Source organism: Heterocephalus glaber, unplaced genomic scaffold, assembly GCF_053883595.1.
Source record: "Heterocephalus glaber isolate CG9 unplaced genomic scaffold, H.glaber_assembly_v1.0 deba00001472, whole genome shotgun sequence".
Lineage (NCBI taxonomy): Eukaryota > Metazoa > Chordata > Mammalia > Rodentia > Bathyergidae > Heterocephalus > Heterocephalus glaber.
In genome coordinates this window covers 43,484,517-43,556,605 of record NW_028258315.1, presented here as the reverse complement: position 1 = coordinate 43,556,605, position 72,089 = coordinate 43,484,517, and the positions used below count along the sequence as shown (strand labels likewise).

At 38.6% G+C, this 72,089-nt stretch overlaps 1 long non-coding RNA gene across 1 annotated transcript; it reads left to right on the top strand.

Annotated features, from left to right (window-relative positions):
- The first annotated feature begins 43,430 nt into the window (after positions 1-43,430).
- LOC147826334 (uncharacterized) lies at positions 43,431-63,949 on the top strand. The gene is made up of 3 exons (XR_015439489.1): positions 43,431-44,090; positions 59,453-59,554; positions 60,457-63,949. It is a non-coding gene; the product is annotated as an uncharacterized LOC147826334 (long non-coding RNA).
- Positions 63,950-72,089: the final 8,140 nt, after the last annotated feature.

Below are 72,089 nucleotides of genomic sequence, written 5' to 3'. Positions count from 1 at the left end.
GTGGGATGATGTAAAACCAGCTTTCCTGTTAGAAAGACTAGCATGGACCAGCTGTGGTATTAGAAATGAATTGGCAGGGATCGGATGGAGGCTCCAGCCAACTCCTGGTTCATCCTTTTTGGATCAAATTCTGAAGAAGGTTGGTGATTAGAGCTTCTCCATTGGCTCTTAAATTCTTCATGTGTAAGATGCTATTGGAAGTTCTTTACATGTTCCCAGATCTCACTTAAAGGGTCTCAAGTGTGTCTGTTGATAACAAGGCAACTCAATTTTAAAGTGTTATTTTGATTATGATAGATTATCATCCTCAGTAAATTAAATGGATTCCAGTAAAAAGGAGTTTATGCCTCTTTTTCTGGGATGTGATTCAAGAGATGGTTGTCCTGTACTTGTGAAGCCCCATTTCCAGCAAGGCAGTGGAACTGTGGCGCTAAAGGCACAGTGGCTGGTGAGTGGCCAAGGCATGTAGATCGAGGCAGCCTCGTAGAGTTCCATGGGAGTGAGCATAGAGCAGGAGAGCATGCAGAATGTTCTGAAGACATGCAGAGATAGTCTGAGAGTGGCTGGGGCTGAAAGAAGCTCCATGTTGGAATCAGGAGGGCAAACTGTTCATAGGCCTGTCTCCTGCAGGTCATGCAGGCTGTGACCAGCATACATCATAAAGGGAGACGTTGAAGAGAGAAAAACATGGTTGTGTCCGAGGCTTACATCCATCATCTGATGAACCAATCCTAGAGGAAAGACCAGCCAGGAGCCAAGGCAATTCTAGACCAGATGTCTGTCTCTGATGACAAGATAACATATAAGCCCTTTGAAACTCCCATCTCTTCCAAGAAGGTGCGAACGAGGAGGGAGTGAGCCCTAAAATAACCAAATATTATTTGCTCAAATAAGGAGGAGAAAACAATCCAGAAGTGAGCGAGTTTACCTCTACTTGGCAAGATTATGTCTTATTCTGTTATCAACAAACTCAGGAGCTAATTTAAATTCAATTGTAAAACAGTATAGAAAATTCAATTTTTTTTAGAATGTGTGAGTTTGGGGCTGTTAACCTAAAATAAATGACAGAGACCAGCTTTCCCAGCAGGCTGGAATACAGATTAGGATCCTTATAGAGAACTACAGGTGCATCTGCAGCAAGGAGAAGTGTTTAAAGGCAAAAGAGAGAAGTAGCTTTGAAACAAAGATACCGTTGATTGTAGGGGCCTACAGCAGGAGTTGATGTCAGTTCATTAGCATAGATGGTGCATCAAGCAGGTGTTGGGCAAGTGGCTGCTTATCCTTGTGGGCAAGCTGTCCTTGTGGGCTGGTTTTCCTTGTATGAATCATGGAGCTGGCTGCGCTTTGGGGAAAATTTTCTGTGCTTTTTCTTTTATTTTTTAGTATAGGCATAGTACATGAGTGTCCTTCCTATGTGGCCTCCTGGATCTGTTTTTATTAAGGTTAGAAACAACTGTCTTCTCTTTGGTATTGATAATTTTCACATGACCGTGACATTTAGAGCTTATACACGTAAGAGAGCGCCTTTTCTCTCTCTCTTTTCCTCCTGCACTACTTTTTCTTTTTAAACAGTGCTATTCTGTGTCTATTTCTGTGGGAGTTATATGTGTGTGCCTATGTGGTGGAGGGATGGGTGCACCCTGACTGAAAGTAGAAAGATGTTTAATTGGCTCTAGTTTTTCAAAGTTAAAGTCCATGCAGGAATAGCCAGGAGGCCTAGATCCCTTGAAAGACCCCAGGATGCCTCTATTGCCATGCTTTCTAACTAAAACACAATTCCTGGGCGGGAGGAAAAGAGGAGAGATGGAGGACTAGCTAGGAGTGAAACAAAGTGAAGGGATGCAAGACAGGCACAATGTTACACTCACTGGGCTAGATTCTTGGGGGAGGAATGGCTGATCATTATATCAAGCCCTCAGGGACCACAGCCAGCCTCTGGAAGGTTCTCATGGTCCTTCTGCTCAAAAGTAGCAAAATGATCCCTGAACTCTAGGATATGGTGTTGGGAGCAAGGGAGGGAGGCCCCTGAAGGGGGCTGTGATGGAGAGATACTTCAGAGGCAGTGGCAGAGTCCATAATGGGGGCCAGGAGGAAGTGGACACATGTTGAATACCAGTATGGGGATGACAATAACAATCAAAAGAAGCACTGCCTTCTCACTTCATCTGCCATGTCTTACTATGTATGATTCCCAGAACATGGACATCAGTCCAGGGACACTGGAGGACCCTACGTCACCTGAGGTTGTTTCCCTGCACTAACAATAAATTACTTAGAAGTTAAGGTTTACTCAGAAAAACATAAGGATTTGTCCCTTAGCCTGTTGATAAGATAGAATATTTGAACTGATTTTCAAATGTTGAATTATCCTTACATACCTGCAATAAGTCTCATTTGCTTGTGTATATGTATATATATATATATTTATTATTTGAAGATTTTCACATTTATGTTAATGACAGATATTGGTCGGTTATTTTCCTTTCTTAAAGAGGAGATTGAAGAGGACATCAGAAAATGGAAAGATATCCCTTGTTCCTGGATAGGTAGAACAAATACAGTCAAAATGGTTATACTTCTATAATTGATATACAGATTTAATGCAGTCTCAATCAAAATATGGTACAGCATTATTCACAGAACTGGAGAAAACAATCCTAAAATAATCCTAAATTATGGAAACAGAAGAGACCCAGAATAGCAAAAGTGATCTTGAGTAACAAGAGTAAAGTGGAAGACATCATGATCCCAGACTTGAAGCAATATTACAAAGCTATTGTCATAAAAACATCATGATATTGGCACAAAAACAGACATAAGGATCAATGGAACAGAATAGAGGATTCTAACTTTTCTATGGTAACCATTTTATTTTATTTTTAAAAATTAACTTTATCGGTACATTTTAGATATACATAATAACATTCATCATATGGAATTTGTACCTCTACATGATATATCTTGATTGTTCTTTGTTTTTCCCATTTCCCTCCTCTCCCTTCAACCCCTCTTCCTCTACTTATTTACAAAAACTTCAAAAAAATTTTTTCCCTTTTCCTTCCTTCCTTTACCCCTTCCCCCTCCCCAGTTCCCCTTCTCATTTGAACATTTTCTTCCCATTTCCCAATATCTACTATACATTTTGGTCCTTATTTACACTTGGTTTCTCACACCAGAGAAACAGTGTGATATTTTAACATGTGTGGCCAATTTATTTCACTTGAGAGTATAGTATCACCTGGGATATAGCTCAGTGGTGCCATGCCTGCCTTGCAAACGCAAGGCCCTGAGTTCAAATCCCCGGTACTGAGAAAAAAAAAAGTATAGTCTCAAGGTGCATCCATTTACCTAGAAATGTTTCAAGTTTTCCTTCTTTATGGCACAGTAGTACTCCATTGTATTAAAACCCCTCACCATCTTCTTTATCCATTCATCTGTTGATGGGCATTTGGCTTGTTTCCAAGATTTAGTTATTACAAACTGCAGCTATGAACATAGCTGTGCATATATCTCTGTGGTATGATGCTTTTAATTCTTTTGGGAAGATAACAAGAAGGGGAATAGCTGGATCAAATGGAACCTCTAGTTTTGGCATTTTGAGGAATCTTCACACTGCTTTCCATAGTGGATACACCAGTCTACACTTCCACCAACAGTGGAGAAGTGTTCCTTTTTTCCCACAGCCCCGCCAGCATTTGTTATTGGTTGATTTCTTGATGATAGCCATTCTTTCTGCAGTGAGATGGAATCTCAGTGTTGTTTTAATTTGCATCTCTTAAATGATCGCCGATGTTGAACATTTTTTCATATGTTTATTTGCTGTAGCTACTCCTTCATCTGAGAAGTGTCTGTTCATTTCAGATGCCCATTTTTGGATTGGGTCTTTAAATTTAGGGGATCTGATTTTTTTGAATTCTTTATACATTCTACATATTAGTCCTTTATCTGAGGGACAGCTTGCAAAAAATTTTTCCCACTCTATGAGTTGTATCTTCACTCTGTTGGTGGTTTCTTTTGCTATGCAAAAGCTTTTTAATAAGTTGAGGTCCCAGTTGTTGATTCTAATATTTCTTATGCAGTAAGGGTTTTGTTCATAAAGTCTTTGCCTATACCAATGTCTAAGAGTTCTGCCTATTCTATCTTCCAGCTGATTTAGTGTTTCTGTTTTTAATATTTAGATCTTTGATCCATTTCAATTTTAATTTAGTGCATGGTGAGAGATATGGGTCCAGTTTTAGTCTTTGGCATGTGGAAAGCCAGTCTTTCCAGCACCATTTATTAAAGAGGCTGTCTTTCTTCCAGGAAAGGTGTTTGGGCCCTTTGTCAAAGATAAAGTGGCTGAATGTGTTTGGAGTTCTTCCTGTGTCATCTAGTTTATTCCATTAATCCTTGAGGTTTTTTTTTTTTTTAATTTTTTTCCAGTATCATTCTTTTTTTTTTTTTTGTCACTGTAGCTTTGTAATATAATTTCAAGTCAGGAATTATGATGCCTCTGGTTTGCCTTTGTTGCCCAGAATTGCTTTTGCTTTCTAGATCTTTTCTGGCTCTAAATGAATTTTAGGATTATTTTCTCTAGTTCTGTGAGCTATGCTATTGATATTTTGATCTGGATTGCAATAAATCTGTGTAACAATTTTGGGCATATGGCCATTATCACTATATTGGTTCTTCCTACCCAAGAACAAGGGATATCTTTCCATTTTCTGATATCCTTTTTGATCTCCTTTTTCAGAATACTATAGCTTTTAATGTGAAGGTCTTTTATTTCATTCATTAGATTGATTCCTAATTATTTCATTTTTTTGTATACTATTGAGAAAGGTATGGTTTTCCTAACTTCTCTGTCAGTAAGTTTGTTATTTGCTTACAGGAATGCTATGGATTTTTGAACATTGACTTTGTATCTAGCTGCCTTACTGAATTTGGTTATTAAATCTAGAAGTCTTTTGGTGGAGCTTTTGGTGTCTTCCATGTAGACTATAATATCATCTTCAAATAATGATAATTTAATTTCTTTCTTTCTTATCTAATTCCTTTTATTTCTTTATCTTGTCTAATTGCTCTGTATCCTAATTCCTTTTATTTCTTTCTCTTGTCTAATTGCTCTGGCAAATGTTTCCCAAACTATATTGAATAAGAGGGTGATAGTAGACATCCTTCTCTTGTTCCTTATTTTAAAGTGAAAGCTTTGAGTTGTATTTATTTAGTATAATGTTGGCTGTTGTTTTGTCATAGATGGCTTTTATCAAATTGAGATAAAGACCATCTATTCCAATTTTTTGCAGTTTTTTTTTTTATCATGAAAGGGTCTTGGGCTTTATCAGAAGCTTTTTGTGCATCTATTGAGATGATCATGTGATTTTTGTCCTTGGCTCTGTTAATATAGTGTATTACATTTATTGATTTGTGAATGTTGAACCCTCCCTTCATCCCTGGGATGAATCTTACTTGGTCATGGTGTATCATCTTCTTGACGATCTTTTGCATTCTGTTTGCCAGTATCTCAAAAATCTTGAGGATTTTTGAGTCAATGTTCATTAGTGAGATTGGTCTAAAGTTCTCTTTTTCGGTTGGATCTTTTTCTGCTTTTGGGATCAAGGTGATGCTTGCTTCCAGGAATGAGTTTGGGAGTATTGCTTCCCTTTCAATTTCATTGAAGAGTTTAAACAGTAGTGGCAATAGTTCTTCTCTAAATGTGTTATAGAATTCAACCGTGAAACTATCAGGACCTGAGCTTTTCTTTGTTGGTAAGTTTTTAACTACGTTTTCAATTTTGTTGATTGATATTGGGTTGTTTAGAATTTTTAGGTCTTCTTCATTCATCTTTGATAATTCATATGTATCTAGAAATCTGTCCATTTCTTCTGTATTTTCCATCTTATTGGCATATAGATTCTTGAAGTATGTATTGATGATCCTCTGGATTTCTGCTGGGTCTGTTGTAATTTCACCCTTTTCATTCCTAATTGCATGGATTTGGGCATTTTCTTTCATTTATATTGATAAGGTTAGCTAAGGGTTTGTCAATGTTGTTTATTCTTTCAAAGAACTGACCCTTTGCTTCATTGGTTTTTTTGTATCATTCTCTTAGTCTCCACTGCATTGATTTCTTCTCTGATCTTTATAATTTCCTCCCTTATATGAGCTTTGGATTTGTCTTGCTCTTCTTTTTCTTTTTTTTCCAGTACTGGGGATTGAACTCAGGACTTTGTGCTTGTGAGGCAGGCAGCGGAACCACTGAGCTAAATCCTGGCCCATTGCTCTTCTTTTTCTAGAAGCTTGAGGTTCAGTATTAGGTTGTTTATTTGAGATTGCTCTGTTTTCCTAACATGAGTATTCACTGCTATGAATTTCCCTTGTAAGATTGCTTTCATTGTATCCCATAAATTCTGATATGTTTCATTGTCATTGTCATTTAATTGTAGAAACTGTCTAATTTCTTCTTTAATTTCCTCTGTGACCCATTGGTTGTTCAGAAGTGTGTTGTTCAATTTCCAATGCTTATGAATTTCTTGTGGTTTCTTTTGCTATTGATCTCCAATTTCATCACACTATGATCTGATCATATGCAGGGGATAACTTCAATTTCTTTGCATTTACTTAAACATGTTCTATGAGCAAGTATGTGGTCTATTTTTGAGAATGACCAGTGAGCAGCTGAAAAGAATGTGTATTCTGATCTTGTGGAGTGGAACACTCTGTAAATATCTGTTAAGTCCATTTATTCAAGAGTTTGGTTGAGTTCCAGTATTTTGTTGTTTATTTTTTGTCTAGTTTATCTGTTTGTGACAGTGGGGTACTGAGGTTGCCCACTACTATTGTAATTAGTGCTTATTTGATTTTTCATGTCTGTTAATATTTGTTTTATATAGTTGGGTGCACTAGTATTTCATGCATATATATTTATAATTGTCATCTCTTCCTTTTGGATTGTTCCCTTTACAAGGATGTAGTTGCCTTCTTTGTCTCTCTTAATTAGTGTTGGATTGAAATCCATTTCATCTGCAAATAGGATAGCTACTCTTGCTTTTTTTCAGGTTCCTGTCACACTGAGTATTGTTTTCCATCCTTTAACTTTCAGTCTATGAATTTCTTTTTGAATTAAGTGTGTTTCTTGTATGCAGCATATTGTTGGATCTTGCTTCTTGACCCATTCTGTTAGTCTGTTTCTTTTGATTGGTGAATTGAGACCATTAACAATGATGGTTATAATTGTTATGTACTGATTTATTCTTGTCATGACCTTTTCCTGTTGTTGGATTTTCCCCCTTTTCATTTAATTTCTTGTCTTGCCTGATGAATTCATTCTGATGGGCTTTGTGGGGTTGTGATCCTCATTTTCTTTTCCTAGGATATTGCTTAAAATTTTCTGAAGTGCTGGTTTGGTATTAATGAAGTTCCTCAGGTGCTCTTTGTCATGAAAGTATCTTATTTCTCCATTGATTTTGAAAGTTAGTTTTGCAGGGTACATCAGTCTGGGTTGGAGATTTTTTTTGGAGGGGGGCTTGAAATACATCACTCCAAGCTCTTCTTGCCTTGAGGGTTTGTGTTGAGAAGTCTGCTATCACTCTCATGGGCTTTCCTTTGTATGTGATTTGTTTCTTTTCTCTAACTGCTTGTAGGATTTTGTTCTTCTGTTGGGTTTCTGGAATTTTAACTATTATATACCTTGGTGTAGATTTTTTTGATCATGGCTAGTTGGAGTCCTATATGCCTCAATTATCTGTATGTCAAGTTCTTTTTCCCTGCTTGGGAACTTTTCTGCCATTACTTCTGTGAACAGCTTTTTTATGTTGTTTGCACTCTCTCCTGTTTCTTCATTGACTCCAATCAGTCTTATGTTATTCTTCTTTGCATCATCTCTCAGCTGCTGGATTGCTTTCTCATGGTCCCATGCCGTTTTTAAGAAATGTTTCTTTTCCTGGTCACTAATCACAATTCTGTCTTCTATATCTGATATTCTGACCTCACATTGGCTCATTCTGCTGTGTAAACTTTCAGTGGAGTTATTAATCTCCTGGATATCTGTTCAAATCTGTTTTATGGATTCCATTTGTTTCCTACACTGGGATTCCATCATGTTCCTGAGCTCCTCTATTTTTTTTATCCTTGTCTGCTCTAGAATTATTAATCATGTCTTTCACTCTGGACACTATCTCTTCTGTTATCTGAGAAATTATTTTTAATTTTATTTTTACCAGATCCTCTTTCATTGCCAGTTCAGAGAGTCCAGTTGGTTGAGTTTCAGATTGTTCCATCTTGTTGCCCCTTAGAGTTGCCTTTGGAGATCTGGAAGTCTGGCTCTGAGTCTTGTTTAGGTATCTTCTCACTTAAACTGATGCAGTCTGCTGTGCCTTTATTGAGGTGTCTCTTTGCTTTCCCAGGGGGCTTCAATTCTCAACAAGCCTTGGAGAGGCCCTCTCTCTACTGCTTACCACTGCACCAATTCTTGGGCCCAGAATGATGGCCTTCAGGATCTCCACCCTGTGTTGTTATCCAGGTAGGCTCATGCCTGGGGCCTTTGCACACTTACTGATGGTATCTGGGTAGGCCTGTGGCTGGGGCCTGTGCCACCTGTGCAGCTATTGTCTGGGCCAGCCTTTGGCTGGGCCTTGTGGGCCCAAGCCACTGGTGTCTGGGAGGATAGAAGCTTTTAAAGGAACAGAAAGCTCTGGGCATATTTCAAAGTAGTTATTTTTCCTGGGCTGGTGAATACTCATTTGGTTTTTATTTCTCCTTGTAAAATGAAAAAAATCCATATTATATTTATTGTTTCCATTTTATCTTGACAAATAAAAGTTTGAAATTCTGTTTTCCTCAGGGCTGTCTTCTCTGAGATTGAAAATTATGGTTTTCATAGTTCTGTGGTTAACTGAGCATTAATGGCAGACATTGATGAAGAGACACATGCATGGACCGCTGACAGGGGAGCATTGTGCATGGAATTTTCAGATATGGTATCTGCTGTTTTCATCATTGCTCCATTGCTGCTATGAATGAACCAGCTCTTGCTCTTGTCTTTACTTAGAGGTAGACAGTATGGATGTTCATACATCTACACCCCTACCCTTTTCCCCCCAAAGTAGGACTTGCAGGAAAGAGTGAGTCAACTGACTCAGTAGGGTGGCATTTTCCTAGTCAGGACAGAAGGAGACCCATTGGGATGTATTTGTTTGACCCATTGTCCTGAAATGCCTCTGTGGAGGTGGTGTAGTTGAGTCAGTATGCAGTGGCTATTGGAATTGAACTTGAACCTCTCCTAGGCAGTGATCTTTCATAAGGATATATTTTTAGTTCCCATCTATTAAGACAGATAAAGGATAACCATTGTTGACATCTATTAAGACAGATAAAGGATAATAATTGCTGGCTTCAAGCTTCTCTTTTCTGATTTCCTTCCTGCTGTGAAGGAGGACTTGCTCAACTTTGGTTTCTAAGACATTTACTCACATTTATAGGCTCTTAGTGTTTCCTTGACTTAGAATCCTTTGCTTCCAGCCTTCCTTCCCTGACTGATATGCTTTCTTTCTAGCTCAGCAGAGACAGTAACTACTCTCAGAAACACCCCCCATCCCAAGGCAAAGTGAAAGTCTGAAAGTGTGTTCATGGCAGCAACAGCTATCACACCATTTTGGGGCTGCCATGGTCTGGATATTGTTTGAATGTATTCCCCAAGGGTTCATGTGTCAGATGCTTGTCCTCCGTGTGATGATATTGGGAGGTGGTGAGACCTTTAAAAGGCAGAGTCTAGTGGGAGATCATTAGGTCATTGAAGTAGGCATTGATATTGTTCCTTGGACTGAGTTTGTTGTTTTTATGAGTGAAAGTTGCTATTGAAGAGCAAGAGTGTACTCTCACTCTGTGGCTTCCTGTCTCTCCCTCACGTGCTCCTATTATGTTATCATCCACTACAATGTGATATATAGCCCAGGGGACCCTCACCACAGACTGAATCCATATGATAAGGCTTCCCAATCTTGGAGTTCCAGCCTTCAAAACTGTGAGCTAATCACCTTTCTTTATCAATTACCTAGCCTCAGGTATTTTGTTATAGTATTGGAAAATGAACTAATTCAGTGGCTCAACATCTCTTTATGCTGAACATTTTAAGGAATTAATTTTGACTTTTCTATGGGTGTATTCCCAGAGCCTAGCACTGTCCTTGTTTATAGAATATAAACAAAGACAATTAAGTGTAAAAATTGGTTTCAGCCAGTTGTGGCAGCACATACCCATAGGTCTATCTACAAGGGAGGCTGAAATAGGAGGACTGCAAATTTGAGGCTAGGCTGGGCAACTTAGCAAGACCTTGTCTCAGAAAAAGGACTGAAGAATAGTTCCAGGTTGGAGTACTTGGCTACCATGCACAAGGCCCTGAGTTCAATCTCTAGTACTGCAAAAAAGCAAAACAAAACAAAACAATCAGATTTAAATCTCACTATGGGTGTTAAGATCAGTTTTAAACATTTCTACTGTCTTAGTTACTTTTCTCTTGTTGCTGAGACAAAATACCCGACACCCAAAGTTAAAGGGGGAAAGGTTTATTTGGTTTACACTTCATGGAGGTTTCAGTCCACAATTGGCTGGCTTCAAGGCAGGGTGGCAAAAGGGCAACAGTTCATTGTGGTTGAAGACAGGAAAAGCAACAAGAGAAGTACCTCTTTCATCTTATTCAGACTACTTATGGCGAGTAGCACACACAGCCATAATCCTAGTGCCCTTTGGCCTAGCGTTGCACCATGAATCAATTCCAGACTCATGCACTCCAGATCCAGTTACCTCTAAAAAGCCCAACTTAAAATTATATGAGGCTTTGGGGGGACATTAAACACAAGCCATAACATCTACCTTTTCAAAATTCTTACTGGATTTACAGTTAGCACTTTTGGTTTGGAACTTACTAGTTTTCTAGTGCTTAGCATTCCTTGTTTGATTCTTCAGGTGGGATGTGAGCCAAATCAGTCCTGAATCTATTCTTTATAGTTCTTTCATATCCTTTAATGCTTTTCTTAGTGCATTCAAACTGCATAATGAATCTCTTTTTCTAAATGACTGAGAACTCTTCAAAGCGGTACTGTGCTAGTCATCTTACTTCCATTCTTTGGTACAGTTCCTAGTACATAATAAGTGTTCAATAAATACTTCTATTTTATGAAAACATAGTTTATTCTAGAGACATGGTAAACTCAGGTCAAGTTCAGTTTTATCAATGGAGCCTTCCTCGTGTTCTCATGCAATACTCTTCTTCCATACTTATGAAATATTTGTCAATAGGTACCAGCTTCAAAAGTCAAACCTGGCTCACGTATTTTCTCCTGGGTCCAGAATAGATCTAAAATTACATGGAAACTGAGCCCCACACCTCAAAGCACTGGTTCATACTATTTTATTAACTACCACACTTCAGCTAAACCAATCTTGTGATGGAGAGTAGAAATAAAGAGTTGTGTGCAAATGGGTTTGATATGTTCTTGGGCTTGTTTTCTGATTTTTTTCTAGATTCCTTCCTGGTTTTGATTTCTGGAAGCCTTGGCTTCTTGAGGGGATTATGAGTAGGCAGAAGAGAGAAGCTATTGTCTTTTGAAAGAAAGGTAATTACTCAGCATTGGGAAGGGAACAGGAAACTGCAGATTCAAGGAACAGGGGAACTCTGTTCTCTTTCTGGCCACATCCAGGAATGTGGGATGGCCACTAAGGGAAATGACCTTGTAGTGTACATGGAGGCTGGTCACTAACAACTGAAACTATCATATTGCTGAAGATTCCAGTGTCCAAGCTCGGCACGGAAGCCACATGCTGCCAAACTCCAACAGGCCATGAGGATACAAACAAGAAGATAACATTTTTCTCTGTGTTCCTTTTTACATCTTAGAGAAATGTTAAAAAAAAGTATCCCTATTTGAACTTTTCATTATCTCACTGGAATAATTAGGAGTTTATTTTGATTTAAGGAAATAAAATGTAATGATTCATGCACACCTAGAATGTGAGGCTAAGCTATTTACCTAGTACATATGTTACATATGTACAAATCTGCTTACTGTTGCTGTGACAACATTCCTGATACACATAACTCAAAGGAGGAGAAATTTGTTTTATCTTGTGGTTTCAGTCCATGGCCGGTGGTTCCCATTACTGTGAACCTGAAGTGAGGCAGAGCATGGTGGAAAGTGTGTAAAGCAAAACTCCTCACAAGGATGAGACACAGTCCCCAAAGTGGCACCCCCCCATCCATTCCTTCAATAGGCCTCTCCTCTGGTCTCCTTCGCCTTCCAATGATGCTATACAATCACAATCCCATCAGTGAAGTTAGAGCCCTCATGAGCCATTTCTTTCCCCAAAAGCCCAGTAGCAACAAACCTTCGGCAGGGTGAACCTTTTAAGGGACACTTTGAATCCCAGCCGTAACAATATATCAGGCATCTGGTGCAGCCCATGCTTAAGGGACTTGATTAATATTCTTTTCCTTCACCTTGACTTGTAGACAAGCATCGATGCATATTCTTTTATCCTTTGAGATTGATCCTTAAAAAATGATGAGTGTGATTAAAATTTTTTTATTTTTAAATTGCCTTAGGTGCTCTAGGGAAATACACAATTTCTTAAAATGAAGAATCCTTGTTTTGGACATAATTGTGTCAATATGGATTTTGAGACAGTTTACTCATGCACTACCAGGTAGACTAAAGAGGGCTGTGTTTTTATTTTCTTTGGAAAGCACTGATAGATGTAACTTTGGGTGAACACTGCCACAGCGCAGCAGCAGGTCTGCCCTGCAGAGCAACGTAGTTCAAGGTCAGTTCTGGAGTTGCCTTGAGTGTGTACTGGAGTTAAGGGCAGAGGAAATGGAGTTCTAACTTATCTTTGTCCTTCTGTCTTGATAAGAAACACCAAATTTCAAATCACTCCCTTTGTTATAATTACATTTCAGGAAACAAGAAGAAATCCCATTATTCTGATGTAGAGAACTGGGCTCAGGGTCACTTGCATTATTTTCTGTTCTGATACGTTTGACTGATCAAGCTCACAGGTTCCTCCTGACACAGTTTAAGACTGGATTATCACTTTGCTATTTTCACTGCATAGGGAGTCAGGAACAGAGAAGTGTGCTAAATTTTAATGTATGCTATTAATTTTGATTAACTTGTACTAACTGCATATTAATGGGGGTCAGGGTGGATTTTGACATGTGCATTTTGTTGTTTATATAAAATTAACAAATGTGATTTTCCCACATCTATCTTCCTTTCACACAGGAAACCAAAGTCCATCCTCAAAAAAAGAAAAAAAAAAAAAGAAAATCATGATTTTTAATGTGACTTTTCATAGTTTCTGAACTGAAAAATTAAAAATTGAAATTCAGAAAAAAATCTTGCATTGTTGGAAGAGATTTTGGTGATCGCATCTGCTCTGTACCATCTTTATGGATCAAAAGGTTCCTCGGGGGGGCATGACATTGTTCCCTGCCCAAGGTAACAGGAATCCAGCAAGATCATAACTAAGGCTCTTGGTGGCCCGTCCAGTGCATGCTGATAAAACCAAGCATATGAATGACCTTATAAAGCACAATTTTTCTTTTTCATTTTTTTTTATTAGTTTTAGAGATTAGATTTATACGAGTGTAAAACATACTTTTATCGTTCCCCCTGCCCCTCATCCTCCTTGCCCTGCTATCCCAACTAGTTTCACAGTTTGGGGGGACTGCAGTGTATATATTTTGCTCAGTCCATCCCCTTTGTTACCCACCCTTGCACTCCATTTCCTCCCTTATTCCCTTCCCCTTGTCTAATAATAGTCTTCCTTCTACTTTTTTATTTTTTTAAGATTCCACATATTAGGGAAAATGCATGATATTTGTCTTTCTGAATTTGGCTTACTTCACCCAACATGATAGTCTCCAAGACCATCTATTTTCTTGCAGATGATTCTGTAATCATGTCATTTGCAAGATTACCTTGTTCTTTAAAAAAATTAGTTTATATGCCTTTAAGGATTTACTAGTCTCATAAGACTAGTAAATATGTTGTACATTATACATGCAATATATTGATTCATTTAGCAGAAGTGTAATGAAAAAAAAAAGAAAAAATAAAAAGAAAGAAAAGAAAAAGAAGAAAGAAAATATAGATTGTTAATTTTCTTTGTAAATAGAGAAGTGACAATTCTATTAAAAGTATGAGCTCATGGGACAATGTCCTGCCTGACCAAATGTGGTTTGGTCAAAGAATGCAGTGATAGTATTATGACATTTCATTAGTACAAATATCACATAAGTGGGTCCAACACAAAAAGCTCATGACTTCAATAGAAAAAAATGTAAAATCAGTTATCACAATGAGTTCTGTTCAATGGGGGAAAGATCAGTGATGTCCTCTGAGGGCCGAGGCTTTCTGAATCCAAACACAAATGGGAGCCCAGGGATGGCAGAACCACACGCTGGAAGGATCCTGGGTTTGTGAATTACCATAATGATAAGAGGGTGTCAAAGAATGCTGGGTTTGTGCTCTGAGCAAAGAACGCTTGCTTTGGGCAAAGAGAAAGGCTGTGTTACATGAGATACTGCAGATTTGGGGTCAAAGTGTCACCACAGTTTCCTACACCCTAACAAATTTTTCTGTCTCTACAATACATCCTGTATCCTTTCTGCAGGCCTACATTCTAGCACATCAATCCTCTCCAGGACACTACAATTAGGTATCATTGAATGAAATGTGCTCTGCCATCTCTCAACATCATTAATTTATTATACATTCTTACATTAATGGGATTTGTTACTTTTCAGATATGCTTGGTCGTTGCTTATAGTCTCTTGTTCTTTGCTCTTACTTTCCAGCTTCTCAATTTCTTTAAGCAAAGTAAACATAATTCTAAAACTATCATACATCAGACAGTTCCCATACTGAGAAGTGTTGGAAGTGTTTCTTCCTGTCACACACAGGTCTTTACCTTCCTATGTGTTTAGAGATCCTTTCACTGGGAGCTGCTGACTTTCTTGGTTACTCTTTTTGTGGGATTTCTTCAAGGCCTCGTTTCAAGTGAACCTCTCCAGAGACCATTTACTTTTGCCAGTTTCCTGGGAGAGCTACCAATCCTGAGCACTTTAAATTAAATAACTGGAGCCGGGGATTTAGCTCAGTGGTTTCGCTGCCTGTCTGGAAAGCTCAAGGATGCGAGTTCAATCCCTGGTACCAAAAACAATAACAACAACAAAAAATGTGTGAGTAAATTAAATAACTGCGTGGACCTTTTCAGATAATACAGGTAATGTGAATTCAGATAAAAAAATCTACCTGAAATTTAGTTTATGCTAACAATACACAAGCAGATTCTTTTTCCTTTCTTTACAGAATTTAGGTCAAAACAAGCAAGTTTTGTTTCCCTTTCTTTGTATGCCTTTCCTGATATATGACCTCATTTTATTCTGCCTCTGATAGAAAGGAAAATGCACATTTCTTTTCTAGATAGAAGAAAACCCTATCAATTGGGAAATGTAATTTGACTTTTTTTTTCTTTTTTCATTGTCCATGCTCACTTAGGGCATTTGTGCGAATGGAAGTTAACTTTGTATAGACTTATCTCTCATCCTAGGGAGCATCTCAAAGTTTTATTCCTGTCACCTCCCACCTTTGCTTGTTCCTAAAGCAGGGCCCTTTTCTTTTTATTCCTCGTCTCAGGAGACTTCTCAGTTTCTTTAAGGAAGACCCATTAGTAAACTGCTACAGATAAGAGTTCTGAGAATGCATAAAGGGCAAACACACGAAAATAGGCAGCAGCAATATCATTAGAGCATCCCAAAATTTTCAGAAGCAGGTCTTCCCTGGGTTGGGACACTAACTTCCTTGTTAACTGTCCTGGTGTGAAGCCTGCTGCTATGTGAAGCCTGGTCCTCAACAGCTCTAAGAACCTGAATGTCCCTAAAAGTAGACATAGACAACATTTGCAGAATAGCTCATTTAGAAGAAAAGGGAACAGGAAGAAATTTCAAAGACTGAAAGAAAAATTACAGCTTAGTCCAAATAGCAGGTTACAGGAAAACACTGGGCACATTGGCTTTAGGGTGGCAAGTTGGGGGTTTGTTTTGCTCTGTATTTGTTATCCTCTGTCATATCCTGGAGGGTTACTGATGACTATGAAGAGGCTAGGAACCTTTTGTGTGGCTGGGAAGCTTGGCTGAACTTTTGCATAAAGAATAGAGATGTGTAATTGAAGGATCCTTTTCTCTGCCAGGATGATCTTTTGGCAAAATAAAATACAAATTCCTTCTAAGTGTTTTTGAGGGTAGTGGGGTGGCGCTGGGCTCTATCTACCTGTCCTCATCTTTCACCACTGCCCCACTGTCTCAGTGCCTATCTTATCTGGTTTTGCTCTGGTGAGATCTGTGAGCGGCATATCAAGAATGGGACTGTGGGAGCCACCTGCCCCAGGTGCAAACAGCCTTGGTGTATGGTCTACAAAAGTTTTTTAAATTAGTAATAAAATGGGTTAAAATTTGGTGTCTCCTTTTTGTCATCACCATGAACTGGCAATTCTACATAATGTCAGCAATTGAATATACCTTCTAGAAAAAAATCTCTTGGCATAAGTATCTAAACAATTGCTGTGGTTTTGGCTGAGTTTTAGCAATACATATAGGTTTCAAATATCAGATTTGTATTGCTTGTTTATTAATACATTGATTTATACTGGAATTTCATTCAGAGAACCCCCAGTGGTACAGTCAGCCTCCACTATCTGCAGGTTTAGCTACATGCTTTTTTAAAAAAAGAATATTGAATGGTTTCTCTTATATGAGAAACTCAGAGTAAAAATAAAGAGCAAAATAAAAGATAATAGGAAGTAGGAAGAAAGATCATTCTCAGAGGAGAAGGGGATCAAGAGATTGGAAGGAAAGGGTAAGGGGTGAAAAAAGGAATTGGGATGTGTTATGTACGTGTACCAACTCCACACAAGGAATGCAGATATTATGTACTGCTAACATGTACCCCCCAAAAAGGAGATCAAGGGATGTGTGGAAGGGGTAGAGAGGGAAGGGAAAGGGGGATGATAAAAGAAATAGAGATGTGTTATGTACATGTACCAACTTCCCACAAGGAATATAAACATGATGTACTACACACATGTACTAATAAACTAAAATAATAAAAAATTAAGATCAGGAGAAAGAATAGGTTTGTAATAGTTCAGAATCCTCCAGCTAACTTTGGATACAATGCTACATATTTCTATGTTTGAACTGTAGATTCAAATTAACAGTGATAGCCAGTGATTATAAGTAGATCTTGAATTATTTCACTTTGTCATGCTATGTGACCACTTGGAATTTTTAAATTAGTGTTTTGAAATTTAAATCAGTGGCACTGTATGCACTAGGGGTTATAATATTTTGGCAAGAGCAAATTTCAGTTCATGTGGGAAATATTTTACTGAACTTGATAACATCTTTTAAAATGAAAATGTCTTAATTTTGTTTTAAACTAAAGGATTAATCCAGAGATTAAAGGTCCACAGTATGCTTTAGTAGTTGCTTATATTGTGGCTTTTGCTAATGCTTTGATTTTATTAAAATTTGCTAGTTATTTTTATATCTGTGTAACTACATATACAAAGTTTAATAAAAAGAAAATGTCATGTTTTGCATTTTTTTCAGTACTTGGGATCAAACCCAGGGCCTTGTACACATTAGGCAAATGCTATTGTGCTGAGCTACATCCCCATCCCTTTTTATTTTTTATTTTGAGACAAGTTCTCACTAAGTTACCCAGGTTGACTTGAATTTGGCAGTCCTCCTGCCTCGGCCACTTGAGTGGCTGAGATTACAAGTGTGCACCATGATGCCTGGCATGTTCTACATTTTTACTCTAGCCACTATCATTCATTTGGTTTCAAGATTATTACTGAATATAACTTTACATAGGAAGGGGATGTTAAAACTAACCTGCCCAGCTACCAAGTGTGTTAGGTGCACAGCCACTTCCGGCTGACCTGTGGGTGGAGATGTCTGTTCTGCTCTATTCCTCTGTGTGGAAGCTTTCCTCTTGCACACTCCTCCTACTTATAAACTCAGTTCTCTTAAATTAAATCTCATCAAAATGGCCAATTATTCTCTTTTTTTGCCTTTCTCAGTACACTAATTTATCCTAGCATTGCAAGTATTACATTTTAATTGTTTATTGGTAAGTCTTTTTGTTCCTACATAGATAGTGAGCTAATGAAGAGCAAGGAGCATGGGTCATTCATGTCGATATCCTCAATTCCTAGCCTAATCCTCATGGCTGCCAAATAATCCCTCTTGCATTGAAGGAAGAATAGCAAGGCTCTTCGTAGCTATTAAATAGGGGCTTGGCTTGGAGACTGTCTTTACGTTTTCTGTCCCCTCAGCTCAGCAGCTCAGTATGCCCACCCCAGTCCCCCCCTCCACTGCTGCACAGACCCAACAGCCCCCCACCACTTCGTGCTGTGTTGGTGGGCAGGTGGAACAAGCAGGGGACCAGTATGGGAGAGGTGGAGAGGAAGGGGAGCCTGCAATCTAGACTTCTAAAGCTTAGAATGTACCTTGGAACTCTGGGTGAGGCACAGTCATTGTTCAGGGTAAATTTAAGTCATCTGTGGGCAAAATCTTCTTACTCCCCAAACCTTTTAATATTGTAAATTATCTAAAAGCAAGAAGGCCAAGATGATCTCTCCTAGAGACTCTATCCCATTAATTCTGGATTAGTTAAATACCAACTGGGGTCCAGCACTATTCTAGGGTCTAGGGAAGACACAAAGAAGGAAGTATATGTTCAACGTAGAAAAATTAGAAAATCTGAATAAATGAAATTAAAAATTGTTAAATGCTCATAATTCTTTTTTGTTGTTGTTGTTAAATTCTTTCATTGGTACATTTTAGGTATACAACACAATTACATTTCTCATTGGGAATTGTACCTTTATATAATGGCTCTTGTTTCTTATTTTGTCTCCATTCCTAGCCCTCCCTTCACCCCCTCCACCCTTCCCTATTTACAAAGACTTTATTTCCATTTTTTCCATTTCTCAGCATTTTTCCTTTCCCTTCTTTCCTTTCCACTGCCCCTGCCCCTCCCACTACCCCTACCCCTTTGGAACTTTTCTTCCTATTTTGCATTATCCATCATTCATTCTAACCATTGGTACATTTTAGGCATACAGTATAATGACATTCATCATTGGAAATTTGCACCTTTACATAATCTCTCTTGGTTCTTATTTTTCACCCTTGCCTAGCCCTCCCTTCAACCCCTCCATTCCTCCCTATTTACAAAGATTTTGTTTCTATTTTTCCATTTTCTCACATTAATCCCATTCCCTTCTATCCTTTCCCCTAGCCCTCTCACTTCCTTCCCCTTTGCCCCTTTTCTTTTCCTTTTTTTTTTTTTTGTATTAAATTCTTTTATTGGTACCTTGTAGGTATACAACACAATTACATTTCTCATTGGGAATTGTACCTTTATATAATGCATCTTCGTTCTTATTTTTTCCCCATTCCTAGCCCTCCCTTCACGCCCTCCACCCTTCCCTATTTACAAAGACTTTATTTCCATTTCTCATCATTTTTCCTTTCCCTTCTTTCCTTTCCCCTGCCCCTCCCACTAGCCCTACCCCTTTGGAACTTTTCTTCCTATTTTGCATTATCCATCATTCATTCTAATCATTGGTACATTTTAGGTATACAATATAATGACATTCATCATTGGAAATTTGCACCTTTACATAGTCTCTCTTGGTTCCTCTTTTTCACCCTTGCCCAACCCTCCCTTCAACCCCTCCAGGCTCCCTATTTACAAAAATTTTGTTCCTATTTTTCCATTTTCTCATATTAATCCCATTCCCTTCTATCCTTTCCCTTAGCCCTCCCACTTCCTTCCCCTTTGCCCCTTTTCTTCCTATTTCACATGACCTATTATACATTTCATCCTTATTTACACTTTCAGTTTCTCACACCAGAGAAACTATTCGGTATTTACACATCTGTGTCCTATTTATTTCACTTAAGAGTATCACCTCAATGTGCATCCACTTAGCTATAAATGTCTCTAATTTATCATTTTTTATGGCTGAGTAGTACTCCATTTTATTAAAAAACCACATTTTCTTTATCCAGTCTCCAGTTGATGGGCATTTGGGCTGTTTCCAAGTTTTAGCTATCACAAATTGTGCTGCTATGAACATGGGTGCACATATATCACTGTGGTATGATTCTTTTAATTCTTTGGGGAAGATCCCCAGCAGTGGAATAGCAGGGTCAAATGGAACTTCCAAACCTAGTTTTTTGAGGTATCTCCATACTGATTTCCACAGTGGTTGCACCAGTCTACACTCCCACCAGCAGTGGAGCAGGGTTCCTCTTTCCCCACAGCCCCGCCAGCATTTGTTATTGGTTGATTTCATGATAGCAGGCATTCTTTCTGGAGTGCGATGGAATCTCAGCATTGTTTTCATTTGCATCTCTTGAATGACCAGTGATGTTGAACATTTTTCCATGTATTTATTTGCTATTTCTACTTCTTTGTGTGAGAAATGTCTGTTCATTTCAGATGCCCATTTTTGGATTGGGTCTTTAAATTTGGGAGGTCTGATCTTTTTAAGTTCTTTATAGATTAGAGATAGTAGACCTTTGTCTGAGGAAGAGCAGGTGAAGATTTTTTCCCACATTGTGGGTTGTCTCTTCACACTGCTGGTGGTTTCTCTTGCTGTGCCAAAGCTTTCTAATAAGAAGAGATCCCACTTGTTGATTGTTTGTGCTAGTTCACAGGCAACTGAGGTTTTGTTCATGAAATCTTTTCCTACACCGATGTCTTCAAGAGTTCTACCTAACCTCTGTTCCAACTGGTTCAGAGTTTCTATTTTAATATTTAGATCTTTAATCCATTTCAATTTTAGTTTTGTGCATGGTGAGAGATATAAGTCTAGTTTTAATCTTTGGCAAGTTGAAAGCCAATTTTTCCAGCAGCGTTTATTAAAGACGCTATCTTTCCTCCAGTGAGGGTGTTTGGCTCCTTTGTCGAAGATGAGACAGCCGAGTGTGTCTGGTGTTGTTTCTGCATCTTCTAATCTGTTCCACTGGTCCTCAGGTCTGTTTCTTTGCCAGTACCATGCAGTTTTTATCACAGTAGCTTTGTAGTAGAGTTGCAGGTTGGGGATTGCGATACCCCCTGCCTTGTCTCTGTTACCTAGAATTGCTTTTGCTATTCTGGGTCTCTTCTTGTTCCAAATGAATTTTTGGATTGTTTTCTCAAGGTCCATGAAGTATGCTGCTGGGATCTCAATTGGAATTGCATTAAATCTATATAGCAGTTTTGGAAGTATGGCCATTTTCACTATATTAATCCTTCCTACCCAAGAGCACGGGATATCTTTCCATTTTGTGATATCATCTTCAATCTCTCTTTTCAGAGTGCTATAGTTTTCAGAGAAGAGGTCTTTGATTTCTTTTGTTAGGTTGATTCCTAGGTATTTCAGTTTTTTGGATGCTATTGTGAAGGGAATTATTTGCCCTATTTCTCTCTCAGTGAGTCTCATTTATGTAGAGGAAAGCTATTGATTTTTGTGTGTTGACCTTGTAACCAGCTACTTGACTGAATTTGGTTATTAAGTCTAGAAAACTTTTGGTGGAGTTCTTGGGGTCTTCTATATAGAGTATCATGTCATCTGCAAATAATGACAATTTGACTTCTTTATTTCCTATCTTTATTCCTTTTATTTCTTTCTCTTGCCTAATTGCCTTGGCTAATGTTTCCAGAACTATATTGAACAAGAGTGGTGATAGTGGACATCCTTGTCTTGTTCCTGATTTTAGTGTGAAGGATTTCAGTTTTTGAGCATTTAGTATGATATTGGCTGTTGGTTTTTCATAGATGGCTTCTATCAGTTTGAGGTAGAGACCATGTATTCCAATTTTTTGTAGGGTTTTTATCATAAATGCATGTTGGATTTTGTCAAATGCTTTTTCTGCATCTATGGAGATAATCATATGGTTTTTGTCCTTGGCTCTATTGATATGGTGTATTACATTGATTGATTTGTGTATATTGAACCATCCCTGCATCCCTGGGATGAATCCCACTTGATCAGGGTGTATGATCTTCTTGATGATTTTCTGCATTCTGTTTGCCATTATCTTATTAAGGATTTTTGCATCTATGTTCATTAGTGAGATTGACCTATAGTTCTATTTTTCAGTTGGGTCTTTCTCTGCTTTGGGGATCAAGGTGATGCTTGCTTCCAGGAATGAATTTGGGAGGATTGCTTCCCTTTCAATTTCATTGAAGAGTTTAAACAGTAGTGGCAGCAGTTCCTCTCTAAATGTCTTGTAGAATTCAGCAGAGAAGCCATCAGGGCCCGGGCTTTTCTTAGTTGATAAGTGTAGGGGACAGGGGAAGGGGACGTTACCAGAACCTCTGCAGTTAGTCCTGGTCTCCTGCGAGCCACAGCAGCACACGGCGAATTACAGGAAAGGTAGAAAAATGAGACCGAGAAGAAGCTGAGCTTTGGGTCTGATCAGTGCTGCTCTGGGCAGCAAAGACAAAAGTCCCCAGCTTACCACACCTTTTATTCAGTACATCGGGAGAAACAAATGTAACAGATGACTTGCAGAGAGTTCAGTAGTTCACATTGGGATAAACAAGGTGTAACGGAAGGCTTGCAGAGAGTTCAGTACATCTCCGGCAGACAAGATGTTAATCAGTCCAAGAACAATGAGGAACTGAGCAGATGTTTGTTCTCCCAGGATGTTTCTTGTCCTGGAGAATCACAGCATCACTGGATCACTGAAGTCTCAGTTGTGACCGGAGGCCAAACTGGAGTTATTCTGTAGCTGGGCTGTAGGCAAGAGAACTAGGCTAACCAAATGATTTATCCCTAGAATTATGTAGTATTGCTCCCAACAGATAAGTTTTTATTATGTTTTCAATTTCATTGGTTGATATTGGGTTGTTTAGAATTTTTAGGTCTTCTTTGTTCAACTTTGGTAATTCATATGTATAGGAATTTGTCCATTTCTTCTGTGTTGTCCATCTTATTGGCGTACAGGTTCTGGAAGTAGGTATTGGTGATCCTCTGGATTTCTGCTGGGTCTGTTGTCATTTCACCCTTTTCATTCCTAATTGCATGGATTTGGGCCTTTTCTTTCTGCTTTTTGATAAAGTTGGCTAAAGGTTTGTCAATTTTGTTGATTCTTTCGAAGAACCAACTCTTGGCTTCATTGATTTTTTGTATTGTTCTCTTAGTCTCCATTGCATTGATTTCTCCTGTGATCTTTATAACTTCCTCCCTTGTATGAGCTCTGGGGTTGTCTTGCTCTTCTTTTTCTAGATGCTTGAGGTTCAGCATCAGGTTGTTTAATCGGGCTCATTCTGTTTTCCTAATATGAGTATTCACTGGTATGAATTTGGCTTGTAAGACTACTTTCATTGTGTCCCATAGATTCCATTATATTGTACTGTCATTGTCATTTAATTGAAGGAACTGTCTGATTTCTTCTTTAATTTCCTCTGTGACCCATTGGTTTTTCAGAAGTGTGCTGTTCAATTTCCATGTGTTTATGAAATTATTTGAGTTTCTTTTGCTATGGATCTCCAATTTCATCACACTATGGTCTGATAATATACAGGGGATAACTTCAATTCCTTTGCACTTACTTAAACATGTTTTCTGTGTGAGTATGTGGTCTATTTTGGAGAATGATCCATGTGCAGCTGAGAAGAATGTGTATTCTGATTTTGTGGGGTGGAACACACTCTGTAAACATCTGTTAAGTTCATTTGTTCAAGAGTTTGATTGAGTTCTAGTATTTCATGACTTATTTTTTGTCTAGTTGATCTATCTATTTGTGACAGTGGGGTGTTGAGGTCCCCCACTACAATTGTATTAGTGTATATATGACTTTTCATGTCCGTTAATATTTGTTTTATATAGTTGGGTGCACTAGTGTTTGGTGCATAGATATTTATGATTGTCATCTCTTCCTCTTGGATTCTTCCGTTTACAAGGATGTAGTGTCCTTCTCTGTCTCTCTTAATCAGTGTTGGTTTGAAATCTACTTGATCTGCCAAGAGGATAGCTACTCCTGCTTTTTTTTGGGTTCCTGTCACATGGAGCATTGTTTTCCACCCTTTAACTTTCAGTCTATGAGTTTCCTTTTGAATTAAGTGTGTTTCTTGTATGCAGTATATTGTTGGATTTTGCTTCTTGACCCATTCTGCCAGTCTGTTTCTTTTGATTGGTGAATTGAGACCATTAATGTTGATGGTTATAACTGAAATATATTGACTTGTCATTGCCATGACTTTTTCTTTTTGTTGGATTCTCCCCCTCTACATTTAATTTCTTGTCATGTCAGATGGGTTCATTCTGCTTTGCTTCCTGGGGTTGTGATCCTCAATGTCTGTTCCTAGGATATTGTGTAAAATTCTTTGGAGTGCTGGTTTGGTATTTAGTAAGTTCCTAAGGTGCTCTTTGTCATGAAAGTATCTTATTTCTCCATCAATTTTGAAAGATAGTTTTGCAGGGTCCATCAATCTGGGTTGGAGGCTGTTTTCTTTTAGAGCTTGGAATATGTCACTCCAAGCTCTTCTTGCCTTGATGGTTTGTGTTGAGAAGTCTGCTGTGATTCTGGTGGGCTTTCCTTTGTATGTGATTTGTTTCTTTTCTCTAACTGCTTGTAGAACTTTGTTCTTCTGTTGAGTTTATGGAATCTTAACAATTATATGCCTATGTGTAGATTTTTTGATCAAGGCTATTTGGAGTCCTATATGCCTCACTTATCTGTATGTCAAGCTCTTTTCCCCTGCTTGGGAAGTTTTCTGCCATTACTTTTGTGAGCAGTTTTTTTTTTATGTTGCCTGCACTCTCTCCTGTTTCTTCATTGACTCCAATCAGTCTTATGTTAGTTATTCTTCTTTGCATCATCTAGCAGCTGCTGGATTGATTTCTCATGTTTCCTTATAATTTTGAAGCAATTTTTCTTTTCCTAGTCACTAATTGCATTCTTATCTTCTATATCTGAAATTCTGTCCTCACATTGGCTCATTCTGCTGTGTAGACTTTCAATGGAGTTTTTCTTCTCCTGGAAATCTATTTGCATCTGTTTTATGGATTCCATTTGTTTCCTATGTTGGGATTCCATTATGTTCCTGAGCTCCTCTCTAGATCTATTAATCATGTCTTGCACTAGGGGCACAATTTCTCCTGTTATCTGAGAAATTATTTCTGATTTCCTTTTTTCCAGATCCCCTTTTGTTGCCAGTTCATTGGGTCCAGGTGGTTGAGTATCAGAGTGTTCCATCTCATTTCCCTTTGGGGTTGCTGTAGGTGATCTGGAAGTCTGGTTTTGAGACTTATTTACGTGTTTCTCATTTCGATCGGGGCGGGGCGGGGTGTGCTGTTGGCGCCAGTGAGGATCACCTCCTCTGAGCTGGGAGAGGTGAGACAGCGGCCGGGAGCGGCGGTAAGGATGGTGGCCCAGAAGCCCCTTCCTCTGGGCTGGGAGCCGTGGGAGGGATAGTGACCGGGAAGCCCCTTCCTCTGGACCAGGAGCAGTAGGACAGCATCTCAGAAGCCCCAACCTCTGGGCTGGGAGCAGCAGGACAGAAGGTGGTCCAAAAGCCCTTTCCTCTGGGCTGGGAGCAGTGGGCGGGATGGTGGCCAGGAAGCCCCTTCTTCTGGACCAGGAGCAGTGGGCCAGGGGCTCAGAAGCCCCTACCTCTGGGCTGGGAGCAGCGGGACCCAGTACCGTGGACTGGTGGTCTGGTGTCCTCTGCGTCTTTGTTGTGTGGAACCAGGTGGGTATACAGATGTGCGGGGGGGGGCGGGGCGGGGCGGGAGCAGTGTCCAGTGGATTGGTGTGGGCTGATTCGGCGTGTTCCACATGACTCGCAACCTCGGTAGGGTGTCCACAGACCTGCCTGTCTGCATTGGGCTGACCCAGCACGTTCCGCGTGACTAGCGACCCAAACGCTCATAATTCTAAGAAGATGGTCATTAGGACTTTGACATATATCTTTCCTTTGTCTTTTTTTCTCTTTCTGTGCATATATGTGTGTTCTATACAAAGAAAACAATAACATACATCTTTTTCTGTGACCTAGGTTTTGTTTTTAAATATAATGTATTCTTACTTTCCTTCCATGGTTTTATAAACCCTTATATTATCATATTTAATAGCTAACTGGTGTTACCAGTTACAATTACACAATTTATTTAGCCCACATTCTATTTTTTTCCACATTCTATTATTGGATATTTAAGTTGGTTTTAAATTTATTTTTACTGTTAGGAGCAACACCTATGCTATTTGTAATCATGAGTCATTGAGCAAATGCTTAAAACAAATATTTGAAGGTAGAATTGCTGGGTTAAAAGGTAAGAATTGATAGGCTTCCTGTAATAGAGTGTCTGATGAGTAATATTCACATGGGTTTGTTACCGTCATGTAATAAAAAGCCTGATCAGGAGTGAGGAATGTCTAGGGTGGAGTTCTGCCCCACGTAGCCCCAAAGGGCCAGGTCTCCTTCTTTCTTCTCTGGCATCTTTAGTGTGTGTCCTATCACAGGTAATGACAGATGCCAGGGCTTGAAGCATCATGGACTTGCATGGGAGAGGCCAAGCAGGAAGTCAGTGGCAGAGGCAAAGGACTCTCCTTCCTTCATTTGCTCTGTTATTAGGAAGGAAAAAGCTACACAGACGCTCCCAACAGATGCTCCCTTTTATGGTATTGTCCAGACCTGGCTCACCTGTCTGTCTCTAGATCAAATGGAGGAGAAAGGATGGAGTTGCCCCGAGTGATTTCCTTCAGTCACGACTCATCTCCAGAAGTGTGGCTTAAACTGCCAGAACCCAATTAAGTTCCTGAAACAAAGAGCAGAGGGGGCCACTATAGTGAGAGCCAGCAGGGGTGTGCAGGAAACCCAGATATTTTCCAACAGTAAGCTTCATCAAAGCTCAGTGAAAGTTTTTTTTTTATTATGTGTATTCTCAGGGTCTCACACAGTACTGATATGTAGTAGGTGCTTAATAAAATAGTAGTAGAGTGTGGGGGATGTAGCTCAGCAGCGCAGCACCTGCCTGGCATGCATGAGGTCCTGAGTTTGATCCCCATTACAAAAAAAAAAAAGTAGTAGGAAGAGGTCATTCTCCAGGAATACTTTTGAGACATATTCATAAGAATGGCACAAGGGGTCACTCCAGGGTCTCTGGGAAGTTCCAAAGATCCTTGAGGCAGTACAGACACTACTCCTTTAACAATTGAGTTCTGTCCCTGCAACTAGGTCATTAAATGAATTGGTCACTAAATGAGGAATTGTAGATAGCATGTACTTTACAACATTCAAAACAAAGAAATGAAAGAAATGGTCAAAGGAAACTCCAACTTTATAACTTTCCTTTTATTTGTATAGTGCTTATATGAAGCACTATAATGTATAACAGAACATAAACTATGTACAGTAATGTACTGTACAGTAAAATCAGCAAAAATTACAGTACTGTACAGTAGAAGAAGCCACCATAAGACTGCACTGCCACTCAACATTCCTGTGTTGGAGGTCTGAATGCAGGTTGTAAGTCTGAACAGCACGCTTCAGTCTTGAGTTTGAATAGTCATTAAACAGGTATGTTGTTAAAAAAGGAATGTCTGTACTTAGCTTGTTTTATAGCACTTGAACTGAATTCTTGTTCAAAGCCTGATCTCCAATCCCCAACTATATATTGTGGAAAATTTCAAACATACTACAAAGTTGAAAGATAATATAATCACTTCTTTTGTACTTACAGATTGCAGGATTCTGGAACCATCCCTAACAGATACTAATAGACAATTGGGAAAATTTATGTGCAGAAACCAGCACTCCTCTTCCTCCTCCTCTGCTAAGCCATTAATATTGGAGGTTGGCTCTCTACATTAATGTTGGAATTGAGTTGAGCTGGATTTGCGGCCTGCTGTTGCCGTAGTTGCCTTCAGTGCATCAGTAGTCTTAAATTTCTCCAGAATTTCTTTGTGCTTAAGGTACAGTAGGAGTTAGGTAGCATTTCCCCCCAATGTCCCTATTCCACTCCCAGATTTCAGCTTTTCCTAAGTTTCTAGGTCAGGAGTCCTTTCCCAAGAAGTTTAAGATTTTTGTTCTGCAGGAAGAAGGGGTCCAGGTGAGGCTTTGAGCTTTCTCATAGAGACAGGTGATTTTCTCCTTTAAGTCTATGACACCAAGAGGCCACTTTCTCTGATCTTCTTCCCTGCTTCCATTCTTTCTTGTGACACCTAATAGAGATCCACAGGGAGCACTGTGTAAGTGGGTACCAGCTCTCTTTGAGGTCTACAATTCCTAGCATTCAGTGTTCCACTAACTGCTGAATATTAAAAGCTCTTCCTACCTGATTGTGCAGTACATCTTGCCTCAAGGCTCTGCCGTGGACAAAGTCACACTGTTTTCAAAGGAGCCTCAGTCATGACTGAGCAAGGGCTAACTGTCGTTGAGGTGGATACCATCATTAATGACTTAGAAAGTTATTGATACAAGTGCCCTCCTGTTTTTCCCAAGATGGGTCATGCCGAGTTCAAGAAAAGTTATGATTTTAAAATTCATTCAAGCCTTTTCTCATTGTAGGATGGTAGCAACACCAGGCCTGAACTCCTAAACTACAGGTACCTTTTGTTCTGGAGTTCCCAGTTAGACTGGAAGGCACTTTGTGAGACAGCTCACCTTGGCAAATTTCCTTTCCAAGGTATTAATACCCAGTGCACTTTGTACTATGGACACTGTCTCAGTCTGCTTCCTGGAGAACTCAACTGACATCAGACCCTTCAGAGAATCTAATTAAAGTTATGGCTCATTTGCCCAGGAATATCTAACTCTGCCTAGAAGCCCAAAATTCTTATAAAAATTTGGCTATTTATGGTTTCTTTGAAGCCCATGGTCCCTACCTGAATAACCTGAGGACTTGACTCTACCAGCACTTTAACTTCTCTGGGAGACATGCCCTTTATGCTTCAAGAACATTCAACTCTAACGAGGAGCAATGTTTATAATATGGGCAGAAGAAATTTGAAAAACAAGGAGTGATACACATACAGGGTGGGGGTCAACATTCACTCCCATTATTCTCCCTCACTGAGTTTTGGCAGTGAACCCTCATAAGGAGGAAATAACAAGTTCTCCCAGGACATTTTGGTATCCAGAGCAATTTCTGTATTTGGTTCCAGAGAAGTAGCAGAACATGCATTAGAATCTAGGGAGGCCGCCATTTTAGGCTAAATGAGGAAAAAGTGTTTAGGCAATTTTCAGGTTTCTTCCTAGACTGTCCAACTCGATTAGGTCAGGAAAGGGGGCAGTGAATCCAGAAAAATCACAATGTCCCTTAATAAAGAGGTTGCATTCATTGAGAGTTGATCTTGGGTTTGAGCTCTCAGATAGGCCAGGGCAGTGGAAGGCAGTTGGAGTGGACATTGTAGCAGGGGAAAGAGAACTTCAGAATCCTAGTATTATAGGCAAGCAAGTTAGGCAGAAGATAACAGGCAGCTAGACAGGCACTGGGGATAAGATAGAGTCAGGATGGCCAGGCCTTGGTCAGATAAGCAGGAGCCTGAGATCAAGAGCTAGTAAGAACCAGATGGACAATTAAGTCCAGGAATGTAACAAGCAAGGTGACGGATAATCACTATGATAACTTCTGCTCCTATCTATCTGGAAAACATTTTTTCCTTTTGACTTTGTACTTTTAATGAGCCACTTAGATAGAATAGAGGCCAGGAGGCACCTGCAGTCACATGCTTGCTACGTGCCTTGACTCTTCATAGGCCCATTTCTAGTTTAAGCTTGCTTTAGTCCTATTGGTTGACCTTAGTTTGACTCAGAGTGGTCTGAGCCCTGGTCACTTTTTGGTATAAAAACTCCTAGACAAAGAGTCTCCATAGCAACCCACTTTTAGGTCCCCTCCTGACTATTGAGAGTTATTTGTCTCTTCTTAATAAATATTCCTTTATCTCCTTTGTCCTCAATTTCATTCTTTGACTTCACAAGACACAGACCCAGGTTGTGTTGTTATACTAAGGTCTGAGATTCAGCAGTGTAGATAAAGCAATACCTCATTCTTTGCTTCTATTTCACCTTCATTCCATAAAAAATGGTAGCAGATACAAGATAAAATGTATTGCTGAGTGCTTGTGTAAGATGTTTTATACTTTGGAGGATGGAGGCTGAGGTTGGGAATGGCTGAAAAAGTCTCAAAGAAGTTGTGAGTTGGGACCTGCAGAAGGGGCAGATGAGGAGGACACTGCAGACAGAGTCTGCATGTTCTCAAGGAATAGTGATTTCAGATAGAATCTGTATGGAAGATTGTGATAGATACAGAAACTTTGGGAAGCATTTCTATGACTCTTGGAATAAACAAGGCTTTTAAAACAAATGAGTATTACTGAAGCAGCTCACGACAACAATTTAGATAATACATTTAGGCAATATAATTTTAGTCCCTTTTTACTACACCGTGTCCCCTTTAGCATAAATCCAGCTCCCAGAAAATAACTTCTGCTAATAGAGACGTGACCTTCTGGGTTCTTAGTGTGCTTCTCATTGTGCAGGAAGAGGAATGAAGGTTCCTTTTCTGAGGAGGACCATATAGGGCGTCTGGAGCGTCTCCCACTCATGCACTCACTGGGCCACGTGCTCCTTCTCAAGCCTGCCCCTGGAGCAGGTGTATTTTGCAGTGCTCAGATTCCTGTTTATAAGGAAAAACACCATCAGAGAAGGAAGTTTGGAGGGGACATCACTGGCCTTGTTTTGTTGATTAGTGCCACTATGGCCTTGAGTTTTTAGGATAACCCAATTGGCTAACAGTTTTATCTCTTGGAAACTTGAGCATGGATGGAAAGTCAGGAGGAGTTGAGGAATTGAATTCTCCTTCCCCAGGCAGAGCCCTGGATCATAGGATCCAGCTTCTGCCTGCCAGTCAGTAGTGGGTCACATCCCTGCCAACATTCAATGCTATATTTTGACTTGAAACAGAGATATTCATTCTGTGTTTAGGCCTGACCACTAAGACTTGTCTGCTATGGCTTTTTAAATGATTGATTTCATTTACTCCACTGTGGAAAAATCCTAGGAGCCTCACAGATCAAGAACTGAAGAACAGCATATGGGAGGCCTCTGGCAAATTGTGTAAAGAGGAAAAATATTATTCCCCACAGACAATCAATCCTGAGGATGTGAACTTGGGCCCTTGCATATGCTTGCCCTTAGTGGTGAAATGGGGACATGTTATGTACAAACATTTACGGCACTGGCAAAAGTTTGGGACCACATAAGATTTTCCAAGATTGTCTCCATGTGCTTCCTTGGTAGCCTGGTAGACTGGCCCAAAGCCTGGCATTTTTCCGTTGATGACTCACATTTTCTCATACCCTAACATGGCATCTACCACAATGCCTGACACTTAGTAAATGCTTAGTAAATCTTTATGGAAGGGATATATTTCTTTTTTAAAAAATGATAATAATTCACATTTTATTTTACTTCCAAGGGACAAATCTGTATCTTTAAACATTAACAGTTAACAAACAATGAAAATTGGCACAATTCACTGGAATTCTTTTTTTTTTCCATGAAGTTTATTCATACATTTTAGGTACACAATACAGTTGCATTCATCGTGGGGATCTTGTACATTTACATGATGTATCTTGGTTCTTAGTTTTTCCCCCTTCCCTTGCCCTCCCTTCACCCCCTCACCCTTCCCTATTTACAAAGACTTTTTTTCCATTATTTTCCTTTTCTCATGTTTTTTTCTTTTCCCTTCCTTCCTTTCCCCTACCCCTCCCACTTCCCCTACTCCTTTAGAACTTTTCTTCCTATTTCACATTATCAATTATACATTTTGATCCTTATTTACACTTTTAGTTTTTCACACCAGAGAAACTATTCAGTATTTACACGTGTGTCCTATTTATATCACTTAAGAGTATGGCCCTAAAGTGCATCTACTTAGCTATAAATGTCTCTAGTTTCTCATTTTTTATGGCTGAGTAGTACTCCATTTTATAAAAAACCCGTATCTTCTTTATCCAGACTGCAGTTGATGGGCAATTGGGCTGTTTCCAAGTTTTAGCTATTACAAACTGTGCTGCTATAAACATGGTTGAGCATGTATCACTGTGGTGTGTTTCTTTTAATTTTGGGGGGAAGATACCCAGCAGAGGAATAGCTGGGTCAAATGGGACTTCTAATTCTAGTTGTTTGACCTATCTCCATATTGATTTCCACAGCGGTTGCACCAGTCTACGCTCCCACCAGAAGGGGAGCAGGGTTCCTCTTTCCCCACAGGCCTGCCAGCATTTGTTATTGGTTGATTTCATCATAGCAGCCATTCTTTCTGGAGTGAGGTGGAATCTCAGTGTTTGTTTTCATTTGCATCTCTCAAACGATGTTGAACATTTTTTCGTATGTTTATTTGCTGTTTTTACTTCTTTGTCTGAGAGTGCTTGCTTTGGCAGCACATATATTTCTTTGAGAAATATCTGTTCATTTCAGATGCCCATTTTTGAATTGGGTTTTTATATTTGGGGTTCTGATTTTTTTTAGTTCTTTATATCTTCTAGATAGTAGACTTTTGTCTGAAGAACAGCTGTTAAAAACTTTTCCTCCATATTATAGGTTGTCTCTTGGGTCATTTGGTGGTTTCTCTTGCAGTGCAGAAGCTTTTTAATAAGGTGAGATCCCAGTTGTTGATTTTTTGTGCTACTTCCTTGCTACTGCGGATTTGTTCATAAAGTCTTTTCCTATGCAAATGCCTTTGAGTGTTCTACCTAATTTATCTTCCAGCAAGTTTAGTGTTTCTGTTTTAATATTTAGATCTTTAATCCACTTCTATTTTAGTTTAGTGCATAGTGAAAGATAAGTGTCTAGTTTTAATCTTTGGCAAGTTGAAATCCAGTTTTCCAACACCATTTATTAAAGAGGCTATCTTTCCTCCACTAAGGATGGTTGGCTCCTTTGTCAAAGATGAGGTGGCTGAGTATGTCTAGAGTTGTTTCTGAATCTTCTAATCTATTCCACTGATCCTCAGGTCTGTTTCTTTGCCAGTACCATGCTGTTTTTATCACAGTGGCTTTGTAGTATAGTTTCAAGTTTGGGATTGTGATACCCCCTGCCGTGTCTCTGTTGCCTAGAATTGCTTTTGCTATTCTAGGTCTCTTCCTGTTCCAAGTGAATGTTTTGATTGTTTTCTCTAGTTCTGTGAAACATACTATTGGGATTTCAATCAGGATTGCATTGAATCTGTATAGTAGTTTTGGAAGTATGGCCATTTTCACTATACTGGTTGTTCCTACCCAGGAATAGGGGCTGTCTTTTCATTTTCTTATATCCTCTTCCAACTCTTTTTTTAGAGTGCTGTAGTTCTCAATGTAGAGGTCTTTTGCTTCCTTCATTAGACTGATTCCTAGATATTTCATTTTTTGAATGCTATCGTGAAAGGGATTGGTTCCCTAATTTCTCCCTCAGTGAATCTGTTATTTGTGTACAAGAAGGCTATTGATTTTTGAGTGTTGACCTTGTAGCTACTCTATGTACTCTACTGAATCTGTCAATTAAGGCTAGAAATCTTTTGGCAGAGTTTTTTGGGTATTTATATACAGTATCATATCCTCCGGAAATAATGACAGTTTAACTTCCTCCTTTCCTATCTTTATTCCTTTTATTTCTTTCTCTTGTCTAATTGCTGTGGGTAATGTTTCCAGAACTATATTGATCAGGAGTGGTGATAGTGGACATCCTTGTCTTGTTCCTGATTTTAGCGTGAAGGTTTTCAGTTTTTGACCATTTGGTATGATGTTGGCTGTTGGTTTTTCATAGATAACCTTTATCAGCTTGAGATAAAAACCATCTATTCCAATTTTCTGCAGGGTTTTTATCTCTAATGGGTGTTGAATTTTGTCAAATGCTTTTTCTGCATCTATTGAGATGATCATTTGGTTTTTGTCCTTGACTCTGTTAATATAATGTATTACACTTATTGATTTATGTATCTTGGACCATCCTTGCATCCCTGGGGTAAATCTGATTTGGTCATGGTGTATGATCTTCTTGATGACCCTCTGTATTCTGTTGGAGTATCTTATTGAGAATTTTTGCATGTATGTTCATTAGGGAGATTGGCCTGTAGTTCTCTTTTTTGGTTGGGACCGTCTCTGCTTTTGGAATCAAAGTAACACTGGCTTCCAGGAATGAATTTGGAAGTATTGCTTCCCTTTTAACTTCACTGAAAAGTTTAAAGAGTAATGGCAATAGTTCTTCTCTAAATGTCTTGTAGAATTCAGCAGTGAAGCCATCAGGACCTGGGCTTTTCTTTGTTGGTAAAATTTTAATTACATTTTAAATTTCACTGATTGTAATTGGGGTGTTTAGAATTTTTATATCTTCTTCATTCAACTTTGGTAATTCATATGTATCTAGGAATCTGTCCATTTCTTCTGTGCTTTCCATTTTATTAGAGTACAGGTTCTTGAAGTAGGTATTGATGATCCTCTGGATTTCTGCTGGATCTGCTGTGACTTCACCTTTTTCATTCCTAATTGCATGGATTTGAGCCTTTTCTTGCCTTTTTTTGATAAGGTTGGCTAAGGGCTTATTGATTTTATTTATTCTTTTGAAAAACCAACTCATCGATTCATTGATTTTTTTATATCATTCTCTTAGTCTCTATTGCATTGATTTCTGCTCTGATCTTTATAATTTCTTCCCTTGTATGAGCTTTGGGTTTGTCTTGCTCTTCTTTTTCTAGGAGCTTAAGATTCAGCATTAGGTTGTTTATTTGAGCTTGCACTGTTTTACTAGTGTGGGCATTCACTGCTATGAATTTCCCTCATAGAACTGCTTTCATTGTGTCCCATAGATTCCTGTATGTTGTATTGGCGTTATCATTTAATTGTAAAAACTGTCTAATTTCTTCTTTAATTTCCTCTGTGACCAATTGATTGTTCAGGAGAGTGTTATTCAATTTCCATGTGTAAGGGGAAGTGGGAAGGGTAGGGGAAAGGAAAGAAGGGAAAAGAAAAATATGAGAAAAGGAAAAAATGAGAACAAAGTCTTTGTAAATATGGATGGATGGAGGGGGTAAAGGGAAGGCAGGTGAATGGGGAAAATAAGAACCAAGATACATCATGTAAAGGTACAAGATCCCAACGATGAATGCAACTGTATTGTATACCTAAAATGTACCAATACACAATGGAAAACAATTTCCATGTGTTTGTGGAGTTCTTGAGGTTTCTTATGCTATTGATCTCCAGTTTAATTGCACTATGGTCTGATAATATTCACGGGATAACTTCAATTCCTTTGCATTTACTTAAACGTGTTCTATGAGGCAGTATGTGGTCCAGTTTGGAGAATGACTAGTGTGAAGTTGAAAAGAATGTATATTCTGATTTTGTGGGGTGGAATGCTCTGTAGACATCTATTAAGTCCATTTGTTCAAAGCTTGGTTCATTTCTAGTATTTTGTTGTTGACTTTTTTCTAGATGATTTGTCTCTTTGTGACAGTGGGGTATTGAGGTCCCCCACTACAATTGTATTAGCGCTTATTTGGTTTTTCATGTCCCTTAATATTTGTTTTGTATAGTTGGGGGCATTCATATTTGGTGCATAAAAATTTATGATTGTCATCTCTTCCTCTTGGATTGTTCTCTTTACAAGGATGTAGTCACCTTCTTTGCCTCTCTTAATTAGCATTGGATTGAAATCCATTTCATCTGCAAAGAGGACAGCTACTCCTGTTTTTTTTCAGGTTCCTGTTGCATGGATCATTGTTTTCCACCCTTTAACTTTCAGTATATGAGTTTCATTTTGAATTACATGTGCTTCTTATATGCAGCATATTGTTGGATCTTGTTTCTTGACCCATTCTGCCAGTCTATTTCTTTTGATTGGGGAATTGAGGCCATTTACATGGGAAAGAAAGTAAATCAGCATCAGAAAAATAATACAATGACAAGAGTAAGTTAATACTTACTAGTAATAACTATCAATGTGAATGGTCTCAATTTGCCAAAAAGACACAGATTAGCAGAATGTAACAAGAATCACAATCCAATGGTGTTTGTATATAAGAATGGTATGCTGTATATCAGAAACACACTTAACCCAAAAAGAAAGTCATAGACTAAAAATTAAAGGTTGGAAAACAATATTTCATGCAACAGGAAACCAAAACCAAGCAGGAATAGTTATTCTATTTTCAAATATAAAGCCAAATCTTATCTGAAGAGGCAAAATAGAAGAAACAAAAACCACTATATATTGGTTAATGGAATTATTCAACAGAAAGAGATAACAATTATAAATATATATATATATATATATATATATATATATATATATATATACACACACAAAACAACAATGCACCGAGCTTCATAAAACAAACATCACTGGACATAAAAGATCAGATAAATATCAATACAAGTATAATGGGGAACCTCAGTACTACACTATCACAAATAGACAGATCAACTAAACAAACAAACAAACAAAAAAATCAGAGTTGAACCAAACCTTTGAACAAATAGATTTAATACTTACAGTGCTTCATTGTTTTTGTCAGCACACAGAACTTTCTCTAAAATAGACCACATACTAGCCAATTAACCATGCATATCATCAGATCATAGTGCAATGAAATTAGAAATCAATGAAAAAAGAAACCACAGAAATTATGCAAATGCACGGATACTAAACAACACACTCTTGAATAATCATTGGGTCACAGAAGAAAACAAAGAAGAAATAACCCAGTTTTTAGAATTAAATAATGTTAGTACAACACACCAGAACTTGTGGGACACAATGAAAGCAGTTCTAAGAAGTTTGCTCAATAGAATAGAAGAATCAGAAACAACCCCAGAGACATTCAGCTATTTGATTTTTGACACAGGGCCCAAAAACATGTTGGAGGACAGATAGTCTTTTTACTAAATGATACTGTGAAAATTGGACATGTGCATGCAGAAGACAGCCTAGACCCATATATCCCACCATGTACTAAACTAAAATCAAAATGTATCAAATAGGGCCAGGGATTTAGCTCTGTGGTGCCACCGCCCTGCTTGCAAACACAAGGGTCCCGAATTCGATCTCTGGTACCAAACAAACAAACTGGATCAAATATCTAAATGTTACAACAGAAATACTTAATAGAAATACAACAAAAATACAGAAGATAAAATAGGTAAAATTCTTGAAGACATAAGTGTAGGCAAGCACTTTCTGAACCAAACCCCGATTGCACAGGAGATAGTACAGAGAATCAACAAATGGGATCATATTAAATTAAAAAGCTTTTGCACAGCAAAAGAAACCACCAACAGGATGAGGACACAACCTCCAGAATGGGAAAAAATTTTTGCCAGCTATTTCTTGGACAAAGGACTAACATCTAGAACATAAAAAATTAGACCCCCCCATAAAAGAATCAATTGAAAAATGGGTAAATGAAATGAATAGACATTTCACAGAAGAAGAAATTCACAAAGAAATGCTTAACAAACCTGGCCATTACAGAAATGCAAATTAAAATAACAATGAGATTTCATCTTGCCCTAGAAAGAATGGACATTATCAAGAAATCAAATAACAATAGCTTCTTGGCCTTTTGGCTAAGATTAAGTGAAGAAATCAAATAACAACAAATGCTAGTGAGGCTGCGAGGGGGTGGGAGGAACCCTTATATATTGTTGGCAGGAATGTAAACTAGTATAATCATTATGGAAATCAGTATGGAGCATTATGGAAATCAGTATGGAGATTCCTCAAAAAATTGAAACTAGAAATTCCATTTGACCCAGCTATTTAAGTATCTAGATATCTTCCTTGAAGAGTTAAAGATATCATATTATAGTGATACAGGCATACTCATGTTTATAGCAGTACAATTGATAATAGCTAAATCTTGGAAGTTGTCTATATGTTCATCAACAGATGAATGAATAAAAATATGTGGTATTTACACACAGTGAAGTACTACTCTGCCATAAAGATAAACTTGATTCATTTGTAGGAAAACAGATGCACCTAAGACCATAATGTTAAGTGAAATAAATCAGATGCATAAGCTTAAATATCACATAGTTTCTCTTTGCAAGAAACTCAAAGCATAAATGAAGAGAAAAATAAGAGGTAATAGGAAGGTGGGAGATAGATCTTTCTCAAAGGGGAAGGAGATAAAGAGATTGAGGGAGGGAGAAGAGAGGAGAGGTAAAGAAGATGAAGAAAGGAATTAAGAAATCTTATGTACATGTACCAACTCTACACAAGGAATGTAAACATGATGTATTGCAAACAAGTATTAATAAACATAAAAAGGATAGATGCTATAAAATTAGGATTTGCCAATGAAGACCTAACCAAATAATCAGCCTTGAAAGCTAGAGATAAAAAAAATGCCAGCCCCAACCAGCCTATCCTTGGCTTACTTGCCATTACAGAATAGGGCCCAACAAGAGAATAGTGAGGTATAATCTGCATGACACTGGACATTACTGTGTCATGGTAATGACCAGCTAAGGCTTAGTTTCCAGTTAGGTCTTGTTTCGGGGGAAACATGGTATATGCACAGCAAAGCAGGACAGAAGGCAGACCTAAGAGAGGTAGAATAATCTCACTCTATTATAAATACATTGGCATAAAGCCCCTATACATGCTCTTGCCTTGTACTAGAGCACAAATGCAGCATGTCCTGCCCAAAGTGGCAGTGTGGCCATTCCATTTCCAAAAGATGGCATTTCATATGAATTTGATAAAAAAAGATATTTAGAAAATGGATTACTTTACTATGTGTACTTTTAATTTGAAAATATCAAGAAAGACTAGCTAGCTGTCTCAGAGAAGTACTTGGCAGCCGACTGTGTCTACATTAGTGAAGAACAGAATGTGTGAATGGAGCAATGGTTATGAAATAAAAATATCTTCTAAATAAGAACAGTCTGTCGCTCTTTTAAAGTTGGCCTGAACTTAGCTGTGATGTTAGTTTGGGGGCTTTCACAGACCTCCTAGAGCTCATTCATTAGTCTTCTAGAGACTCTGGAGTCCAGATTGAGAATCCTTCTACTTAGGATTCTTATGTGTCTCTTATTGATCCTACATTTTTTTCACTCAGTTAGAGAGAAGGGCTTTAGCCAGCTCTTTTAATGCTTTCTGAGTGGGGCTCTGGCCTGGAAGAAAGGCATTTCCAGTCATTGAACTGTCATTTTGCCCTAGGTCTCCTCCCAGGGGAGAAAAGGGTATGACTCCCAAGGTTCCTGGCAGCTTTGAAAGAACTCTCAGCCACCGCCAGCTTTACTTTGGCAAGTCATTCCATTCCCTTTCTTTCCTTCTTTCCTTTCCCATGGAACCTACTCCTTCCATCTGTCTTTCAAACTTGCCCTTAGACATAGCAATTCAAGCTTGATTTTCCCCTTGAACGCACTCTCTCTGTTAGAGAGGCTTTTTACCAAGAATGTGGTGCCTGATCTCCATCTTGCCAATGGGCCAAACAAAGACCTCCATGCTGGGTAAAAATTTTACAGACCTATTCATACATGCTTTGCGTCCTCTATTGTACTTGTCTAAAACCAACATCATATGTGTGAAAAATATAAGGGATAAAACTGTTTCCAAAACAATGGAGAGATAACTGTGGCATCATTTGATAAAATTATTTTTATTTTGCATATACTTTGTTGGAGTGCATTAATTCAGATACATAAATGCCAAGCAGGCCCTACATCTATAGCTATGAAAAGTATAATGAAAGCATCTATTTGTGTTATTAAACATCAACTGTTAAATAGACTGACATTTGAAAGTTAATAACTTAACTTCCCTAAACCTAATAGAATAAGCATTAAATGTTTATTTTTTCCAGAGCATAATATAAGAACCTAGGAAGATCTTAGTTTTGACTTTTTCTTTAAGGGAAGTAGAATAGATAGTTACCCTTTTCTGGCTTTTTACAGCCATTAAAAAATGCACAGGAAAAGAAGCATGCACAGGATCAGCACCTATTCATTTGGGACACAGCCTGAGACTCCCCTCCTGAATGGCAGCTCCCTGCAGGGCCCAACTATGTGCTAAGTCTGAGATGGGCCGTTTGTCTAACATGTGCAGTTTCTGCTCATTGAATCATAGCAGAATCAAATTCAGTGGTTCACTGGGAACTAAAAACCTCTGTTTTCTTCTGCTTTTGTTTCTGCAATTTTCTGTTTTCTGTTCCCTTTTCCTTCCCTGACCTCCAGAGAGTTAGAAACAGTTCTGTATCTAGGTGGAGGAGAAAGATGACCCCTGGTTGGCCTTCATTATGGTTTGAATTTTAAATATCCCCCAGAAGCTTGTGCATTGAAGGCTTGGTCACCAACCTGTGGAGCTATTGGGAGGTGGTGGAAGCAAGATGTGGGGCTTAGTGGGAAGCTGTGTCATTGTGAGCACGACTTTGAAGGGGAATTTGGGACTCCGGCCCCTTTTCTCTCTCTTTGCTTCCTGTCTGACATGAGGTGAGTAGTTTTCTCTGCCACATGCTTCTGCCATGATGTTGACTTGCCATAGGCCCAAAAGAAAGTAACCATGGATAGAAAGCTCTGAAATCATGAGCCAAAAGCAATGATGGTAATATAATACAATTTCAAGGGTGTGAGAAGTTCCTGAAGTCTCAAATATCCTTTTGTTGATATAATGAAAATTTCCCCAATGCTTTGCTCTTGACAAGAGTTATATATGAAATCATGAGTTTATTGGATAATTTTTGCTCTTTACTATACCTGAGTTGAGACTCTTTCCCTACTACACTCACACACAGTATCTCAATCTTCTGTTTCTCTTATCATCTAACCTTTATACTCCAGGTTCTAGAAGCTACATCTGATTTGAAGGTGAGTGGCTTGTAACTTAAGAGAAGGTCAATGGCACAGAAATGCCCTCAGAGAAATGAAAACAGAGGAGCAATGTGTGCACTGGACCCTGTGGAGGTGGGTGTAGCTGATTGTTTCCCATGGCTGGAGCACTTGACAGGTAAAGTGCAGCTACCTGGGAGGCAACTTCCGTAGGTTATGGCCACTTGGCATGGGAGACCAAGAAGATCCGTGCATTCTTTTGATGCCAGTGATTCTCAGCCTTGACCACATATTGGAAACATCAGTGGAGCTTAAAATGTGCAGATCATGTCCTAGATCCAAATCTCTCTGGAGTGGGTCTCTATATTAATATATTTTTTAACCTGGTAATTATTTAAATAGATAATTCCAATATGTCAGCAAGGTTGTGAACTACTGGTCTATGCAAATTTTATTTAAGTCCCTCCCATGTGCCATGCATGTGTAGGAACTGTGTTAGATTGTGTTATAGGGACAAATGTTTGAATCTCCTACTCCCAAATTCATGTTGTAAGCAAATCTCCAACCTGATGGTATTTGGAATGGGGACTGTAGGTAATGGTGGTGAAACCCTCATGATGGCATTAGTGTTCTTATAAGAGGGACACCAGAAAAATTATCTTTCACTCTTCTCTGTCATTTGAGGATGCAAGAGAATGACCTTGGGCAAACCAGGAAAAGGTTCCTTATCAGGCAGGAGATAGGCAAGCACCTTAATCATTGGCTTCCCAGACTTTAGAACTCTGAGAAATAAATGGTTGTTGTTTAAGCTACCTAACTATGGTATTTTGGGTATTGTCATCCAAATTGATTAAGACAGTTGTTAAGAGTACAAAAACGAAGAAATGACCCCAGTCACTTGGTGAACTACAAAACTAAAGAAAGTTGCGTATACTTGGTTGCTGGCTATCCTCTGCTGCTGAGGACCATTTGACTGCCTTCTCTATCAGTGGCCTATGTGTGCTCAAACTGTTAGAAACAAACCATCAGAACTTCAGTCCTGCAACGCAACAATCACTGAACATTCTCATAGAGAATCCAAGTGGCTGTTACATGTTCTGTGTCACACTGTTCTCTTGTAAACAATAATAAAACCAGTCAATATTTGGAAGTATTTCTGAGGTGGGTGGTGGGGGCAGGAGGATCACAAGTTTGAGGTTAGCTTAGGCAACTTAGTGAGACTGTGTCAAAACAATAAAGAAAAAAGAGGCTAGGGGTGTAGCTCAATGGTAGAGTGCTAGCCTTGTATTTGAAAACCCTAGGCTCAATCCCCAGTACTCCCCAAAATTGCCTTTTAGCAGTAATGAACACTGGGAAATGCTTTATGATTTTACAGCAATGTCTTCATATAGCAGTGATTCTCTGTTGGTATAACGTCTCACTCCAAAGGACATTTGGCAATCTCTGGAGACATTTATAGTTGTCCCACCTGGAAAAAGTGTTCCTGTATCTAGTGGATAGAGGCCAATGATGCTGATAAACATTCTATAGAGAAGCCTCTGGCAATAATGATCTGGTCTAAATGTCAATAATGTGTAACTTGAAAAATGTCAAAACGTAAGATTTCATTGAAATTTTTGCAATTTTTAAATGACTGCATTAGCTAGATATTGTAATTTCTTTGCAACCAAAGATCCTGGGCCAAGGACAATGAGTTATTTATTCAGGATAGTAAATCACAATCCTAGGCACCTCATGCTGAATCTGTTTAACCACAGGATAGCTTCATGTAGCACCAGCATGGTTGAGGCGACCAAGTGATTTACAATGCATCTCTACTTAGATTAGTTATCTTTCATTAAGTAGAAGTTTGTGTGGTGTCACCACAGCTGAATGAAATAATTTTCTTGACCTTATTTGATTCCTTGGTTTTGAAACAGGCTATTAGACTTAAAAGAAGTGAAAAAGTTTGGCCCCTGTGCATTTTATTAGGCTCTTTTCATTTTTGTTTTAATTATGCCCAAGAGTTTTTCAGCTGAAGCAGAAAGAGCCAACAGAGTCTAATCTTTGACCTTGTCTTTGAACATCCCCTGGCAGGTGCCAGACTACTTGAGGGTGCAATGGCTCATGAACACTGTGGCTAATTGGAAGACAGAGTTCCCCTTCCCTAGACCTAGTGTGGGCAGGTCAAGCCTGTATTAGATCCCTGAAGCCCAAATAAGGGAAGTAGCTACAGGAAACAAGGCCAACTGGGCCATGGCACTTGGTACTGGCCAGTTTTACAAAGCATAGCAAGCCCTCTTCCCTGATGACAACTTGGTCTTAGCCAAGAGTCCATTAACTTTGCCTGTGGTATGATCCCCCCTTCTCATAGTTTTTTCAATCATAGCTTTAATATCTGTACATAAGGAAGATCATCTATGTATTTCTTTGTATTATTTGGGGTTCTCCAGAGTCAGTAGGAGGTTGTACACGTATAGTGAGAGAGACTGAGAGGGTCGGGGTGGGGGACAGATGGGGGAGGGGAGGGGAAGAGAGAGGAGAAGAAGTGGGAAAATATGAATGAGAGAATGAGAGAGGTGGGAGGGGAGGGGAGAGGAGGAGAGCAGATGAAGAAGAATATGAATGAGAGAGAGAGAATATTATATGAAATTGGCTCATGTGATTATGGAGGTTGGAAAACCCCTAGATCTGTACCCAGCAAGCTAGAGACCCAGTGTTGGGAGCAATGCTACATAATTCTAGGGAAAAATCATTTGAGTAGGCCTAGTTCTCTTGCCTACAGCCCAGCTACAGAATAACTCCAGTTTGGCCTCCGGTCACAACTGAGACTTCAGTGATCCAGTGATGCTGTGATTCTCCAGGACAAGAAACATCTTGGGAGAACAAACATCTGGCTCAGTTCCTCGTTGTTCTTGGACTGTTAACATCTTGTTTACCCGAGATGTACTGAACTCTCTGCAAGCCTTTTGTTACACCTTGTTTATCCCACTGTGAACTATTGAACTCTCTGCAAGTCATTTGTTACATTTGTTTCTCCCGATGTACTGAATTCTCTGCAAGTCATTTGTTATGAGGTACTGAATAAAAGGTGTGGTAAGGTGGGGGCTTTTGTCTTTGCTGCCCAGAGCAGCACTGATCAGACCCAAAGCTCAGCTTCTTCTCAGTCTCGTTTTTCTACCTTTCCTGAAATTCGCCGTGTGCTGCCGTGTCTCGCAGGAGACCAGGACTCACTGCAGAGGTTCTGGTAAAGCCCCCTTCCCCTGTTCCCTACACCCAGGAGAGCAAATAGTATAAGTTTCAGTCTAAGTCTGAGTCCTAGGGTAGGAGAAGACTAATGTTCTACGTTGAAGATAGATCAAGAAAACAAATCTCTCCTGTTCATTCTTTTGATGTATTCAGACCTTTAACTAAGCACTGTTTGATAGGTATTCTGTTTCTCAAGGAAGCCTGTTTCTCCTGTGTGGATGCAAGTGATGCTGTGATCATTTCTTGTTCTTGGTGGGCCACTCTGTGGGCATCAGGCCACCAATGGAAACTCTCATAACTTGTGCTGGAAACTGCCAACTGCTCTTGCCACCATGCTTGAATATTTGCACAAGGTGCAGATGTGTCCTGCTTTGCTGCTGTCATAGTGGCAATAGTAATTACTTACATTTTCTCTGTGGCTCTTGTTTATGTTGTATAATTAGGATATGAAAACATGCAAAATTTGCCTTTGAGATAAAGACTTGCTGGGAAACTCAGTATTTCTGAAGTTGTTTAAGCTCATTCCACATGAGAAAATTGGCTCTTCAAGTAAGCGGGGTTGATTATAGGAAAATTGAATAAAGCACTCAAACAAATGAGACCTAATCATAGAGGAAACTCTTGACAACTGGAAAAGATGCTGAGTAATTGGCAAATAGCTAAAGGTCAAAGAGGAGACGGACCCTGTTGAACCAGGCACTCCAGAGGGTGACACTGAACTCTGAATCACAAGGGCAAGAACTCCAAACACTGAATTAGAGCACATTAATAAAGATAAGTCCAAGTTTAGAGGTAAAAATATTTCTAATCTTAAGATTGAGGATGGTTATTCAAGAACTAACATATATACATACTGTACATAGAAAAGTCTGTGTTTGAATTTTAAAAAATTAGATTTAAAAAATTTGTATGGATATGTTTATTAAAATGGCCTCTATTTCAGATGCCTTAGAAAAAGAATGATGCGTATTCTGAGTTCTAAATTCTTATTAAGTGTCTTTTTGAGTTAGAATAAAAGTAATTTGTATGGTATTATGATGGGAATAACACAGTGCTGTGAATTCGCGGAATAAGAGATGTTCCTGCTAGGTTAGGATTACATAGTGGGCTATAAAATTGTTCAGCACAGTAGCTGTGACTTACCTTGGCCAATGCAGTTGTTGTGGGTTTTCACTCTCCTCTCTGTTTTTTCTGTTTTAAAATCAGCAATATTTTGGATAAAACTTGCCATTTGTTTGGTTTCCAGGCATTGCCCTGAGTCTTAGCTGAGCAGCAAAGGATGTAAATGTGAGCTGGAAATAAATTTCTTATTGTTGTAGGTCTCTTAGATTTGTAGGCTATTTCTTACTTACTGTAGCATGACCTGCTTGTGACTCCAATACCAGGGGAGGCCTTTGCAGCTTGGAAAATAAGATTGATTCAAAGGGTGTGGTTACTTCTGCTTTCTCAATGAGGATCTATTAAAGTAGGGAATGCTCTTAGGAAGAATTTCATACTAAACATGAAAAATTGCAAATGCAAAGGCTTTGGAGTCTGATAGGTCTGTGTTTAAATCCTGGTGTTACCACCTATTTGCTGTACCCCTTCAAGGTTATTCAATTTTGTTTGAAAATCAGGTTTCTTTCCCATGAACTTTGGATAAGAACAATTATCTTACAGGATTGCATGAAGATTAAATTTTATATAAAGTGCTTATCATAGTAGTATGCATACTATAGGTTTTCGAGATGTAAGAGCCCTACCAATAAAATTAATTAAAAAAAAAAGATGTAAGGGCCTGAGGCAAGGTAGTTCTTACTGACATATGTACACATGTAGGCATTTCAATAGCTATGTACACAGTTTGAATGTTGAATCTGGAGGGAAATGTGATCATTTATACCACTGGCTCCTTGGCAGAACTGATACATCCTATGTTTTCTCTAATTGCAATATGGCTAGATAGCAGTTAAAATGTTTGACAGTTACCTAAGATTTGACCATTTGAGTGGATTTGAAATTGTTTTTAGAAATAGAGCGTGTGTAGACTATAAAATTTCAAGAGACATGTTAAAACCAAGCCAGCAAATCATTTCAGTCAACTTTTCAAAAGCATGTCTGCTAACCTTTCAGCTGTGGACTGGGTAAACAACAGGAAAGATCAAAAACTAAATCCTACACAGTTGGTTAAAATCACAAATAGGTTAAAGTTTGTTAATAGATGCATGTGAACAACAACTTCTATAAGATGAATGACAGTATGTGTAACATCCTTAAGTTACCCCAGCTGAGTGTGACAGGATGGGGTGGAGTGTAAAATGTGAAAGAGAACCAATGAATAGGAAATACTCAGTTCTCATTTCCTGAGGGCAAATGCATCTTGCTGTCATTGGATAAGCTTTATCCCTGCTCCAAAATGATACCAAGAGAAGCAACAGCTACCACCTATCCAAGGGCAGAGTGCTCTTTCATTTAATCAAGTGCTTGATGCTGTGGGTGAAGGTGAGAAGGAAAAGGCCAGGGCCCCTGTCCTAGTCAACAGGAGACAGGCAGTTTCAGAGCATCCAATTTAGATGGGGTGAGGGTGGGGAGGCCAGACTTTCATGAATATGTGACATCTGAACTGAGACCTGGTGGAGAATAGAAGAAAAGGCGATCAAGATGTAGATAATGGTGTGGGAAGGTGGGATACAGGGAAGAACTTTGAGCCCTGAGTTATGGGTTATGGGCCAGTGAAGCTGGAACAGTGAGAGGAGCTAAGTGAAACAAAAAGGCTGAAGTTTCACGGTGAGTGAGGCAGACTCTCAGTACTTGTTTATCCGCTCACCAGGTGCAAAGGGGAGTCATTAAAGGGCTTTAATTAAGGTAAGGAAAGGCATAATCTGACTAAGCTTTTCAGAAGTTTGCTATGGTTCCTCAAAAAATTAAACATGGAATTGCTTATGATCAAGCAGCTCTTCTGGATAAAGATCTACAAGGATTCAAAGGAAGAACTCAAACAGAGATTTATGTACTTAAAACCACAGCAGCATTATTTACAATAGCTGAAAGGTGGAAGCCACCCAAGTATCCTTTGACAGAAGAACAGATAAACAAAATGTGGTGTATGTGTACAATGGAATATTATCCAGTGTTAAAAGAAAAGGACCTTCTGACACATGATCCAACACGGATGAACCCGAGGGCATCATGCTAAATGAAATAAGTCTGACAGGAAGGGACAAATATTTTGCAATGCCACTCCCTTGAGGTACCTAGACATTTACATTCATAGAGACAGAGAGTCTCTAGAAGTTGCCAGCATCTGAGGGGAGGGGAAATGAGGGATTGGTGTTTAATGGGTAGAATTTCAGTTTTGCAAGATGAAAAATTACTGAAGGTGAATAGTGGTGATTGTTGCATAACAGTGTGAATATACTTGATGCTACTCAACTGTTCACTTAAAAATTTTGAAAATGGTAAATGCTTTGTAAATTTTACTATAATAACAGCATATGCAACATGCTTAAATTACACCAGCTGAATGTGACAGGGTGAGGTAGAGTGTAAAAATGTACAGGAGCATGAATGAATAGGAGACGTTCAGCCCTCATTTCTTGAAGGCAAATGCCATCTTGCTGTCATAGGAGAAGCTTAAGCCCTTTTTGTTATGCCATATAAGGATTTGGGTTGCAGAAAGGAAACAAGTGTGGAAAATGAGCTCCCAGGCTCTTGTTGTAGCCCTGGTAAGAAACCAGGCTGGTTTGGAGTGCACGGAGCAGTGGAGTGAATAGAAATGAACAAGTTCTAGATTAGAAGATGCAGAAACAACTCCAGACACACTCAGTCACCTCATCTTCAACAAAGGAGCCAAACACCCTCACTGGAGGAAAGACAGCCTCTTTAATAAATGGTGCTGGAAAAATTGGGTTTCAACTTGCCAAAGATTAAGACTAGACCTATATCTCTCACCATGCACTAAACTAAAATCTAAATGGATTAAAGATCTAAATATTAAAACAGAAACTTGGAACCGGCTGGAACAGAGGTTAGGTAGAACTCCTGAAGACATCGGTGTAGGAAAAGATTTTATGAACAAAACCTCAGTTGCCCGTGAACTAGCACAAACAATCACAAGTGGGATCTCTTCTTATTGAAAAACTTCTGCACAGCAAGAGAAACCACCAACAGCATGAAGAGACAACCCACAATGTGGGAAAAAAATTTCACCTGCTGTTCCTCAGACAAAGGTCTACTATCTAGAATCTATAGAGAACTTAAAAAGATCAGACCTCCCAAATTTAAAGACCCAGTCCAAAAATGGGCATCTGAAATGAACAGATATTTCTCAGATAAAGAAGTAGAAATAGCAAATAAACACATGAAAAAATGTTTAACATCACTGGTCATTCGAGAGATCCAAATGAAAACAATGCTGAGATTCCATCGCACTCCAGAAAGAATGCCTGCTATCATGAAATCAACCAATAACAAATGCTGGTGGAGCTTCGGGGAAAGAGGAACACCACTCCACTGCTGGTGGGAGTGTCAACTGGTGCAACCACTGTGGAAATCAGTATGGAGATAGCTCAAAGAACTAGGACCAGAAGTCCCATTTGACCCAGCTATTCCCCTGCTGGGTATCTTCCCCAAAGAATTAAAAGAATCATACCACAGTGATATACATGCACCCATGTTCATAGCAGCACAGTTTGTAATAGCTAAAACTTGGAAGCAGCACAGTTGTCCATCAGCTGGAGACTGGATAAAGAAAATGTGGTTTTTTAGTAAAATGGAGTACTACTCAGCCATAAAAAATGAGAAATTAGAGACATTTATAGCCAAATGGATGCACATTGAGGTCATACTCTTAAGTGAAATAAATAGGACACAAGTGTAAATACTGAAGAGTTTTTCTAGTGTGAGAAACTGAAAGTGTAAATAAGGACTAAAAGGTATAATAGATAATGTGAAACAGGAAGAAAAGGGACAAAGGGGAAGTGTGAGGGGTAGGGGAAAGGAAAGAAGGGAATGGAATTAATATGAGAAAATGAAAAAATGGAAACAAAATCTTTGTAAATATGGAGGGATGGAGGGGTTGAAGGGAGGGCAGGGGAATGGGAAAATATAAGAACCAAGGTGGATTATGTAAAGTTGCAATTTTCCAATGATGAATGTCATTACATTGTATACCTAAAATGTACCAATAAAATTAATTTTACAAAACAGAAATGACCAGGTTCTCCACCCATTGTCAAGGTGGCTCCATTGGGCTTGGGAATGGCCTAAAAGAGTGGTGAGAGAGATGGAGCATCAAACATCAAGGGTCACTGCTCCCTGTCCTGGCATAAGCAATGAGAAAATAGCATTACCATTGATTGCAGTGGCAAATGCTGGGGGAGGAAAACACATTTGAAGGTGGGGGAAGGCAGGTAAATGAGGAGTTTGGATGTTCAGGTTGGTGACACCCTTTGGATGATGATGAAAGATCCATAGGCAGGTATCAAATTGGGGGCTGTAGATACAGATACCAGGGAGTAGATGGGAGTTGACAAGATGGAGATGTTGTTGAAACCACAGGAATACATGAGATTGCTCAAGCAGAGGGTGTAGACCAGTGAGAAAAACATGCAGTCCTAGAAATGAGACAAGCCTACACCAGATCTGGCAGGTCAACCTTCAATTGCAGCAAATTAGCTTGTTTTTCTCTTTAATCAGAGATGTGGACACTTGAACGACATTTGTTGGTGCCTACATATAAAAACTGCATGAAAACCGAGTTCATGGGAGGTGAGGGGGTTCTGGAGCCCAGAAGTGCTGGCCAATCACATGGACCCTTAGATCGCCTGGCTGCAAAATATAGACGATCCACCGATGATTTTGGCGACAGGAGACAGGGTCAGGGTCTGATTCTATGGGAGTGTTGCAAAACTAACCCTATCAAAACTTCTCTGCACAAGGAAGCTGAACATGATGGCTAGGAGAGGGGACGTGGAGTAGTAGGTGCCAAACCACCTCTAAATGAGAAGGATTTTCATACTCCAGTATATTTGTGTTTATTTGTCTCCTTTTATTCTTCAGCTGGTCCAGCTGAGGCCCTGATGGTATCAGGAAAAAGAATGAACTAATACCCAAACAGCGCCCATTCTCATCTTTAAGAGAGATGCAAAACCAGTCTCAAATTATAATAGCCTATTACTGATACAAATGTCAGTCACTGTATCATGCATATATATTTGAGGAAATCCTTTCTCTCTCTCTCACTTTCTCCTCTCAGCAGGAGACTTATTTTGAACTTCCTAAGAGCAAAAGCTGCTAACAATCAGTGTTTGCCTCAGGGAGAATTTGTGTTCATACCTCTGGACAAGGATGTGGTTGTAATAATCTATGCTGACACCTGAGCTGAGGAGCTGGAATCTGTTGGGGATGTCAGAGATACTAGATGGTGAGCAGCTCCACTGCAGTTACCTGTGAGGTGGAGAGACTGTGGAGTGGAGGGCAGGCTGGGAAATTCGAGGAATTCAGACTCTGAAGCCTGCTTTCAGTGCAGTCTGGAGAGCAAAGAGAAGGTGGAGCAGGAGGAAGACTGGCCAAGGTGCAGGAACTGACAGGCTGCACAGGTCTCTGGAGCCAGGAGAAGTATATTGGGAACTTGGGAAGAGAATGAGGGTTGTAGGAGTCAGGTGCCAGAAACTGAGCCACTGCATTCTGAGGCTTCTTGGGCAAAAGACAGTCTGGGAAGCCCAGTGTCCTGATGCTGGCTCCGAATATTCTGTGGCTGAGGCTGAGGCTCAGCTCTGCTTTCCATCAACCTTGGATCCAAGACCGGGGTGTAGGCAGGACCCAAGTAGGGTGAGAATGCTGAGCCAATCAGGATGCTTGAGGGCTATGTGTGTGCATGTGCATGTGTACATACATGCTTGTGCACCATATGCTCATATGTATGTGCACAATTATGCAGGTGTGCATGTGTGTACATGAGTGTTTGTTCATGAGTGTGGGCATATCCATATGTGTGTATATATATGCACACAGTTGTTCACATGTACTGTGTACATGCATGTGCATGCGTGGAGGTGGGCATTTCATGTATGTGCATGAATGTGCATCGTGTGTTCAAATTCATGTATCCATGTGTGCAGGTGTACATGGATGTGTGTGCTAATTCTAGTAATTTTCCTGAGTCTGCCTCCTCAGCTGGGTGCTGCAGGCACATCCTGAGGCAGGGAGCTGAGCCAGGTTGTCTGTTGTATTTCTCTAGTGTTATTACAAAGTGATTCTGTGATTCTGCAGAGAGCACTCTGGGGACAAAGTATGAAGTTGGACCTCCCTTGGCTGTGGAGACACCAGTCTCTTTACAGCCATGTCTTCTCCTGGCTCAGCCTCACAGGCGTTTGCTCTGTTTCCACCCATCCTGGTTCTAGATAGATGTCAGGCTCTAGGCTGCTGAATGGAGGGGAGTTCCACTGGTGGAGTTTGTTAATTTGGGTTCTTAGTAAGTATATTCCCTTCCTTCACCAAAACCAAGGCTATACAAGTAGAATGGAATTGGCTGCTGGACAAGAGTTGTATCTATTTTGTGATCTCCCCTTATCAACATGGTCTAATTGCCCTGATTTCAGGAGGAGTCCTCCTCTTCCTCACTAGTCCTTTCCTCCTGACTACAAGATCAGCAGGGCCTGCCAGACACTGAGGAAGGTCTAAGAAAAGGAAATTGGTGCATGATGTCTGGTTTGACTAAAGTGACATTGGTAGAAATGTCATCCTAGGAGCAAGAACAAAGATTACCCCTTTCCATTTCCTTGCCCCAGTTCCCCTGTCTATGGTTCTACTCATTTGCTCTTGCTGGGAGTTTGAAGGTGAGCTTGCAGATGGTGCTTTCATTCAAGGGAAAGCAGGTATGGCAAAGTCTGAGACACTTCTGAAACGGAACCTTGCTAGAGGGCTGGCTCCAAGGAACTAAGAATGCTTGTGAATACTAGAGAGGAGAAAGGAAAAGTGGAAAGGAGTTGGGCAGAGATGCAACGTACCTGTGGAGTAAGGTGGACAACCCCATCACAAGTCACCTAGTGCTTTATAAGGGCTTTGGGGAAGAACCTATATCAAGAGGATATTATTTGCTTTCTCAACACCAACTCTTTCCTTCCTTTACTACAACAGAAAAGGGAAATGTACCAAACTAAAACCTCTATTTCAATATCCTTTGCTGGAAGTGTGGTCAAGGAGATGTAAATGGAAGTCACTGGATGGGCTTCTGAGAAGTCCTTCTGAAGGGGCTGAAAAAATGACCATTTGTGCTTCTGTCTTGTCCATTTTCCCATGTGCAATGTGAGAGGATGCTTGGAGCTCTAGCTGTCATATTGGGACCATAAGGTGACTTTGAGAGAACAAACACCACATAAGAAAAGATGGAGGAGTAAAGAGATATAAGAGACCAAGTTTTTGATTTGTGGTAATTTATGTGAAAGAAACCCATTCCCTAATGTGATTAAGCCATTCTTAACCTGGGTTTCTGCTTACAGCAGACAAAAACATCCTTAGCTAGTTCAGGAGACTAGTCTGCTATCTCTTCTCCATCTTTTCTGCCTGTCAGACAAGTTTTCTTAGTTGACTTAGATCTTAGCACAGGGCACTTATTCAAAGGGTTAGGCTGAGAAAAACTTAAGGCACAGAAAAATCTAAACAGAAGGCTGTATTATGGAAAAAGCCAAATTGTGAAAAATAAACACAGGAGTATGTTTAACAAATGCGTTTCCACAGTGTGCACAAATATTTCAGTCTTTTGTTAAATCTCAGAATTGGGGGCTTGATACTAGTTTGCTTAGGTCTCACCCCTGCCCCCCCTTTTCTTATTTGACACCATATGACCCTATGAAATTGGCAGAAAACCAAGAAATTTGTTCCAAATCATTCGGCATTAGCTCTGGGAAGTAGCAAATCTTCTTATGCTGCTGCTAATGAAGGCAGAGCAGGTAGAGATTGTGTTACTGATAAATATGGGGGGGGCAGTGAAAAGACTAGGGGATCGTAGACTTGAACAAATAGTGCAATATTCTGGACATTAATTGACACATATGTGATAAAACAGACACTTTTATTCTAAAGAGCCAGTAGCTCTTTAAATGAAAATTACCTAATTTATCTTTACCACTGCTGCAGTAATTAGGCAAATGATATCATTTTCATACATAAAGTCCAAAAGAATTTGGATGAATTATTGGACTTGATATTGGGTAATAAAGAGAGGACTAAAAGTTAGATTCCCTGATTGTCCCTTCCAAGTGTAATTTTCTCAAATCATAACAGAAATGAATTGTGGAGAGGGAAGTATTTGACCAAAAACAGTAAAAAAATGATTGTAATTACTATTAAGAAATAGGGATGACCAAGTTGGATTCGAAGTTCTATGATGCTTTATAGTGTGAAATACTGAGAACTGATTATTTTATCATTTGGGTGACTGAATAATTTGCCCCAGGAAGAGTTGAAGAGTTTTTGAGAAATAAACCCACCATTCCCTCTGGAATATTTGAACATTTGAAAAATCTATCTCTCTATCTCTCTATCTATCTATCAATCATCTATCAATCTATCCATCTATCTATCTATCATCTATCTACCTATCTATTGTATCCATCTGGCTGTCCATTTATCCATCTCTTCCTCTATCCCTGAGTGTACTTGAGTGTATCCATGAGTGTATTGATGTTCCACTTAGTGGTGGACTGCATACAGATGAGGGTGGGCCACAATACAGAGCTGAAAAATTCTTACAGCTTAGTTACATAACATCATAGCAAAGCGCACTACTCACATGTTTGTGTGCAGTTAGTGTAAACAAATGAATTGTATTTCCAATCATATAATAGTATAGCAATATAAGTCTGTACAGTACATAACACTTGTAATCAATGACTCTTACTACTATGCTATATTTTAATCTTTATTTTAAAGTGTACTGTTTCTGCTTATATCTAAAAAATTCCTATAAAACAGTCTGCTGGGTTCCCCCGGCAGAAGTCTCATACTTCTTGTATTGACCATGTTTCTTGACTTCATCAAGAGGCCATAGTGAGTGACAGTCATATACCATTCAGGTTTGTGTAATACACTGGGGTGTTTGTATATTGGCAAAATGGCCTAGCAATGGATTCTTCAGAATGATTCCCAATCATTAAGAGAAAAATATCTACCTATCTATCTATCTATCTATCTATCTTTTCTCTCCCCTCATCAACTATTTTTGATTGTTTTAGGCACTGTACTTTGAGTAGGTGTACTTCTTTACAACCATGCAAATGTTATCACCGTTCCAACCAATTAAAATATGAGGCCAAATATAGTTAAGAGTTTGCCTAAAGTCAAAGAGCTAAATGCAGAATGACATTTGGAAGTGTCTATATGGTTCCACTGAACTACTTTGCTAGGCTGGCATGAAATGGCTTATCTGTCCCCTGACAGAGAGTTCATCCCAGTTAATGCACATCGATTGCACAGACACAAAGTAGACTTTATAAAAACATATGTTTGATAGCTTTTGATGGAAAAGACTGTGTAAAACCTGTCATGATTTACTCTGGCCTCTGAAATTGGCTTTAAAAGGCCAAGAAAAAGTTACAATGTTAAAAGTTGTTAGATAAGTTAGAGAAAGTCATTAGTGGCAAGGATTAATTAAATGTGAATCTTCATGCTCATTAGAAATGACTGTTAGATTGTGGCTTATTCTAGAAATTCAAATATATGAACCTTACCAATCATGTCTTTTGCCAGAGCTTATAACCACGCAGATAAAACCCAGGCAAATCTCTGTCTTCCAGGCTGGTCCTCTCAGATACCTGGGTTGTAAAGATGTTCTGCTGCCTACATTAACATGTACCTTTGTCCCTTCAAAGATACAGTATTTTGGTGTTGACCTTCAGTAACCTCCAAATTTCATAATGTGTATTTAATTTTGCAGAGATACAATTTTGAATTACATGCGTTAACACACAATTTTAGCTCTATGCAACTGATGTTTGAGATGAGACATCTAGCTAAATGAGGGATTAGCAAACTTGTAGAACTGTTGAGGTGATAAATTATTATTATTATTATTATTATTGATAAAACATTGGGTAGCAATTTGCTATGAGAGAAAATAGTAATAACATTTGGAAAAACCACCACCATATGTGATGGATATATTTCTAGGAGCTGTGACTCTGTGGATCTAGGGTGGTGGAGAAACAGGAACCTGTAGATTATTTAGATTATTTATTTGATTATTTAGCGCTCTTGACAGGTCTAGGAAGAGAGTCTTTGCCAATTCCCAATTCACTCTGATGTGGGAAAGCAATAATTCAGGACGGTTATAAACATGAGACATTCTCATAAAGGTGAAGTTAAATATTACCACATACTTTATTACTGTTATACTGCCCCATCAGTTTTTGTTCATTGCAACAAAGAAACATATAAATACACTATATTATGTATTTTTGCTGCTTCTGTTGAAGAATTTGATTCATCTGATAATAATGACAGGAATCTTTGGCTAGATATTGCCCACAGCAATAGTTTCCTCTGTTGTCTGTACCCATACCAGAGCAAGGATGCTCATTTGTGTCTCTGGGCAATTTTATGTGGGGTCTCAGGCACCTACTCTAAGACCGCAAATGCTACAGCCAGCTAGAAGGAGACAGTTTTTTTCTGCTTTTTTTTTCCCCATTAAGTTTATTGGTACAATTTAGGTATACAATACAGTTACATTCATCATTGGGATCTTGTACCTTTACATGAGTATCTTGGTTCTTACTTTTTTCCCCTTCCCTTGCCCTCCCTTCACCCCTTCCACCGTTTCCCTATTTGCAAAGACTTTGTTTCCATTATTTTCCTTTTCTCATAGTTTTTCTTTTCCCTTTTTTCCTTTCCCCTACCCCTCTCACTTCCCCTGCTCCTTTAGACCTTTTCTTCCTGTTACACAATATCAATTATACATTTTTAAAATTACAATATCAAGATCTAGGAGACATTACAACAGATTCTACAGAATTTAAAAGGATATAGAAAGAATATTTCAAATATCTGTTTTGATATAAATTTGACAACTTCTAAGAAGTACCTTGGAAGACAAATTAATGAAACTAACTCTGGAGGAAATATAAAATTTGAATAGCACCTATTAAAGAAAGTATATTCCTAGCTTGAAAACCTACCTATATGACAACAGCAGGCTCATAAACATTTTAACTGATAAATTATATCAAACAAAGCAGAAAAAGGAACACTTCTCCCCACATTTTAGGAAATCAACTTTGTGCTAATCCTAAAACTGGATAAAGATAATAGAAGAAAAAAGTATGAACATAGATAGAAATTTGTTTAACAAAACAGACTCTTAGACGTCAGATCTGGCAGTATGTAAAAAGAGGTTTTGTTATAGGGATGCCAGTGTTGGCTCAGCATTGGAAGATCCACCTCCAAAAGTCATCATTTTAACAGAGGAAAGGAGAAAGCCAAATGATCCTGTTACTAGTTGGAGAAAGAGTATTGGACTAAATTCTACAGCTGTTCATGGTAAAAGCTATCAGGAGACTAGGAGTAGAACAGAAACTTCTCAACAGATCAAAGACATGTACTCCATACTTCCAACAAAAACTCCTTTTATGAATGGAGACGATCCAATGCTTTCTCCCTAAAGTGGGAAACAAGGGCATATATGCCTACTCTTCATCTGTCCATTAGACTTTGAAACATAGGTCTAAACCAAAATAGTCTGGCAATAAAATGACACAACTAGGATAGGATTGGCAAGGCAGAAGCAAAATGTTTATATGTAGGTGAAATGATCATCTACAGAGAAAATACTAAGAAATCTCTAGGAGCCCCTAGAACTTGTACTTGAATTTAGCAGGATTAGAAAACACAAGGTATATATAAAAATGCAGGTCTGTGTAAACTTGCTATAAATGAAGAACTGGATATTGAAATTGAAAAGTTATGTAGGAGTACAAAGGACCTAGAAAAGCCAAAAACAAAAACAGCGTTGGAAGATGTTTAGCACCCAATTTTAAGACTCCTTCTAAAGCTACAGTAATCAAGGCAGTGTTGGTGTAAGGACAGACATATAGATCATTGGAATAAAACAGAATCTAGAAATAGAACCACACATATATGGTCCACTGAGTTTTGAAAGATTATTTAACATTAGCATTTTATAGAATATAAACTCAATTCAAGAGCTGAGGAAGAGATAGTGTTTTCAGCAAACGGCACTAGAACACCTGGTATCCGTATATAAAAAATTAACCTCAACCCTTTTTTTCCATACATGAAAATAACTTGAAGGGATCTATGAACCTAAATAAGAAAGTTTAAAAGTATAAAACTTTAAGAAGAAATTATAAGGGAAAATATTTATGAATTCAGGGTAGGCAAGAACTACCTAGGATACAAAAAACATGATGTATAAAAGAAAAAAAATTGATGAGATTCCATCAAAATTTAGAACTTTAAATGACATCATTAAAATGAAAAGTCGTCCTTAAACAGACCATATTTATAATGCATATAACCTATGAGCAGAATAGATAAAGAATTCTTAGAGCTCATTAATAGACAACGTGATTAAAATGTAGACATAAGATGATAAATAGCCAGTATAGCACAAGGAAGTGTGCAACTCTAGAATCAGAAAAATACTAATCAGTACAATAATAAGATTGAATTATACACCATTAGGGAGATGAAGTCAAAAGTTTTGAAAGCCTTCTCATGACTTTTTTTGTTGGATTCTCCCCCTTTGCGTTTAATTTGTCATGCCCAGTGGATTCATTCTGCTGGGTTTCCTGTTGTTGTGATCCTCATTGTCTTTTCCTAGGGCATAGCCTAAAATTTTTTGGAGTGCTGGTTTGGTATTCATGAAGTTCCTGAGGTGCTCTTTATCATGAAAGCATCTTATTTCTCCATCAATTTTGAAAGATAGTTTTGCAGGGTACATCAATCTGGGTTGGAAGCTGTTTTCCTTTAGGGTTTGAAATACATCACTCCAAGCTCTTCTTGCCTTGAGGGTTTGCATTGAGAAGTCTGCTGTGATTCTGATGGGTTTTCCTTTGTATGTGATTTGTTTCTTTTCTCTCACTGCTTGTAGAATTTTATTCTTCTGTTGGATTTCTGGAATCCTAACTATTATATGCCTATGTGTAGATTTTTTTTGATTAAGGTTAGCTGGAGTCCTATATGCCTCACTTATCTGTATGTCAAGTTCTTTTCCCCTCCTTGGAAAGTTTTCTGCCATCACTTCTGTGAAGAATTTTTTATGTCATCTGCACTCTCTCCTGTTTCTTCATTGACTCCAATCAGTCTTATGTTATTCTTCTTTGCATCGTCTAGCAGCTGCTGGATTGATTTCTCATGTTCCCTTACAATTTTAAAGCAGTTTTTCTTTTCCTGGTCACTAATTGCAATCTTATCTTCTATATGTGAAAGTCTGTCCTCACATTGGTTTATTCTGCTGCACAGACTTTCGATGGAGACAAACTCTTGGAAATCTGTTTGTATCTGTTTTATGGATTCCATTTGTTTCCTATGTTGGGATTCCATCATGTTCCTCAGATCCTCTATTTTTTTTTTATCTGTGTCCTCTCTAGATTTATTAATCATGTCATGCACCATGAGCACAATCTTTGCTGTTATCTGAGTAATTATTTCTGATTTCATTTTTCCTAGATCCTCTTTTGTTGCCAGTTCAGAGAGTCCAGGTGGTTGAGTATCAGAGTGTTCCATCTCGTTTCCCTTGGGGTTGCTGTAGGTGATCTGGAAGTCTGTTTTTGAGGCTTGTTTACATGTCTTTTCTTTTCCATGGGTGTGGGGGGGTGCCTCTGGCGCCCACTTGGCTCACCTTCTGTGCCCTAGGAGCTTGGGATGACAGCAGGGGAGCTTCCTTCCAGGTGCTGGGACCCGCCGAGCTTCTCTGTCCTAGGAGCCTGGGATGGAGGTGGGGGAGCTTCCTTCCCGGTGCTGGGACTGGTTGAGCTTCACTGCCCTAGGAGCCTGGGATGGAGGCAGGGAGCTCAGGAGACAGTTTTTTGAGAAAGAGATTCCAATCCAGAAAAAATTAGGGAGAGTCAAACTGTATCTGTCTACAAGTGAGCAAAGACAAAATTACTTTGAAATGATGCAGCCATTCTCTCAGTGTTGGCTCATTCTGTCCCAATCTCTCACTATTTGGTTTTACATACTTTCTTTTTTTTTTCTTTTTGGTACCAAGGATCAAACTTAGGATCTTGCACTCCCGAGGCAGGCAGGTGACAGAACCACTGAGCTAAATCCCTGGCTAATCGCTCACCATTTGGGAGAAGCCCTTGATATAAGAGGCTTCTCTGCCTGGAATGACAAAGAAATGTGGATTTGCTTTTGTTCCAGGTGGCTGGGGAGGACACTGTGCCCTCCATGGTTCCCAATGCAAGAAAGGGGAATGTTGGGAGAATTGCTGGCCACTATTAATCTTCAGCAACCATCCTCCAGGTACCTTTCAAACCTGTCCCTAACTCATTTCCATTTGGTGACTTTAGCACCTCTAATTAAATAAAAAAAAAGTAGGGGCAAGAATGACTAGGCTACCTTCATTTCTCTCCTTGTTTGAGCTTTTTGGGTTCTATTTGAAAGTAAACTTAGGTTTTCCCCAAAATGAATGACAGAGAGAGAAAAGAAAAAGGCACTTAGGCCTGAAAAGTAGTAGCTTCTTGCAGCTGACTTCCTGCCTCTGCCAGGCAAGAAGGAGCCAGGCGTGTCCTTAGTTCACCCTTGCTAGGGCCAAGCTGTATGCAAATAAGTGGTTTCAGTGTCTGCCCATCTGAGACTCTCAAAAAAAAGAAGGAAAAAAACCACTGTTGCTACATACAACAACAACAAAAAACCCCAAGACAAGTTAACTCCACTAGATTGCAGCAAATCAAGGGGCTTTGGTGATGACATATCCTGTTTTGCCATTTAAATTGTTAACCCTTAGTGAATAACCTCTCTAATGAACTGTACTCAGTTGCAAAAGGTGACAAAGAATTCAAAATACTCACAGGACAATTTTTCTAACCTTTGAGTTTGTGGAATGCTATTTTTAAGGCTAATTTGTTTTGATGGAAAAACAGGAAAAACACTAAAATATCTTAAACTATGCTTGCTACACCTATTTTTCAGTCAGGTTTGAGGTCAATAGATTGGCTCTTAATCTGCTAAGAACTATAGGAATGCCAGCATCCACTTTGCTATTATTTGGTGGGACCGCTTCAGGCAGCAGGGTCCCCTAAACAAGAAAAAGTACCTCTGTTATTTGCTTCTGTACTTCTAATTTCCATATTTGATTTGGTGAGTCACCTCCCAAACAGCACCTAATGACTTTGTTACAACCTAATTTCTGTGTTTTATTCCAGGGCTGGATGAGAAATGTAAAAACCACCCAGAAAGATTTACTTTAGCAGTGAACAAAGAGTGTATTAAATAGGCTGAATTCAACAGAATTAGAATCAGAAAATAAACTTATTTATCTTCACTCTCTGCTGTGAAAGAAGACATCTTGGACTGATTTCTTACTTCATCTCTTGTCTTTTACTTTCATCCCTAAGCTCCCTCAGTAACTTTGCAGGTATTCAGGTGAGATTGGTAAAGCAATCAATGGGGGTTAAGAAGGAAATAATTAACACATGTATTTGTTTATTGTTTTAATTTTCTTTTTATTTCTTTTCTGTGCATGTTCTAAAGTTTACATAAGTTTTGGTTCAGAAGGGAGTTTTAAATTTGTACATAAATGTAAATATATTTGTGAGTGAGCACAAATTTTTACTTTTTATATTTAGTGGGCAAAATTTAAAAATAAATGGAGTAGTCTGCAGCAGAGATAAGGTTGAAGGAGGGGAGGCCACATTCAGAAGGACAAGGTAGGAGGTGGTGCAGTCACCCAGAAAAAACCTCCTTAACAAAGGAGTCAGCTTTACTAAGAGAAGAAGGAGGGTCCCTGAGATACTGAAGAGAGACTGCTCTTTGGGTAATCAATAGGTTGTGGGTCTGGGGAGGGAGTTGAGGGCATCACTGTGGGGTGGGCAATAAGGGAATGTATTGTTTTTGTGCCTGGTCTGTGCCAGGACTCAGTCACTAGTGAGCACAAGTTTATAACACTTCTCCTGCTCCAGGTTGATGTTTGTGTTGCTGGTCCTTCTTCGCCCACCTGGAAAACCCTAAACTTTCTAGTGCCTTCTACTCCAGCTAGGGAACGCCTCCCAAATCTCATGGCCAGCCTGCCCAGAGATGACTTGGCTTTTATACTCCAGCTCTTCTTCCAGGGATGGTGTCAAAATGTGAACAGCAGAGCCTCATACATCAGGACACTATCTTCTGCATTTTCTACACAGGTTTGCTCAGACAGTGAGACAATTTGTAAGATTTTCTTTTTTTCACATGTTCATGCAAATTAAGGGATGTGGTTGGGCATCTGTCTTAGAGTCTTCAAACAGTTCATGAATACTGCAAAGCCCAGCTTCATGCTGGTCTGTTAGAATGCTGGTCCAGCCAGAATACGTAGAGAATTTTTTCATGATGATGCGGCTGAATTCCATATGTTTCTAACAATCTTGCTCTGACTTGACTTTAAGTTCTGATACTCACAGAGGGTGTAATAAAGAGCAGATTTAGAGAGATAATGAGTTCATGTGCAAAAACTTGAATTTGGTATGCAGTATGTGGGTTTAGAGATGGAAATCTCCATTACAGAACAAAAATCAGAACAGGATTCTTTCAGATTAGAGACCAGGACAACTGAAACTACAGGTGAAAAATGTACACGAGACCAGGCAACCTTGGTGAAACAGCTGGTTCATTCAGCACCCAGGAACTCTGCAGGTGGAGCCAAGATCATCTTGTCAAACCATCAAGGAAGCGTTTAAAGATAACTGGGATATAGCAAAATGGCACAGGGCTATGGGGCAATTGAAACACCCCTCCTCCACACACAATAATTTCAATGGATTTAAACACACTAATATGTATAAATCCTACTCTGTAGGTGTATTATATGTCTTTATTATGTGTCCTTTGTTTTTAGGACAGAGGTGAGTTCCATAAACTTTCATTTTGGGCCTTAGGTGAAATTAAAAAGGGACACTGGGTTTACAAAGTATCAGAAAGCCCAGTTCTGTTTCCTTGGAGAGAGGAAAGGAAAATTGTGGCAAAAAGTGTTGGAAACAACTGGCTTTTTTTACTGCCTTCATTTTGATGAGTTAATCTGTGTTTATGCACATATTGAATTACACTTAAGTACATGGAAAATTTAAAATGCTAAAGGAAGGGGAAAATGCTACTTAGTGCATATTTTAAGTGTTTTTTTTCTTCCTGTTAAACTCAAACCACTTGAAAGCTAGAAAGTGATACTTTTGGAAGATCCAATGCTAAAACTGACATTTGATCCTGGTAGTCATTATGGGAGTTAAGCACTATAATTGCATCCAATACTGGATTCTGTACACAAATTGGTCCTCAACAAGGGTGGTGATAAGAAGTGAATGTACCAAAAGCATGGGGACGGGGACTGGAATCTACCTCTCTGCCAGAACCCAGCTCTGGGACCTCAGGTAAATCATGATCCTTTCTCTGTGACCAACTCAACACCTATTGAAAACATGACATGTCAAAAGCTCTCTTGACATAAACAATTTTGGGAAATAATATAGCAGAATGAGAGGAATCAGCATTTTGCAATAACCAGTGTGATCTTGGGCAAGTCACTTATTTTCTATGTGTTGGTTTCCCAATCAGCAAAATGGAGCTAAGAAAGAAAGGCCTATTTGTTTATAAGTGTATGCTGAATTCACTCATTCAATCTAGATGATGTTTTGAGCAGAGGAGACCTATAGATATATGAGACATTGTTTCTATCTTTTAGAAGTTTATGATGAGAAAGAAGATCTATAAATAAACAAATACAATGAAGTATGATAAGTTGTCTTCTAGTTGGTCTAAAAGTCTTTGAAGGGCAGTGAAGTCCAAACTGTCCTTTAAGGATACATATCAGGTGAAAACCAAAGCCAGATGTGAAAGTATGTATATGTCTGTTTTGCACAATGCTTCTGCAGTATCAATTTACTATTACTGTCATTGCTGCTGTTGTTACTGGTGTTATTGGTGTCCTGCTTTTGAGGGTTGATAGTGTCACTGGGGAAATGTGATAATTATAAGTGGAAAAGAGCACAAAAACAACAGCAACAACTTCATGCTATTCAGAGTTACGTATCTGAGGGCTAGGGATGTTAGAGGAATTAAAAACAAAAATAGGTAACATTTTCTGAACATTTATTGGTTGTAATGGAATATTGGACAGACCTTGTGATCTCAATAAAGTTCAACCTGAACTTCATTTTCCATTAAGTCTAAGCCATGGATTTAGGGAGACAGGAAACCGAATGTAAGTGAAATCCTGATCCTAAAGGAAAGAGAGATAAAAGGAAAGTTGGACTTTTTGGTGCCCAGATACAAGCTAACAAGGAAGATAGGAAGGAGACAGAGTGAGCAGGTCACTGAGACTTTCTTAATTTATATATTTAATGTACTAACATTTATATATAGTTCTGTCATCTGATTTTGTGTTCTATAATTGTGCTGAAGATTTTTTTTTCCCATTAAGTTTATTGGTACATTTTAGGTGTAAAATACAGTTACATTCATCATTGGGATCTTGTACCTTTACATGAGTATCTTGGTTCTTATTTTTTTCCCCTTCCCTTGCCCTCCCTTCACCCCCTCCACCCTTCCCTATTTGCAAAGACCTTGTTTCCATTTTTTTTCCTCTTTTCATATTTTTTCCTTTCCCTTTTTTCCCTTCCCCTACCCCTCCCAATTCCCCTGGTCTTTTAGACCTTTTCTTCCCGTTACACAATATCAGTTATACATTTTTTAAATTACAATATCAAGATCTAGGAGACATTACCACAGATTTTACAGAATTTAAAAGGATATAGAAAGCATATTACAAAAATCTTTTTTGAAATAAATTTGACAACTTCTAAGAAGTACCTTGGAAGACAAATTAATGAAACTAACTCTGGAGGAAATATAAAATTTGAATAGCACCTATTAAAGAAAGTATATTCCTAGCTTGAAAACCTACGTGTATGACAACAGCAGGCTCATAAACATTTTAACTGATAAATTATATCAAACAAAGCAGAAAAAAGAAGGAACACTTCTCCCCTCATTTTAGGAAATCAACATTGTGTTAATCTTAAAACTGGAGAAAGATAATAGAAGAAAAAAATATGAACATAGATAGAAATTTGTTTAACAAAACAAACTATTGGAAGTCAGATCTGGCAGGATGTAGAAAGTGGTTTTGTTATAGGGATGGCAGTGTTGGTTCAGCATTGGAAGATCCACCCCCAAAAGTCATCATTTTACAGAGGAAAGGAAAAAACCATATGATCCTGTCACTAGTTGGAGAAAGAGTATTGGACTAAATTCTACAGCTGTTCATGGTAAAAGCTATCAGGAGCCTAGAAGTAGAACAGAAACTTCTCAACAGATTAAAGACATGTACTCCATACTTCCAGCGAGAATGCCTTATATAAATGGAGAAGATACAATGCTTTCTCCTTAAGGTGGGGAACAAGGGTAGATATGCTTATGCTTTATCTGTCCATTAAACTTTGAAACCTAGTCCCCACCAAAATAGTCTGGCAATAAAATGACACAACTAGGATAGGATTGGCACGGCAGAAGCAAAATGTTTATATGTAGATGAAATGATCATCTACAGAGAAAATACTAAGAAATCTCTAGGAGCCCCTAGAACTTGTACTTGAAATTAGCAATATTAGAAAACACAAAGTATATATAAAAATTCAGGTCTGTGTATACTTGCTATAAATGAAGAACTGGATATTGAAATTGAAAAGTTGTGTAGGAGTACAAAGGACCCAGAAAAGCCAAAAACAAAAACAATGTTGGAAGACCTTTAGCACCCAATTTTAAGACTTCTTCTAAAGCTACAGTAATCAAGGCAATGTTGGTGTAAGGACAGACATATAGATCATTGGAATAAAACAGAGAATCTAGAAATAGAACCACGCATATATGGTCCACTGAGTTTTGAAAGATTGTTTAACATTGGCATTTTATAGAATATAAACTCAATTCAAGAGCTGAGGAAGAGATAGTGTTTGAAGCAAATGGCACTAGATCACCTGGTATCCATATATAAAAAATTAACCTCAACCCTTTTTTTCCGTACACAAAAATAACTTGAAGGGATCTATGAACCTAAATAAGAAAGTTTAAAAGTATAAAACTTTAAGAAGAAATTATAAGGGAAAATATTTATGAATTCAGGGTAGGCAAGAACTATCTAGGATACAAAAGACATGATGTATAAAAGAAAAAAATTGATAAATGGGATTCCATCAAAATTTAGAACTTTAAATGACACCATTAAAATGAAAAGTAGTCCTTAAACAGACCATATTTACAATGCATATAACCTATGAATATATAAAGAATATATAAAGAATTCTTAGAGCTCATTAATAGATAATCCAATTGAAAAGTAGACATAAGAAGATGATAAATAGCCAGCACAGCACAAGGAAAGGTGTACAACTCTAGAATCAGAAAAATACTAATCAGTACAATAATAAGATTGAATTATGCACTCATTAGGGAGATAAAGTTAAAAGTTTTAAAAGCCTTGTCATGACTTTTTCTTTTTGTTGGATTCTCCCCCTCTGCGTTTAATTTGTCACACCCAATGGATTCATTCTGCTGGGTTTCCTGTTGTTGTGATCCTTATTGTCTTTTCCTAGGGCATAGCCTAAAACTTTTTGGAGTGCCGTTTTGATGTTCATGAAGTTCCTGAGGTGCTCTTTATCATGAAAGCATCTTATTTCTCCATCAATTTTGAAAGATAGTTTTGCAGGGTACATCAGTCTGGGTTGGAAGCTGTTTTCCTTTAGGGTTTGAAATACATCACTCCAAGCTCTTCTTGCCTTGAGGGTTTGCATTGAGAAGTCTGCTGTGATTCTGATGGGCTTTCCTTTGTATGTGATTTGTTTCTTTTCTCTCACTGCTTGTAGAATTTTATTCTTCTGTTGGATTTCTGGAATCCTAAATATTATATGCCTATGTGTAGATTTTTTTTGATTAAGGTTAGCTGGAGTCCTATATGCCTCACTTATCTGTATGTCAAGTTCTTTTCCCCTCGGGAAGTTTTCTGCCATCACTTCTGTGAAGAATTTTTTATGTCATCTGCACTCTCTCCTGTTTCTTCATTGACTCCAATCAGTCTTATGTTATTCTTCTTTGCATCGTCTAGCAGCTGCTGGATTGATTTCTCATGTTCCCTTACAATTTTAAAGCAATTTTTCTTTTCCTGGTCACTAATTGCAATCTTATCTTCTATATGTGAAAGTCTATCCTCACACTGCTGTGCAGACTTTCGATGGAGACAATCTCTTGGAATTTGTATCTGTTTTATGGATTCCATTTGTTTCCTATGTTAGGATTCCATCATGTTCCTCAGATCCTCTATTTTTTTTAATCTGTGTCCTGTCTAGATTTATTAATCATGTCTTGTACCATGAGCACAATCTTTGCTGTTATCTGAGTAATTATTTCTGATTTCATTTTTCCCAGATCCTCTTTTGTTGCCAGTTCAGAGAGTCCAGGTGGTTGAGTATCAGAGTGTTCCATCTTGTTTTCCTTGGGGTTGCTGTAGGTGATCTGGAAGTATGTTTTTGAGGCTTGTTTATGTGTTTTCTCATTTCCACGGGTGTGTCGGGGTGCCTCTGGCGCCCACTTGGCTCACCTTCTGTGCCCTAGGAGCTTGGGATGGCGGTGGGGGAGCTTCCTTCTGGGTTCTGGGACTGGCTGAGCTTCTCTGTCCTAGGAGCCTGGGATGGTAGCGGGAGAGATTCCTTCCAGGTGCTGGGACCGGCTGAGCTTCTGTGCCCTAGGAGCCTGGGATGGAGGCAGGGAGCTTCCTTCCGGGTTCAGGGACCGGCTGAGCTTCTCTGCTCTAGGAGCCTGGGATGGAGGTGGGGAACTTCCTTCTGGGTGCTGGCCCTGAAGATTTGTTTTGTTATTTTTACTTTTGTGTGTGTGTGAGCGATTTTTTTTCTCATTCTTATGCCCCTCCCCCAGGAGTTAGAAGGTCATATATTTCTACCTTTTAGTATATGCTAGTATTTATAACACTCATATTGAATATATCAATGTTTGACTGGTAGTCAGGATATTTGTCCTCTTGTATACCAGATTATATTTCCTTTTATCTGCTTGACATTTGTGGGGCATATGAATGTGTGGATTTATGTGTTTCATCATGATAGAAAAATTCAGAAACACTATCCCCTTAAATGCCTCTGCTCCACTTCCTCTTTTAGTACTATTTTTTTTTCTTTTCTTTTGGAACCGTAATTAGATTAATGCTTTACCTTTTTTATCTGCCTTGACACTTGTTGTCTTTTTCATATTTACATCCTCTTTGATTCTCTGAATTATTTTGCATACTTTCTTCATATAAAATTTCTGGTTCTCTAAATATCTTTTCAGGTATGTCCAATTAGTCATTACACTTACTTATTCATACATATATTCATACACACACATATATATGTGTTGCTTATCCATCTCTCTCTCTCTCTCTCTCTCTGTGTATATATATGTATATATATGTATACATATATACACATATACAATTTGCTGGCACTCAACTAAAAACTGAGTTTGTAAACAGAAGGGCAAAGATTGTGAAATCATGTAGATCTGGATTCTGATTTCTGGTTTGAGTTTCTGGCTTTGTGACTTTACTCCTGTGAGTCTTAGAGTCTTTATCTCTAAAATGGGTTATTGATACTTCCTCATGGAGTTGTGGGGATAAAATAAGATGCTATTTGTAAAGAAATTGGTATGTATTAAGCTTTTTAAAAATTGATCTAAGTTTTTTCTAATGAGTTTAGGATTGCAGAAAATTAGGATTAGAAGAACCCACTAGGACCTGGTTTTAGGCAAAAGTTGCATCTAAACTAACCTAGAAGACTGAATTGCAAGTTAAGTGTTTGAAGCCTTTCTGCATCCTGGTCTAAAATATAATTGCTTTTACTTGAGTTCATTTCACTGTTGGTGAACTGAGAGGTTCTCACAAAAAGTAAACAAAGATATTTCTAATGGAAATTTTTAGGAAGGATATAATAAGGACCATGAAAATGATGTTCCAGAGGAAATCAGATTTAATTGCCTCTGGGGTAAATAGACCAACATTCTACTCCAGGACCAAGTCTGGATGTGCATACAAGAGGAACATTGTTATTTTCACCACCTCTAGAGACTAGATTTTCCCATAGAATGTATTCTTTCTAGCCACCCTCAGGAGACTAGCATCTAAGATCAATAGGCCAGTTCCAATAACATCCAGGCTGGACTATGACTCAGATAGGCTTTATCTCCCTTAAAGGGCTAAATCAATTCTAGGTTACATATCCATATGACAAATTCAGAGACTGCTCATCTCAGATTATGTAATGGGAGGGATAAGATGTTCCTATCCTTTATACATGACATAAAGGCCATTTTAGGAAATGAGTATTTGGGATGGTCAGAGAGTAGAATCAAACAAGTTAGAAATGAATGAAGAGAATATGCAGAATACTAAAACATGATTAATATTTTCATGAGTTTAAGATGATAAATTTTATCTCCTCTCTGGATTGCATTATTTCTCCCCTTCTTATGACATATTTTACTTGTATTATAATTATTTATACATTAGTCTCTTGCGTAAGATTTTAACCACTTCATAGGCAAGATACACATAACCATAGTGTTAAGTCAAATTCAAGTGGGCATTCATGCTAAAAATTGCTACCACATATAATATGTGTGCAAAGATGTATATCTGCTTAGACACATGGTTGGGTAACTTCTGAGTACTCTTGAGTCATGAAATGCTGTAAATTTCTTGAAAAATTCTTCTGTGGAAGAGGGAATGGGAACAAATAAGGTCTATCTTGGAGCACTTGACCAATGTGATTCCAGTTATTTCAAATTAACAGTCCCATTAAGTGCAAGGAAAGATGGCATAGTAATATACTGTCCAGTTCTATTTGAAGATTTTTGAGGACTGTATTCTATATTTTCATGAAACCATGCCCCAGTAAACAATGAATCAGCACTTCAATTTTTTTTCCTGGCCATGTAGCTGATGGCAGGAAGAGTTCAGAGCCTTGGTAGCTTTTCTGCTTGCTATTTTAGGGCATTCTGGGCTAGAGAGGTCTTGAATTTTAACACTACCAGCCTTGTTTTTACTTTCTGCTCAAAGTGAAAATATCAGAGGAATGTACAGTAGTCAGTTAAAATTATCTTATCCATGTTTCAAAGATACTTTCTGGGGAGAAAGCTATAGATCAATTTTCTGCCAGTTAAATTTTAATCATAGCTGAAATGAACCAGAAATCTCCACATTATCCTCAAAAACATCTTTTTAAAAAATCGTGACTATCAATTTTATTTGCAAAATGCCCATTGTGTCTGTTTCTACATTTCTATTTTTCTTGCCACTATTTATTTCAGATCTTTGCCATCTCTTACATGGACTCTTGCAGAAGATATCTGGTGCCCAGCCATCCCTTCCTTTAATTCATGTGCTGCATTTAACTATGGCTTGCAGCAGATCACAACCCCATGGAAAACTTTCAATGCCTACCCACAGGCTCAGTTCCAAATGTTTTACCGTGATCTTTAAGGGCTTGAGTACTCTGGGACAAGCATACCTTTCTTTCTTCCTAGCATGTCCTAGTGACCCTATGCCCTAGTCACACTTGATATCATACCAATTCCTTAATATATCATGTGTATTTATGCTTCTGTGACTTTGTTCAGCCAGTTTCCTCTTTATTATTTTCATCCTTGGCCTGGTAGAAATCCACTCATCCTTTGAGGCTCAGTGAGGTGGAATGGAATGTGTACAAGCTCCCTTATCTAACATGATTGACATCAACAATTGGCTGGTTAATCAAAAGAGTTAGTTAAAGAAGGAAATAAGGACTGGGGATTTAGCTCAGTGGTGCTGCCTCCTGCCTCACAGGCTCAATGTCCTGAGTTCAATCCCCAGCACAAAAATAAATAAATAAATAAAATAAAAAATAAAGAAGGAAATAAAAAAACCCCAACATACTAAAACATTCTCACTCAAAATAAGTCATGAATTATTTATTATTATTATTTATTATTTATTAATCCTTGGTTTAAGACTTTTTGAATGTGTTTACACTGCTTAGAGTTTTCCATCAACTTTCTTCATAAAATGACGATCATAGTATTTGCTTTGTTTACCAGTTCAAGTTCTTTATAAAAGAGAATTTAAAGGTGTTTGAAAAGCAATCTGTATGAATAGTTCTAGACTTTATGATTTTATCCTCATCTTTCTTATTGTTTCACTAACTCCTAATTAAGTAGCATTTAAATCAATTTTACAAAATAATGTTAGTATACTTAGTGTCATGAACAGTACATATAAGCATGGTTACATTGGTGCCTTAGTCTAGTAAGGTTGCTATAACAAAATAACATAAAGCACGTAGCCTAAAGTATAGGTGTTTGTTTTCTCACAATTCTGGGTGCAGGATGTCACACATTGAGGTACAGTAAATTCAGCTTTTTTTAAATTAAGTTTGTTGGTACATTTTAGGTATACAATACAGTTACATTCATCATTGGGATCTTGTACGATTAAATGATATATCTAGGCTCTTATTTTTTTCCCATTCCCCTGCCCTCCCTTCAAACCCTCTACCCCTCCCTATTTACAGAGACTTTGTTTCCATTTTTTCCTTTCCCCCACCCCTCCCACTTCCCCTACCCCTTTAGATCTTTTTTTCCTATTTCACATTATCAGTTATGCATTTTGATCCTTATTTACACTTTTAGTTTCTCTGATAATTTCAGTTTTTGTGACGTCTTTTTCCCTGACTTGTAGATGATACCTTCTCTCTGTGATCTCATACGGTAGGGTAGAGTGAAGGGAGAGCTCTCAGGTGTCTCTTCTTATAAAGCCACTGATCGTATGGGATCAAGGCCCCACCCTTATGACCCCATTTATTCATAACTACCTTTCTGGCTCCAAATACAAGCACATAGGAATTTATGATTAATAACTAAATTTTAGGAAGACACAAATATTCAGTCTGTAACAGATAGTGAATTTTATGTCACATATAGTTTACCACACTAAAAAAGAAACGTCCAAATTTTTTCTGAAGTAAAAAAATTAATCTTTTTGAGTTTTTACAAAGCATATCACTTAATTTTCATGGAAATAACTTTCTTTAGTGTTAACATTTCCTCCTTCATGTAATGTTTCATAAAAATGGCCTGAATAGGTTTGAGAAGGATAGTAGTTTACTCTGACAAACATATCACCCCAGTGTGTGCTCTGAGATAAGCTTCCTGGCCAGGAAGCATGCTCTGGGAATATGTAAGTCTGCTTTATGTTGGACCTGGAGAGCTCATCTGTGAGCCAGTGAAATGGAGGTGGTCACCATTTTCTGCCTGGATGCTTCAGTTTTCCTTAGCAGAGTGCATGATGCACAAGTGGTTTTGCCATCCATGCTTACACTGGAGTCTCTAATGTTCTGCGCCTGCCATTTTTAAGACACAGTGAAGCTTTTGAGAAAAGTCTAATTTTAATTTTAAAAAATATGTTAGACTTTTGCTGTGATGATGTGTAAGACAAAATTTTAATATCTTGGAAGCTTAGGACAATAAATATGTACTTAACATTTAGATAGGGGGTCATCTCTGATTTGACTAACCATGAAACCTGATAAAGCCAGATGAGTGGTCTTGAGAGGTGATCTTTTTGTTGTAATCAGCCAAGGTTCTTTTGCTCAGTTGAAAATCATGAACTGACAAAGTGAACCTCTGGTCTTTGAGTGCCAGTAGCCCGTGGCCCTTAGTGCTATACCTCTCAGTAGCTCCCAGGAACTTCTATCAGCTCCTGATCCCTGAGGTTCATAGCCCCATTTGGCAGCTT